This window comes from Thermobia domestica, chromosome 2, assembly GCF_964235325.1.
Source record: "Thermobia domestica chromosome 2, izTheDome1.hap1.1, whole genome shotgun sequence".
Lineage (NCBI taxonomy): Eukaryota > Metazoa > Arthropoda > Insecta > Zygentoma > Lepismatidae > Thermobia > Thermobia domestica.
This window is the reverse complement of record NC_137455.1, coordinates 5753921-5821476: the sequence shown is the minus strand read 5'-3', so window position 1 is coordinate 5821476 and position 67556 is coordinate 5753921. Positions and strand designations below refer to the sequence as shown.

The window sequence follows — 67556 nt, the reverse complement described above, 5'->3', positions numbered from 1 at the left end:
TACTGTCGCCGATACTACAGGATGGGAGGTCTCTCTCAACTCACCACGGAAAGAAATACCCAGAATAGAAACTAAATAAGTATTGTATACCCAGGAAGTAGCCTATAGACTTCCTTTGGTGAATTTACACTGGGTTTGATACAGTGTGTTGAAACACGGAGTTCGTATTGTTTAAAATGCCATAAAAGTTTTCGCTTCTACATGCGAAAATTTTGGTTTCTAAAGGTGTGATTTCCAAGGTACCTAGCGTCAGCGTCACTTCCTCCCCCCCTGTTCTCCAAAAACCAGTAACCTGGCTAGCGAGCCTCTTGCTTGGTTCCCAACATGCAACACCAATTTGAAATGTGTACTCTAATTTGACTTATTTTCTGTGTTTAATATTAATATTTACGTACTAAGCTATACTCGTTCTTGGAAAGACCGCATAAAATTCTGTTTATTTTTAACAACGTGTTTCCCTTATCGAACAAGACACTTAGATCTTGTATTTGTGAAAAAAACAAATAATTAACAAATATGTTTCCTTCTATCTCTCTCCAAGCAAGCATGGATGCATTGAAGCAGACACTTTGAACGACAGCCACAGAAATTGGGTGTACCGCTGCTTCTGGGGAGAGATGACAGTTAATGAAATGTATAAATATATATTCTTTGTAGGTTTAACTTTATTTTAATGTATAATATCATATGTTTCTATATTTTATTTGTATGTAACTAGCAAAAGAAAACAAAAGTAGGCGGAAATCTTTCATAGTTTCTGCTGTAAGCAAAAACTTCCGGTGCTGGCCACTGCCTGGAGGAGGGGCAGCACGTATCAGACAAGAAAGGTGAAGTTGGCTACGGATGGTGGCTGAAGAAGGGCATTGACACAGGAGACCACCCGCAATATTCGCCTCAAGGCAAGAACCTTTGTCAAAGGGTGCTGGGAGAAGCGAGTTTCTTCGTTTCCTGTGTTTTGCCAGAAACATATACTCGTTTTCCTTGGAGAACGGGGTAGTTGAAGCTAGACTCGTGAAGTAACAAGAGATAGTTTTGCGGTGTAATAGGAAGTCACCTAACTTCCCGTACAGAGTTCGATACCCAGGACACGGTGAGAACAATTGTTTCGGTTCCCCGGGATTTGTCCTGTGAACAACTGTATCGCGAGTGAGTTGTACAAAATTCTTCAAGATCACGATATAGTCCAGTGACAAACAGTGTATGACTTACACATATTTTGTAGTTATACGTCAGTGGTACTCATTCTATTCAGTGACGATGGAATTTTAAATTTTGAAATCATTTTTTTTTTATAATCATCCATTCTCTGAGTGGTTAGAGCACTCAGTAGAGATCAGCTAATTTTGAAGCTTATTCATAACTCCCAGTGTTAATATGGGACACTCGCATTTTGTCAACTATGGGAGAAATATATATCCTAACATATCTCAAATAGAGATATAACGCCAAGGCCAGTAACGCTATTAAACTGGGCCTGTCCTTGGACATTTTAGCACAAGGCTTACCGCAATTAATTTGCTTGGTTTTTTTAAATTGGAGCTACTAAACATTCTTTCATAGAATGCTTGAAATTCAGCGTACCATATCTTCTACCAGAACATTTTCGTGTGGTGGAATGAGCATCTAGGAGGACACTGTGTTAAATCAAGTTCAGAACTTGTGTACGTCAAGTGAAGTTTGAACAGTGCATCACCAGATAAAAATCTTGTTTATGTTTTATCTTCTATCTGTGTTGTTAGCCCACAATATAGTGAAATATGTTTCTTCGACAGTAAAATACATCTCTCCTCTAAACTGTTAGAGACGAGAAACTAAAAATTATGAGGAGATAAATAATTCTGTAAATATTTCTATAAAAGTTTTTTTTTATTATTTTAAAGGTCAGACAGACCTTTTCTATTTTTCAGTTTATTCTAAATTATTTCTCATTTCATTTTATTTTTCTTAGTGTGATACAATATCAAGTGTATCAAATCTATAAGTAACGTGTTTATGTGATAGTGCACTACAAAGGTGATAAGTATTTAGTGTATAAAGTGTGATATCATCTCATCTACCATGTGTGAGATGCCTGTTTCCTATGTGGGAATAAAATCTGTCAGCTCATACCAGAACAACTGTTTATTCAATTGCTGTAGGGTGAGTACCTGCACTAATGATATCTTTGTTTCAGGAGTGTGATTCAAGGAGACATTTTCCCCTTGATTGTGTATGTTGACCATCTCTCTGTATGGGGCTCAGAGAGAATTCCGCCCAAAAAGAACAAAATAACAGCCATGAAATAGTGGGATCATTGACAGGCTGCTACCTGTAAAAATTTAAAGTATAGATTTTTTCTTTTTCTTTTAACCTATTTGAAACTTGAACTGACTCACTATTATAGCATCCTTGAGCATGGTTGTTATGCAGATGGCCCTGAGATCTGCTGTTCTACAGAAATACATAATTTTTGCTCTACCGACTTTATAAGAGAGTGGCGGCCCTTACAGGAGAGAACCTGATCTCCAAGAGGGAATACATAACTTCTTATATTATTGTTGTGATATTTGCATTTTATGTAAATACTTCAGTTAATTAAATATTCCCAGCCACTCTCCTTTATTTTTTTTTTATATTGTGTTGGTGTCGTTAGGTAAACAGTAGCTTCAGCTCTGGCCACCTAGCACCTCACAATAAGAAGTGGCGCCATCAGCGTTAAGGGCATAAGAGTATAATTCTATATGCTAAATGGTCAACATACAGTTGGTTTAGAATTTCGGTATATGTTTTGTTTTCTCTTCCCGAAAATTTCCAAGAACGTAGGTGTCTTGTGTTTTGAAATTTATCTATGTTTGAATAATTTTGTCTTAACATTACTAGAGAATTCAGTTTATTTAGAACTTTGGGGGGAAGAAACCTTGTAATTCCGTTTTACTCGTAAATGGTGGTAACGCGAGCACAGGCTCGAAGAGGTAGAAATATGGATAACGAGTTCGTATTTGAAGAGTTCGCACAGAGAGATGGGGAGCTCTCTGAAGAAAATAGTCTTAATGACGCTCAGAGCGCTAACGAGCGTCCGGTCAGCGTTGTGGGAGACGCTGCTGCGGTGGATACGGTTCCGCCAGTCCCCAGTAGGGAACCGGAAGTACCATTGCGGGAGGAAAGGGAAGAAACCATCGGAAATCAAAATGAGGTTAGCCCAGCCAGTAACACTAGTAGGGTATTTGAGAACATAAATAACATGAATATTGCTGCCATGTTTGGGGAGATTTTACTAAAATTAGAAGAAAATAGTAGAAGTATTCGGGAAGATTTTAACACCAAATTAGAGGAAAGTACGAGAAGACAAGAAGAGAATAATCGTAGTTTAAAGGAGGATTTAAATTTGAAGTTAGTAGAAAGTTCAAAGGGTCTGGAAAAGCTAGAAAAGAAAATCGAGGAAAGTAATAGCACGTTAGAGACAAGTTATCTGAGACTAGAACAGGCGGTTGAGTCCAGCAATGCTCGTCTTGAACTCCAGATGGAGGCTGTGAGTTCAAGACTGGAGCAAAGTGAGCGTCAGCTGACGGAACGTCTGGAGCTCACGACGGCAGAGCTTAGGGGGGAAATACATCAGGCCAGAGAAGAACTGTCTACGCGTGTAACCGAAACTTCTAGCAGGATTGACGAAGTTCAAGAGAATGCCTCTAGCTTAGCTAGACAGTTAGATGAGAACTACACAGAACTTGCTGACACTGTTAGACAGGTCTCGTCTCGTGTCGAACAGACCACTATTACTCTGAATAATCAGGTCAGGCGAGTGGAAGTGAATTTCACTTCCCAACTAGCAAGGATCCGGGGGGAACTAGAGCAGGAAACGCCACTCGATGAGATCAGGTCGGAATGCAACGGTAGCATCCAACAGATGCAAGAGACCGTTCAAGACGTGTGTGCACAGCTCGAGAAGAAAATGGAGGAGTGGAAGAGCTCCATTCAGAAGGAGACAAGTGATGTGATAGAGGGGAGACTCGCTAACATCTCTGTCTCCAGCACACAAGAACGACCACCATCTCCGAACAATGTCTCGAGTCGCGATCTGCCTGGTTCTCAACCTGGGAACCTCGCTACTTCCCGCGAGACAGAACCTGTCCCGGCGACGTCTCGCTCATGTAATCATGAGACGAGACAACATCTCGCAACAGCCTTTGGACTAATACACAGGGATGTTACCTTACCTGTGTATTCTGGGAACGAATCTGAGACCGAAACATATAACTTTCTCCAAGATCTCGACCGGTACTTTGAGGTCACTGGAGTACCGGACGAGATGAGGCTCAGCTTCATACCGCGAGCGATCCGAAATACTTGCTACCAATGGTTTCAGGTTAACAGAAACAAAATTAACACCTATGAAGATTTTGTGCATAACTTCAGACAGTGTTACCTTAGTGAAGAGCGGCTGGCGAACCTAAGGGCAACGATTCTCACCTCCCACTTCGACAACCGTATACACAAATCCCCCGCAGAATATCTGCTAGATCTGTTACATAAGAACAGTATACTAGAGCCAAGAATGTCTGACGCTACGTTACTGAAGGTACTTCCGCGTCATTTCCCGAACTGGCTATTTAGGGCGATAGTCTCTTCTCGCCCGAAAACAATAGCAGAACTGTTAAATCTTGTACAGGAACTGCAGTCGTCGATGACGAATCGCGACCAGTTCTTCCAGGGTAACCAGAGGAAAGGGGTCAACATGCTCCAAGTGAGCGTTGAAAACGAGGACAATAACCCCTCTGGCCACAGTGGGAAGCACGCTGCTCGTAAGAAAAATAGAACGAGAGAAAATCAGCGTCCTTACCAGAGACAGAGACATCAAAACACGAATAATAACAACCACCAGCGATCCCCGCCTCGCCATCCGAGCAGTGGAAGTGGGTCGTCTGGCTGGTCACGTGGGGGGAACTCCCACTCCTCTCACAACAACAACAACATTCGTGGAGCCCGCGGTAGGAGGGGAGGAACGCGCCAGACGGATAGACCACAGGGAAATTCCTTCCGTCATGCGGACGAGGAAATCCAACTGTTGGAACACTATGACCGGGCGCCTCCTCCTACCAGTCAGAACCAAAACATGACCAGGAGTAATCAATCCTCTTCTTCTGCTCCCAGAGAATGAGGATTGTCCGCATGTGCTTGGGACAACGTTAGGATGGCTATGGAGAACACGAGTACATCTGAGTTGACAAATGAAAATTCCAAGTATGTGCGTAATTTAGAAGAAAATGTAGAAAATATTCATTTACATGAAAGTACGTGTGAAACCGCAGTTAAAGAGATTTTTGAAAATATAGTAGAAAAAGAAGAAGAAAACTGTAATATTTGTTCAGAAATAATGGCTAAGAAGCATTTCAGTGAAGGCATGTTCAAAAATAAGTTAACCTTGTTAAGTAGGACAGGAGAACACATCGATTTAGATAGGGCTGTATATGAAGAGGCCAATGGCATTTTTAAGAATTTATTTGATTCAAGTAATGAAGAACTACCCAGTAATAACGTCATCTCACTACCAGAGATTAAAGTACTTTTGTTTGGAAAGGAAGTTAATTCTTTATTAGATACAGGAGCTACTTGCTCAGCTATTTCTAAAGAAATTTGGGACTCCGTCTCAAATAGCCACCCCACACCCGCATTTTTGAGTGCTAAGAATATACGGGTTACGTCTGCTTTCGGAAGTAAATCAGCGACGATCATAGGCCAGACGCTGTTAGTCATTCAGATACATGGGAAGGAATTTCATACATTAGGCATCATTATTTCAGGTCTGAACAGATCTTTGATTTTAGGTTCCAACTTCTTTACAGAATCTCGTGCCGTGTTAGATTATGATACTGGCCTTCTACATCTCAAACATCCTCATGATGTAGAAGTCAAATTTAGATCTGTAGATTGCGAGACTGAGGATCTAGTAGTTCGATGTTTAGAATTGAATGGTGAGTGCGAGAAACCATATAGTTTCATTGAGGAGTTAGATAATTTTGAGTGTAATTTTTCCCCGTTAGATGAAGGACGGAAGGCCATACGGGTTAGCGCACAGAATGAGCATAAGACCTGCAGAGAAAAGGCTGCTCGTGCCCCGAACTTGGATGATGGTAGATTCCCAAGTGCCCAAGAAATGGCAGTTCATGTATTCCCACCAGAAGAGTGGCTTAAAGTGAACACACGTGCCTCCCATTCAGATATAGAAGATTTTGTAGCGAACTACACAGATCTCTCAGCCTCACAAAGAGAGAGTTTGAAAGCTGTTCTTTTAAAGCACCAGGCGCTTTTTGATATCAAGCCAGGTTGCATAACTAACTACGAGCACGAGGTTGGAGTAACGGACGAACGTCCTATAAAAACTAAATTGTATCCTTACCCAAAGAAATTCAGGAATTTGGTATCGAATGAAATTTCGCGTTGGGAGGCCTGGGGTGTGATCAAGAAGATGCCTACCGCTTTTATAAACCCTCTGGTAGTGACGCCGAAGAGCGACGGACGTATTCGAGTTTGTATAGATGGAAGAGCTCTAGCCAAAATTTCAGGGGATCTCTCCGACAGACCTATGCCACCCCTATCTGTTCTCCAAGATATTTGCGACAACTCTTGGTTCAGTTGCGTAGATGCAACCGAGATGTTTTTACAAATTAAGGTGAAAGAAAGTGACCAGAAATATCTTGGGTTCCTACATGAAGGCATTTCATATGTTTTTCAAAAACTTCCGTTTGGGACAAAACAGAGCCATGCTTCTTGCGTAAGAGCATTAGATATGCTAATTGGATCAGAGGCTAGAGAGTACTGCGGCGCTTATGTTGATGATTTAATTCTAGCCGACAGGAGCTTCGAAGATCACTTGGTACACCTCGACAGAGTGTTGGGTTTACTCACTGCGGGCGGCCTAACTCTCAGGCTGAAAAAGTGCAATTTTGCGAGAAAATCACTGAACATACTTGGTTTCCATCTTTCGCAATCCGGTATCGGCAAAGATCCGGCGAAAGTGAAGGCGGTGTTAGATTTTAGGACACCACGGAACGTCAAGGAACTGCGTTCCTTCATTGGCTACTGCCAGTACTATCGTTGCTTTAGTAGGAAGTACTCGGAAGTTCTCCATCCGTTGTTCCAACTACCACTGAAGAAGAAGAAGACACAGATCACACATATAAGCATCAAATACCGGAAGTGACAACTAGTGTATATAGTGTTAGTGTTAGTGTATATTTCAGTGTATTAGTGTAAGTGTATTTCATGGGAACTTATGTCTTTTATGTTCATGTAAATCAGGGAACACTGAATTCTCTTATTTAGCTTTTGATTATTGATTTGCATTTATTATGTTTATTGTGTGTTTAACATTGATTTTTTTTTTAACCTTGGGTGTATTGGGTAACTCTAATATTTCAGGAATCAAAAATGTGCCCTCCGTATGATCTACGTCCTGTACTAGAAAGTACAGCACCTAGAATCATAGGGGGGAAATTTATGTAGAGGGCCGATGCCCTTCTACATCATCTGCATATCGAAATGCAGATGAGGGGCACATTTGCATATGTATATGTAAATATGATATTTTGTGGAATAATTATTTGCATAGTATTTGCCTATGCAGTGCATATTTATTTGATATTATTAGTAATGAAGTGTGAAACACCTAGCATAGTACGTAAATATTAATACAATATTGTATTATATTGTATTTATTTCATTGTGTTTATTCCATTTATAGGCCTTATGGTGCGTATTAATGGGTTGCATATAATTACTGCATTGTTGCATAATACATAACTAACAGGGGATGATGGAAGATAATGAATATAAAGCAGAGATGGAAGATTAATTAAAAAGGAAATGAGAAGATTCTATAAGAATCATACTTGATTTTTCTGAACGCTTGGAAGAGAGCTAGAGCTGAGAAAAGTTTTTTTTACTTTCCCGACTTACTGTCGCCGATACTACAGGATGGGAGGTCTCTCTCAACTCACCACGGAAAGAAATACCCAGAATAGAAACTAAATAAGTATTGTATACCCAGGAAGTAGCCTATAGACTTCCTTTGGTGAATTTACACTGGGTTTGATACAGTGTGTTGAAACACGGAGTTCGTATTGTTTAAAATGCCATAAAAGTTTTCGCTTCTACATGCGAAAATTTTGGTTTCTAAAGGTGTGATTTCCAAGGTACCTAGCGTCAGCGTCACTTCCTCCCCCCCTGTTCTCCAAAAACCAGTAACCTGGCTAGCGAGCCTCTTGCTTGGTTCCCAACATGCAACACCAATTTGAAATGTGTACTCTAATTTGACTTATTTTCTGTGTTTAATATTAATATTTACGTACTAAGCTATACTCGTTCTTGGAAAGACCGCATAAAATTCTGTTTATTTTTAACAACGTGTTTCCCTTATCGAACAAGACACTTAGATCTTGTATTTGTGAAAAAAACAAATAATTAACAAATATGTTTCCTTCTATCTCTCTCCAAGCAAGCATGGATGCATTGAAGCAGACACTTTGAACGACAGCCACAGAAATTGGGTGTACCGCTGCTTCTGGGGAGAGATGACAGTTAATGAAATGTATAAATATATATTCTTTGTAGGTTTAACTTTATTTTAATGTATAATATCATATGTTTCTATATTTTATTTGTATGTAACTAGCAAAAGAAAACAAAAGTAGGCGGAAATCTTTCATAGTTTCTGCTGTAAGCAAAAACTTCCGGTGCTGGCCACTGCCTGGAGGAGGGGCAGCACGTATCAGACAAGAAAGGTGAAGTTGGCTACGGATGGTGGCTGAAGAAGGGCATTGACACAGGAGACCACCCGCAATATTCGCCTCAAGGCAAGAACCTTTGTCAAAGGGTGCTGGGAGAAGCGAGTTTCTTCGTTTCCTGTGTTTTGCCAGAAACATATACTCGTTTTCCTTGGAGAACGGGGTAGTTGAAGCTAGACTCGTGAAGTAACAAGAGATAGTTTTGCGGTGTAATAGGAAGTCACCTAACTTCCCGTACAGAGTTCGATACCCAGGACACGGTGAGAACAATTGTTTCGGTTCCCCGGGATTTGTCCTGTGAACAACTGTATCGCGAGTGAGTTGTACAAAATTCTTCAAGATCACGATATAGTCCAGTGACAAACAGTGTATGACTTACACATATTTTGTAGTTATACGTCAGTGGTACTCATTCTATTCAGTGACGATGGAATTTTAAATTTTGAAATCATTTTTTTTTTATAATCATCCATTCTCTGAGTGGTTAGAGCACTCAGTAGAGATCAGCTAATTTTGAAGCTTATTCATAACTCCCAGTGTTAATATGGGACACTCGCATTTTGTCAACTATGGGAGAAATATATATCCTAACATATCTCAAATAGAGATATAACGCCAAGGCCAGTAACGCTATTAAACTGGGCCTGTCCTTGGACATTTTAGCACAAGGCTTACCGCAATTAATTTGCTTGGTTTTTTTAAATTGGAGCTACTAAACATTCTTTCATAGAATGCTTGAAATTCAGCGTACCATATCTTCTACCAGAACATTTTCGTGTGGTGGAATGAGCATCTAGGAGGACACTGTGTTAAATCAAGTTCAGAACTTGTGTACGTCAAGTGAAGTTTGAACAGTGCATCACCAGATAAAAATCTTGTTTATGTTTTATCTTCTATCTGTGTTGTTAGCCCACAATATAGTGAAATATGTTTCTTCGACAGTAAAATACATCTCTCCTCTAAACTGTTAGAGACGAGAAACTAAAAATTATGAGGAGATAAATAATTCTGTAAATATTTCTATAAAAGTTTTTTTTTTATTATTTTAAAGGTCAGACAGACCTTTTCTATTTTTCAGTTTATTCTAAATTATTTCTCATTTCATTTTATTTTTCTTAGTGTGATACAATATCAAGTGTATCAAATCTATAAGTAACGTGTTTATGTGATAGTGCACTACAAAGGTGATAAGTATTTAGTGTATAAAGTGTGATATCATCTCATCTACCATGTGTGAGATGCCTGTTTCCTATGTGGGAATAAAATCTGTCAGCTCATACCAGAACAACTGTTTATTCAATTGCTGTAGGGTGAGTACCTGCACTAATGATATCTTTGTTTCAGGAGTGTGATTCAAGGAGACATTTTCCCCTTGATTGTGTATGTTGACCATCTCTCTGTATGGGGCTCAGAGAGAATTCCGCCCAAAAAGAACAAAATAACAGCCATGAAATAGTGGGATCATTGACAGGCTGCTACCTGTAAAAATTTAAAGTATAGATTTTTTCTTTTTCTTTTAACCTATTTGAAACTTGAACTGACTCACTATTATAGCATCCTTGAGCATGGTTGTTATGCAGATGGCCCTGAGATCTGCTGTTCTACAGAAATACATAATTTTTGCTCTACCGACTTTATAAGAGAGTGGCGGCCCTTACAGGAGAGAACCTGATCTCCAAGAGGGAATACATAACTTCTTATATTATTGTTGTGATATTTGCATTTTATGTAAATACTTCAGTTAATTAAATATTCCCAGCCACTCTCCTTTAACATTTTTTTTTTATATTGTGTTGGTGTCGTTAGGTAAACAGTAGCTTCAGCTCTGGCCACCTAGCACCTCACACTGGGTGATCCTCCCTCTCTATGCCACTGCCTCAAAGCATAATCATGGAACATTAAACTAAAAAAAAAGCCCGTGTCAGAAGAAAATCGGCGATGCTTGTAATAATAATAATAATAATAATAATAATAATAATAATAATAATAATAATAATCATCATCATCATCATCATCATCATCTCCTGAGTCGTTTTTGATAAAACTGATTCATGTTTGAGAAGATAGTCCAGAAAGATGTCACTCGCAAGAGTTAACTACTACTCCTGAATCTTATAAAAGCCTTAAGTTTCAAGCCTTGTCCCCTATAATTATTAGGAAGTTAATAATATTATGTGCGATGTACTTCGTATTACTTAGTGCACTCTCGAAATTAAATTTATTAGTGATATCTCCTTATTCTGTAAAATATTTAGATTTAAAATTTTTATCTTCAGACAGAAGATTGCAATGCTGATTTCAGGAAAAAGAGAAAGTTCATTCAATCATGAAACGCCAGTTGTTGAGAGATGTGAAGTGTGATAATGGCTTGCTGAGGCTAGAAACCTGACTAATTATTGAGAGTGTATTTGAAGATCATGGAGATGATAACACGTCCCCTTCAGGAGCCGTTTACCCCATAAAGCTTATTCCAACTTACGGATTATTCTGTTAATTTTACATATCCAGTGGAGTTCAAGTAAATCCATTGTATTGCGAAATTGTGAAACTTCAGTAGAGGCGAAGTTTATATTTAATAGTCATATAATCGCTATTCTCTGAAGATTTGAAAATAATTTCTTGTGTATGGATATAGAATTCCTGTCATGTAATATTTGCATAAGAAAATTAATTGTTGGCCGACACAATTAAAACTGACAATTAGGAATTAGTGATGAGATTAGGAAATCCAGCATTAGAAATAGTAATAATAACAATTTCTTTGCACAGCAAACCGCATAAAGAAATATTTATGTAAATGAATTTAAATGGAAGACGATACAATTTGAGTAATTAATTAGGATACCCACTCAATATTCAATGAATAGTGTCCAATTAATTATTGTACGTATAATAATAGTGTGGAATGTCTCTCTGTCTCTCTTAATAAATACAGAATGTAGGCCTATACGTATATATTGTAATGTGCCACGTGTTTGACTAATGTATATTCTTAAAAAAAAAAAAAAAAAAAAAAACCAATTTATCGTTATACTAATCAGACTAGTATTATATTTTTGTCTTGGGCTGCCGAATGATAGAAGCTAGTTTTAATAAAATCAATAGAAGAATTGTCCAGGAAAGATAGTAATTAAATAACATTGTATTATTTGAAAATTCAGGTTATTTCTAGTAAAATCCTGTTAAAGTTCGCTCTCGCCTTACTTACAATTTCCTATAATGGACGTGAAGATTATTTGCCCTTGTATCATACATGAAATGACGTCAATACAAATTACCTGTATTTTTTTAAAAAGTGAACAATAAAGTTAACCCAAGCGATAAAATTTAATAATTAAATTTGTTAAGAAGAAAAGAAGAAAAAGAGCTCGTATTGTCTAACAAATTACAAGTGTACATAAAGTCTCATTTGGGAAAAAAATAAATGACGAGCACCGTGTGTGTTGATCTTAAATCTTGTATCGCATCTCAGCGTGGCAGTGAGAAATTTTCTTAAGCAGAGAAGAAACGATACGCGTGTCAGGAAGTTGTATGATCCCACAAAGTTATATATACGCGGAGGAGAAACTAACAATGTTAATTGGATTTTATTATACCAAATTAGCGTTTCTTTTAAAATTTCTCGCAATTAAGACAACTAAACAACACGAACTAGGAGTATGCCTAGTATGTTTTCTGTCGTATCTGATTTTCCGAAAATCCAATTAACGTCTGCGAAACGAAACGAAACCATCATTTGCAGGTTTTGGATACATATTTCTTCCTCTTTTGATGGGATTATGATGTTATTACGATTATAAATTTCAGTAAGAGAAAGATAAAATAATATTATAACCCTCTGAACTGAAAGAAAACAGCGAGTGTAGATTGGCATGTTGTATCTAATCTTTTAATCTTTCTACTATTTCTCATAAAAACATTATAAAACTATTTGGAGACACAATTTGTCATATTTTGATTGGCAGTTGGACAAGTGTGCTTATGTCTTATTTCTTATTTATTTAAGTAAATTACACGCCATTTTTCTAATAAAATTGGAGAAAGAAGAAATTAACCAATGTTGAGGAGGCAATAATCTGAAGTACATAAAATAACAGGTAGCCCCAGTTTGCGTTTAGCGTTCTAATTGGCTCCCTGTCCGTGACGTCATTTGGAGCCCATCATGAAACGACTTTTGCCCATCTTGAAACAGTATATCAACTATCGTAATTGCGTATGCAATATTTCACTTGTTCTCTTGAACGATACCTCGCGATACCCAAGGATGTTATAAAATTGAGGATCTGCCCATATGTATCTTCATCCTATTAACTGAATGAAGCCAAAAAACAACCAAGCATCGGCACGTCTGATTGCCTATTCTCGTTTCCGCCATATACAATATATTGGCTCAAAACATTCCGAACTTCATATGTAGACATGTAGTGTGTCCGTCTTTTACTTTTATTTAAGTCGTTTATTCAGGTTTATATTATAAATGGTTACATGTTGCACGTATGGATGCACAAATAGGAGTGCGAAGAAATTACTCGGAACAATCTTTCACAGGTAAGAAAATCACGAATCATAGGATACGTATGACTGTGATGTATGACTTCACGATTTTGTGGTATGGGCAGATCCTCTATTTTATAACATCCTTGGTGATACCTCTACGTGACGTCACCGACCGCAAAGTATTCTGGGAAAAATTAGAGTTGAAAGGCTGAATCGAGAATCCCCTGGCAATAATCCATATTCATCTTCAGCACCGTTTAAATATACTATATATTATTTATTTATTTTAAATATTACTGTTGCGTCTTTATATAGAACAATAGAAAACAACTGCAGAGATTTTATTAAACGCTAGCAAGGACATGAGTAAAAATAAATGAAGAGAAAACTAAATACATGGAAATTTGCCGGGATCTTAATACCGGTACTGCACATTATGGATACGTCAAATTATCAAATAATACTTTCGACGAAGTGGATACTTTCAAATATCTAGGATCAATATTAACAAACGAAAACCATTTTCACGAAGAAATTAAATGTCGATTGAAAGCAGGGAATTCGTCTTGTTATGCAGTTTAAAATCTTTTGTCTTCCCTAATTCTGTCGAGGAATTTGAAGATGAAAATTTATTTTTAAAAAAATAATTATGCCTATTGTTCTGTATAGTTGGGAGACATGATCGTTTACTCCAGTGGTGCCCCCCCTCATGTCCATGACGCACCCCCTCAATCCGTAGGTGTTCTTCCATAAAAAATAACTTTTCGATTAATTTTTACACCCCCTCAAACATATTCATATAGATTTTTACCCCCCTCAATATTTCAATGACGCAGTTTGCGTCATAGCCCCCCCTTGTGAGCACCCCTGTTTACTCTGAAGGAAGAACGTAGACTGAAGTGTTTGAGAATAAAATACTGAGGTGAATACTAGGGTCCAAGAGGGATTGGAATAAAAAATGGTGGAAACTTCATAACCTGGAACTGGATAATTTACACCGTTTACCAAACATTGTTAATCATTAAGTCTAGGAGGCTGAGGTGGGCAAGTTATGTAGACAAAATGAAGAAAAGTAGGAACGCTTTCAAAATTTTAACTGGAGATCCAATCGGAAAAGACTATTAGGGAAACCCAGTGATGGATCTAGCCTAGTCCCCCAGTTTTTTGAGCTACAAAAAATGATTGAAGCTATTATTTATATAGTTTTCAAAGTTTATAGTAAACGTTGCATTCTTTATTGATCTTTTTTAAACGTTAGGTATAGTTTCAGCAGGGCCGGATTAATGGGGGGCTTATGGGAGCTATAGCCCCGGGCGCCCAGCTGGAGAAGGGCCTCTACTCTGATCAAAATCTCAACTGGCTATCTAAAAAGAATTATGAAGATAATCAGGGCCGGATTTAGGGGGGATCAAAGGTGCACGTGCACCCCCCTTCGTTGTAAATATACACTATCTAAAATGAGAAGCTAGCACTGAAAATAGCAACACTTTCTGAAACTTTCTGCTATCATGTTTCCATTTGGGGCTTAAAAGAAAGCAGAGCTTTGCAAAATCAATTGTTTAAGTCGATTTTCAAAAAGTTGAAGGAAAAAGATGCAAAAAGCAAAAAAAAAAAAAAAAAAAAAAAAAAAAAGACAGGAGGAGATAAAAACATTTTTTTTTCTTTCATAACCCTTGCGAGTCTCTTTGAAATACTTTCTTCCGTTCTATGCATCAGTGTTGTCAGGGATAAGGAATATTGCCACATGCCACTTCGAAGAGTTTCAGTGTGATTGGTTATTTTGGAAGTTATTGGTGCACCCCCCTCAGACAATCCTAGATCCGGCCCTGATCATCATCACAAAATAAAATATGACCAAAAATATGAAACATATTCCCTTTAACTCTCCTACTGTACTTTCACAGAAGTGTATTAGGTAAAGTCAACAGGGGCCACATATATTTTTTCAATCTTCGGTCCTCCAGATGGGTTAATCCAACCCTGAGTTTCAGCAGCAGTTTTTCTGTTATGCAATATGTAAAACAATGCTTGAGGTTCACAATGTCAACATCCAATCTAACCACAACATCAATCAGGAGAGAGTTAAGCTGGAAACTTCTGCAGAACCCATGAAACATTGTAAACTCGCATCATAGTCTGTGTTCTGGCTGGCTATAAAAGGATAATAATAACAATATATACATTTTCTAGGTGCCAAAATCGCGCATTCTGTTCGTTTATATGTCCACCTAAATGAAAATATATTTAATCAGTAAATAATATATTATGTGCATATGAATCATGTTTCGTTCTAGTATATTGAATATCTTATCAAGTTGCAACTCTTCGTCTGTAATGTTTAGGTAAGTGGTTGGATGAGCGATGAATCTGCTATGGATAAGACAATAAATCACTCCGTTAGAATTTTCTTACGTTATTGTGCGACGTCCCAATAAAAGTAAATTTTCTTGTGATTATGAAGGAACACAAGTCTAGTCTCCGCAATTGTTTTCGGCTTCGCGCTCATAATCGAGGTCATATGTGAGGGATGTAAATATAAAAGTGGCAATCTCCACTCGGCCGAATTTTTCATGACAAGCGATTAATTGATATCTCGTAAACCCTATAAGATTTTAACGTACAGATTTTTTTTTGGCATAAGTAGATCATAGCAATATTAGAAGGTTGAACATAAATTTTCTTCAGAAAAAGTCCCTCATTTTTTTTTTTTTTTTTTTTTTTTTTTTTTGTAATTACTGTTTCAAAATTGGAGATTGCAAGTTTTGAAAATGAACGTGGAGATTTTTTCACAAATATTTCCCTTTTGGGGGAATTTTCTCCCCTCAGGTGCACGATAGGGATATGCACGTTATACCGTTCGAAAGGCCGATTTGTGCCGAAGAGAACGAGGTACGACGCATGATTTTAGGATACATAGTGATAATACTGTAGGTACTTTACTAAACTAATTGACTAAAAATGTGTAAATAAAGCAAGAATTCAAACATTGAAAAATTTTCTGGCACATTTCTATTTACTCTAGAATCATGATTTGTATCTCGCTTTGTTCCAAATAAGAGTAGGTTTCCAACGGTATCACTTCTAATATGTCTATATGTCCCTGAGGAGAGAAATTTAGAAAAAAGGGAAATTTTCTCCTGAAAAAATCTTTTTTCGATTTGGGCGGGATTTTCCCGCTTCTGGTACATAACAGGGAAATTTGAGTGCTACGTTTGGAAACTGTTTTATAACGAAACCAACGAGGTACAAACTATGTTTCTACGATTAATAGGGATGCGTCACGTGATATTCGCCTTCAGTTTTTACTGGGAGGATGTAGGTTTTGATACAGACTTCACCGCTCGGTCGGGGACACTTAAAACAATACAGTCCCACCTCTAACTCAATTTCTCAAAAAAATTGGAGATTGCCACTTTTGCATTTACACCCCTCATGTCCTCTTCTTGTGGTCAAAATGCTACAAGTCATTTCAAAGTTATCCATTAGTCTAGATCCATAACCACATGGAAACCTTCACGATATACTTTTTGTGTAGCCAGGATAGAATTGTCACTACTGTAATACTGTTTTACAACGAATACTTTCTGTTCCGTACTGCATCTGTCAGTACTGGAACTTCTTCCGAGATGTTGCCAATGTTGTGTGGCTGGTAAACAAATTATTTTTTACATCTTGCTCTATCACAGAATTGGCTCCTATCTCCCTAATGCTGCTATTTACGTTTTCTGCTAAGAGATCAAATGGTATAATGGATAAAGAATTAGCTTATATGAGGACCTGAAATTTCATCACTGGAAGAAATAAATCAGTGTATGAACATGTTCTAGACATTTTTTTTAAACTACTTTTGATAATTGTTTTACATGTCAAAAAGTGTCGTGAAGCGTATTAAAAAGTATATGTGGCAAGATTAAATGAACCAGGACACTTTACACATTACTACCACTTTCTGAACAACTCTCAAAGATACTTATCCACTCCTTTTAAATACTTTTGACCACCAGGCCAAACACGCACCGAAGAGGCATAATTTTTTCAAAAAATGTTCACGTTCTACAATTTTACATAAAAATGTCTGACGAGGCTTGAGATCAAGTGCGAGAATTTCCACTTTTTTAAATTTACGTAATTTACATGATTTTACACGTTTAACCATTTTCCACTTAATTCGACAAGGACACAAAAAACAGAAATCAGTTTGAAAGTTCCAGTGCGCTTTCTCACCGGAAATCGAACCTGAATTAGCCACATTTAAAAATAGTTAATTGGTGCACCGAACGTGACTCATTTACTCGCTTATTTACTTACTTCTTCGTTTTTACTTCATTTTTACTCGCTTTTACTCGGTTAGCTTGCTTGTCCAGTAACTTATAACGACAAGAACACCAACACACAAATATCGAGGACAGTTAAAATTTCAAAGGCTCTCCCACCGGCCCCACAACTTTAAAATTATTAAGTCCTCGAACAAACGTAATATGCTTCAAGTACCTGCGTAATTTACTATGTAAAGTGTGTCAGGATGGCCGAGTACAACGTGTTTGGTTGCTGGAGTGTGTGCACGTGTGCTGCGCGCTCTCTGCGATTGATTCACTTCCTAGTGTTTGGTTGTCAAATACCTCGCTTTCTACGTGTGAGTGTTTGTTTTCCCATTGTTTCATATAGTGAAGTTTCATTTTATTGTTTTTCAAGTGTTTTTTTTTTTTTTTTTTTTTTAAGTTTACGTTTTCTTACTGTTGAATACTGTGCTCCATTTGAAGATGTCAACTCTCAAACGAGTAAACACTCTCAAGTTTGATTTTGGCCCTGTCTCTGAGCGACCTACGTCTCTTGTAATTCATGAGTGGTTGCATAACACCTTCGCCTTTACTGTTGATCAAGTGTTGAGTATCGAAATGGACATGTATCGTAAATGTATTTTTGTCAAATTGGTCTCTTTACATTTATGTGAAAAAATCCTTCGTGATACAAATTTTGTTGTAAAGTTTCGCGATTCACAAAGTTCATATGACATAAAAGTAACTTGGGCAAATGTTAGCATTCTAACAGTGAAACTGCATGTTACTCCCTTGGAGTTGTCACATAATGAAGTCAGGGATGTCTTTGAGAAATACGGCAAGATATATAGTATACAAGATGAACTTTATTCAGCCGACCATGTCTACCCTATACGAACAGGTACTAAGTTGATCAAAATGGAACTGAAACATGCCATCCCTTCGTTCATAAGTATTCAGAACAGTAGATATTGTGTTACCTATCCCGGTCAACAAAAGACATGCTTGCGCTGCAATTCTCTCCAGCATCTACACTCGGCATGTCCACTCCGTCCTCCCCCACTGGCTGTTTCTGGTACCTTGAGTTATGCTGGACGAGTATCTGTTCCAAAGCCCTCCAATTTGACATCACCGCCGGATTTTGTTCCGAAATTTTCCAACCTTGCCCCACCTATTCTGCCACGAGGAAGTGAAGCAAGTTTACCTGCAGTGTCTCCAAAGGTTTCAGTGTCCGAAAGTTGTGTTTCCCATGTTAGTGTGCATAATATCGTAACGTCTGTGTCCTCTGATATCAACAATACCAGTGATTTTCCACCCCTCATGTCTCAATGTGCTGCTGATCGAGACAAAACATTTTCATATGATAATGAGGCTGATGAGCGCCCCTCTCTGAACAAACAACCAGGTGATCTTCCGGAGGAAAAACCGCAACCTCAACGTTCAACTCCCTTTCCACTTGGCATCCCTTCTAATATGGTTACTTCCTTACCCCCTTGTCCAGAAGATGATTCCAGTACCATGATTACCGACGAAAGTGCAACCCCCATTCAACCAATCTTAGGAACTCTCAGTGCTTCGTCCCTGTCTTCCCCCGTTCTCAGTCTTCCAGCAGATGATCAAGTGCAGGACTACTCGTCTCCACGAGAAACAGTAAGAAGTGCACCTAGTTCCCCCGACCATACTAAACGTAAACGCACAAAACGACAAGAACTGAGTAAAGCCCTCTCTCAGAGAACTGATCAACAGTCTGAACATAGCGTTTCTACATGTTCCTCCGATAAAAAGTAAGTACTCTAACCTTAGGTTAGTTGTGTACAGTATACGCTTCGTGTCTGTTCCCTGTTTGTCAATTTCTTGACAACATTGGACGTTGTATGACATTTCCGTTTCCAGTAATAGTGCAGTTCGTAGGATATTTCTATTCAGCATATCGATTCTTCCTGATTTCAATAGCTTGTGTAAAATATGATGTACTTACAAACCGATTTACATTTTTCTACAATGTTTTTCTTTTTCATCATCATGTCTATTAAAATAGCAACTATCAATATTAACAACCTGCAGTCATCTACCAAAGGATTTTCGTTACGTGATTTTCTAATTCAGTCGCATATAGATGTCGCGCTATTACAGGAAGTTGGCTTAGAAAGGCTAAATCTCGGTGCAGCTTATACAGTTTATAACAATTACACCACAAATGGCACAGGTACTGCCATAGTAGTCAAGAGTGACGTAAACTTCACACCTGGAACATTTCACCCAACCGGTAGAATAATGACTGGCACGATAGGAAACATACAGCTCGTAAATCTGTATTCACCATCCGGATCACAACATCGTGTAAAAAGGAATGAATTTTATGTACATGATGTTCCATCTGGCTTCTCCTCACACACTGACCATTTTTTACTGGCTGGAGATTTCAACGCCGTACTCCGTCCTGAAGACCAATCTCCTGGTTTTAACTACTGTCCTACCTTAAATGAACTGGTTAAAGGGTTTCACTTACAAGACAGCTGGCCATTGCAACGTCCACATGAACGCGGATATACTTACGTTCGGAATAATTCCACTTCAAGAATTGACCGTATCTATTTGTCTCCCAGCCTAGCTAAAAAGATTATAGACGTAGAAGTAACTCCTACCATCTTTTCTGATCATCACGCATACGCCATATCTTTGAAAATTCCTGATGTCAAAATTGAACGTGGTAGAGGATACTGGCACCTAAACACTTCCCTTCTCGCTGACACTAATTACTGTGAAGCTTTTACAGCTAAATGGCACTATTGGGAGACACAACGACGATATTTTCGAACGCTCAGCGAATGGTGGCATCAATATCTGAAACCTCGTGTTTCTAGTTTTTCCAGATGGTATTCGTCAGAGAAAAGTCGAGATGATCGTAGCCTGTACAATTTTTATTACAGATGTTTATGTGATGCTCAACATTCAGCACTTTCTGATCGTACGCTCCTATGTACTGTTAATAAATTTAAAGCAAAACTTTTAACCATGACCAGAAAAAGAATGAAAGGTGTACTTATCAGAAGTAAATCTCCCATATTCGACCTCGAAGAAGAGCCATCACTACATCATGTTGTACAGGAGTATAAGCGTGATGCGAGTAAATTAGTAGCACGCATTCAAGATGACGAAGGAAACACATTTTCCTCTTTCCCTGAAATCAAAACAGCGTTTTACACCTACTATAGTTCCCTATTTGGTGCCTGCGGCGAAGCAAACACCCAACAACAGATTTTTCACAACCTTTCTCCAGTGCTCGATTATGATTCAGCTAGAGCGATGGGCACCCCGATTTCGAAAGAAGAAGTAAAATCTGCTGTGATGAATGCACCTTCTAACAAATTTCCTGGTCTAGATGGACTTCCAGCAGAATGGTACCAACGCTTCTTTCCTTTGATAGGAGACACATTAACAGACATAGTCAATGAATATTTCAGTGATGCGCCAGTGCAAAATTATAAATCTCCAGGAGTGACAGTCCTTATTCCCAAAGTAAATACTGCGACTTTCGTTACTGATTACCGACCCATCACACTAATGAACTCTGATTATAAAATTCTGGCCCGCTGCTTGAATAACAGACTACAACCATATTTGGAATCCTTGGCAGGGCCATCAATTTGCAAGTGTAGGAGATAGGAAAATCTACCATCTTCTGCAAACGATTCGGGATGTAATTGCTAGTTGCCAAGCTTCCTCTAGCACTCCTGTGGTTTTATCTATTGATTTCCATCAGGCATTTGATAGAGTAAATCATGCCTATTTATGGGCGCTTCTACAAAAGTTTGGCATAGGGGAGAAATTCATCAGATGGATCCGTGTACTCTATGATGAAGCACAAACAAAACTTAAAATAAACGGATTTTTGAGTGAGCCCATAAAAATCAAACGCAGTGTCCGACAAGGCTGTCCTCTGAGCATTACCCTTTTCATTATTTCTCTTAGTCCTCTACTCAGGCACATTGCAGCACATATACAAGGGATTTCTTTTCATAATAATGGATTAAAAGTTTGCAGTTATGCGGATGATGTGACGGTGTTCTTACGTGACCAAGAGGATCTTCATTCTGTAGAAGCATGCATTGAAGATTATGTGAATATGTCTGGCACTCTGGTAAATCGTGCAAAGACTAAAATACTGCCACTTGTACAGAACTCTTTTATCACACAAATACGAACGGTCGACCAATTGAAAATCCTTGGGATAACCTTCACGCCTCTCCTTGCTGAAACCATACAGTTAAATTATAACCAGTTAGTTAATACTGTGCGACATGTTCTCCCACTTCACAGATCTCGTCAACTCAGCTTACGGTCCAGAGTGTATTTTCTAAATGTTTTCGCATTTTCCAAACTATGGTATCTAGCCCAGATCCTACCTATGCCCTCCCACATTGCGAAACGTCTTACCAGTGTTGGGAATTGGTTTCTTTGGCACGGTCACGTCTTCAGAGTCAAATACCCATATACCTGTCTACCCACCGGACATGGAGGTTTGAGTCTTGTTCATATTGAATGTAAAGCTACTGCTTTATTCAAGTTTCGATCATTTGAAAATATTCAAAACAATGTAAATTGGGTCAGCCATGGTATCTTAACTGATTGTATCGAACGTATAGGTAAAAACTTGCCTCTACATATTAATTCAATCCCTTGTAGCTACTGGTATTTCAGAGACGTGGTTGCTGATTATATTTATATGAGTGCTGAACAACAAGCATCAATAACTTCAGTGAAGTGCCTTTATATCTTGCTCCTCAACCAGCTGAACCTTGAGCCTCCTCGTATGGAACTGAAACATCCAAAACAACAATTGGTCCCAGATTTGGAGCAATGTGTTTGCTCGTCACATTCCACGATCTGTTCAGTCGACTTGGTACACTGTTGTCAATGAGCTTCTCCCCACGAATGCCAAAAAGCACCGTCTCAAATTTAGTGACACTACTAGTTGTGTCACATGTGGTAGTGAAGATGATATTGTGCATCGCTTAATTCAATGTGGATCTGCAGCGACAATATGGATCAAATTCCAAACAGCTGTCAGCAAAATCTGCCGTACAGTTCCTACCCTTACCACAGTTCGCATATTCGTTCTACCGGACTTTCACTTTTATCCAACCACTAAACTCAATTCAATTACCTGGTTAGCAGCTCATACGATTGAATACATACTACAATCCTCAAAACTACGCTTTGTAACAGACTATCAAGATTTCTTGTGCACTCAATACAGACACTTTCGCCCGCTAGAAAGAAAAAGCTATTTGCGAACTACCTGGACATTATACTTTCTGAATATATTTGAAGTTCAAAAATAACATGGTAAAATTCTACTTCTTTCCATCAATTCACGATTTTAGCACTCTTGTATACTATTTGTCGATATCTATGTGACACTTCTCTACTGTATAAATCAGGGGAGGATCCAAGACCGACTTATGGGGGGGGGGGGGCGGTGGGTTGTCATACTATTACTTTTAAGGGCTCCAAACTTTGGGATGGGTTTTATTTATATATATAAAATAAGAGAGTTTCCACTTCTGGGAGGGGGGGGGGGGCGATCGCCCCGATCGCCCCCCTCTGGATCCGCCCCTGGTATAAATGCTGTAAAACCTTTTGATATATTACTACTGTAATCATGTAATACTCCTACTGTTATAGTAATATTGTATTTTAATGTAATTATTCTGTAATCCTTCAAAAGCAATAAAAAAAATGTGAAAAAAAAGAGCGGTCTAAGGCGCCAGACTCAAGAGAGAGCTTGTCACTTCTACTGTGGCGTGAGTAATTCTGGTCCTCGTATGAGGGCGTGGGTTCGAATCCCACTCCTGACAAAGGTTTTTTATTACTTTTAATAGAAAAACTAAAACTATTAGTCTTCGAACAAATGTAATATGCTTCAAGTACCTGCGTAATTTACTCTGTAAAGCGTGTCAGGATGGCCGAGCGGTCTAAGGCGCCAGACTCAAGCGAGAGCTTGTCACTTCTACTGTGGCGGGAGTAATTCTGCTCCTCGTATGAGGGCGTGGGTTCGAATCCCACTCCTGACAACGTTTTTTTATTACTTTTAATAGAAAAACTAAAACTATTAGTCTTCGACAAAGCGTAATATACTTCAAGTAGCTGCGTAATTTACTCTGTAAAGTGTGTCAGGATGGCCGAGCGGTCTAAGGCGCCATACTCAAGCGAGAGCTTGTCACTTCTACTGTGGCGGGAGTAATTCTGGTCCTCGTATGAGGGCGTGGGTTCGAATCCCACTCCTGACAAAGGTTTTTTATTACTTTTAATAGAAAAACTAAAACTATTAGTCTTCGAACAAACGTAATATACTTCAAGTAGCTGCGTAATTTACTGTGTAAAGTGTGTCAGGATGGCCGAGCGGTCTAAGGCGCCAGACTCAAGCGAGAGCTTGTCACTTCTACTGTGGCGGTAGTAATTCTGGTCCTCGTATGAGGGCGTGGGTTCGAATCCCACTCCTGACAAAGGTTTCTTTATTACTTTTAATAGAAAAACTAAAACTATTAGTCTTCGAACAAACGTAATATACTTCAAGTAGCTGCGTAATTTACTCTGTAAAGTGTGTCAGGATGGCCGAGCGGTCTAAGGCGCCAGACTCAAGCGAGAGCTTGTCACTTCTACCGTGGCGGGAGTAATTCTGGTCCTCGTATGAGGGCGTGGGTTCAAGTCCCACTCCTGACAAAGGTTTTTTATTACTTTTAATAGAAAAACTAAAACTATTAGTCTTCGAACAAACGTAATATACTTCAAGTAGCTGCGTAATTTACTCTGTAAAGTGTGTCAGGATGGCCGAGCGGTCTAAGGCGCCAGACTCAAGCGAGAGCTTGTCACTTCTACTGTGGCGGGAGTAATTCTGGTCCTCGTATGAGGGCGTGGGTTCGAATCCCACTCCTGACAAAGGTTTCTATATTACTTTTAATAGAAAAACTAAAACTATTAGTCTTCGAACAAACGTAATATACTTCAAGTACCTGCGTAATTTACTCTGTAAAGTGTGTCAGGATGGCCGAGCGGTCTAAGGCGCCAGACTCAAGCGAGAGCTCACTTCTACTGTGGCGGGAGTAATTCTGGTCCTCGTATGAGGGCGTGGGTTCAAATCCCACTCCTGACAAAGGTTTTTTATTACTTTTAATAGAAAAACTAAAACTATTAGTCTTCGAACAAACGTAATATACTTCAAGTAGCTGCGTAATTTACTCTGTAAAGTGTGTCAGGATGGCCGAGCGGTCTAAGGCGCCAGACTCAAGCGAGAGCTTGTCACTTCTACTGTGGCGGGAGTAATTCTGGTCCTCGTATGAGGGCGTGGGTTCGAATCCCACTCCTGACAAAGGTTTCTATATTACTTTTAATAGAAAAACTAAAACTATTAGTCTTCGAACAAACGTAATATACTTCAAGTAGCTGCGTAATTTACTGTGTAAAGTGTGTCAGGATGGCCGAGCGGTCTAAGGCGCCAGACTCAAGCGAGAGCTTGTCACTTCTACTGTGGCGGTAGTAATTCTGGTCCTCGTATGAGGGCGTGGGTTCGAATCCCACTCCTGACAAAGGTTTCTTTATTACTTTTAATAGAAAAACTAAAACTATTAGTCTTCGAACAAACGTAATATACTTCAAGTAGCTGCGTAATTTACTCTGTAAAGTGTGTCAGGATGGCCGAGCGGTCTAAGGCGCCAGACTCAAGCGAGAGCTTGTCACTTCTACTGTGGCGGGAGTAATTCTGGTCCTCGTATGAGGGCGTGGGTTCGAATCCCACTCCTTACAAAGGTTTCTTTATTACTTTTAATAGAAAAACTAAAACTATTAGTCTTCGAACAAACGTAATATACTTCAAGTAGCTGCGTAATTTACTCTGTAAAGTGTGTCAGGATGGCCGAGCGGTCTAAGGCGCCAGACTCAAGCGAGAGCTTGTCACTTCTACTGTGGCGGTAGTAATTCTGGTCCTCGTATGAGGGCGTGGGTTCGAATCCCACTCCTGACAAAGGTTTCTTTATTACTTTTAATAGAAAAACTAAAACTATTAGTCTTCGAACAAACGTAATATACTTCAAGTAGCTGCGTAATTTACTCTGTAAAGTGTGTCAGGATGGCCGAGCGGTCTAAGGCGCCAGACTCAAGCGAGAGCTTGTCACTTCTACTGTGGCGGGAGTAATTCTGGTCCTCGTATGAGGGCGTTGGTTCGAATCCCACTCCTGACAAAGGTTTTTTATTACTTTTAATAGAAAAAACTAAAACTATTAGTCTTCGAACAAACGTAATATACTTCAAGTAGCTGCGTAATTTACTCTGTAAAGTGTGTCAGGATGGCCGAGCGGTCTAAGGCGCCAGACTCAAGCGAGAGCTTGTCACTTCTACTGTGGCGGTAGTAATTCTGGTCCTCGTATGAGGGCGTGGGTTCGAATCCCACTCCTGACAAAGGTTTCTTTATTACTTTTAATAGAAAAACTAAAACTATTAGTCTTCGAACAAACGTAATATACTTCAAGTAGCTGCGTAATTTACTCTGTAAAGTGTGTCAGGATGGCCGAGCGGTCTAAGGCGCCAGACTCAAGCGAGAGCTTGTCACTTCTACTGTGGCGGGAGTAATTCTGGTCCTCGTATGAGGGCGTTGGTTCGAATCCCACTCCTGACAAAGGTTTTTTATTACTTTTAATAGAAAAAACTAAAACTATTAGTCTTCGAACAAACGTAATATACTTCAAGTAGCTGCGTAATTTACTCTGTAAAGTGTGTCAGGATGGCCGAGCGGTCTAAAGCGCCAGACTCAAGCGAGAGCTTGTCACTTCTACTGTGGCGGGAGTAATTCTGGTCCTCGTATGAGGGCGTGGGTTCGAATCCCACTCCTGACAAAAGTTTCTTTATTACTTTTAATAGAAAAACTAAAACTATTAGTCTTCGAACAAACGTAATATACTTCAAGTAGCTGCGTAATTTACTCTGTAAAGTGTGTCAGGATGGCCGAGCGGTCTAAGGCGCCAGACTCAAGCGAGAGCTTGTCACTTCTACTGTGGCGGGAGTAATTCTGGTCCTCGTATGAGGGCGTGGGTTCAAATCCCACTCCTGACAAAGGTTTTTTATTACTTTTAATAGAAAAACTAAAACTATTAGTCTTCGAACAAACGTAATATACTTCAAGTAGCTGCGTAATTTACTCTGTAAAGTGTGTCAGGATGGCCGAGCGGTCTAAGGCGCCAGACTCAAGCGAGAGCTTGTCACTTCTACTGTGGCGGGAGTAATTCTGGTCCTCGTATGAGGGCGTGGGTTCGAATCCCACTCCTGACAAAGGTTTCTATATTACTTTTAATAGAAAAACTAAAACTATTAGTCTTCGAACAAACGTAATATACTTCAAGTAGCTGCGTAATTTACTCTGTAAAGTGTGTCAGGATGGCCGAGCGGTCTAAGGCGCCAGACTCAAGCGGGAGCTTGTCACTTCTACTGTGGCGGGAGTAATTCTGGTCCTCGTATGGGGGCGTGGGTTCGAATCCCACTCCTGACAAAGGTTTTTTATTACTTTTAATAGAAAAACTAAAACTATTAGTCTTCGAACAAACGTAATATACTTCAAGTAGCTGCGTAATTTACTCTGTAAAGTGTGTCAGGATGGCCGAGCGGTCTAAGGCGCCAGACTCAAGCGAAAGCTTGTCACTTCTACTGTGGCGGGAGTAATTCTGGTCCTCGTATGAGGGCGTTGGTTCGAATCCCACTCCTGACAAAGGTTTTTTATTACTTTTAATAGAAAAAACTAAAACTATTAGTCTTCGAACAAACGTAATATACTTCAAGTAGCTGCGTAATTTACTCTGTAAAGTGTGTCAGTATGGCCGAGCGGTCGTAGGCGCCAGACTCAAGCGAGAGCTTGTCACTTCTACTGTGGCGGGAGTAATTCTGGTCCTCGTATGAGGGCGTGGGTTCGAATCCCACTCCTGACAAAGGTTTCTTTATTACTTTTAATAGAAAAACTAAAACTATTAGTCTTCGAACAAACGTAATATACTTCAAGTAGCTGCGTAATTTACTCTGTAAAGTGTGTCAGGATGGCCGAGCGGTCTAAGGCGCCAGACTCAAGCGAGAGCTTGTCACTTCTACTGTGGCGGGAGTAATTCTGGTCCTCGTATGAGGGCGTGGGTTCAAATCCCACTCCTGACAAAGGTTTCTTTATTACTTTTAATAGAAAAACTAAAACTATTAGTCTTCGAACAAACGTAATATACTTCAAGTAGCTGCGTAATTTACTCTCTAAAGTGTGTCAGGATGGCCGAGCGGTCTAAGGCGCCAGACTCAAGCGAGGGCTTGTCACTTCTACTGTGGCGGGAGTAATTCTGGTCCTCGTATGAGGGCGTGGGTTCGAATCCCACTCCTGACAAAGGTTTTTTATTACTTTTAATAGAAAAAACTAAAACTATTAGTCTTCGAACAAACGTAATATACTTCAAGTAGCTGCGTAATTTACTCTGTAAAGTGTGTCAGGATGGCCGAGCGGTCTAAGGCGCCAGACTCAAGCGAGAGCTTGTCACTTCTACTGTGGCGGGAGTAATTCTGGTCCTCGTATGAGGGCGTGGGTTCGAATCCCACTCCTGACAAAGGTTTCTTTATTACTTTTAATGGAAAAACTAAAACTATTAGTCTTCGAACAAACGTAATATACTTCAAGTAGCTGCGTAATTTACTCTGTAAAGTGTGTCAGGATGGCCGAGCGGTCTAAGGCGCCAGACTCAAGCGAGAGCTTGTCACTTCTACTGTGGCGGTAGTAATTCTGGTCCTCGTATGAGGGCGTGGGTTCGAATCCCACTCCTGACAAAGGTTTTTTATTACTTTTATTAGAAAAACTAAAACTATTAGTCTTCGAACAAACGTAATATACTTCAAGTAGCTGCGTAATTTACTCTGTAAAGTGTGTCAGGATGGCCGAGCGGTCTAAGGCGCCAGACTCAAGCGAGAGCTTGTCACTTCTACTGTGGCGGTAGTAATTCTGGTCCTCGTATGAGGGCGTGGGTTCGAATCCCACTCCTGACAAAGGTTTTTTATTACTTTTAATAGAAAAACTAAAACTATTAGTCTTCGAACAAACGTAATATACTTCAAGTAGCTGCGTAATTTACTCTGTAAAGTTTGTCAGGATGGCCGAGCGGTCTAAGGCGCCAGACTCAAGCGAGAGCTTGTCACTTCTACTGCGGCGGGAGTAATTCGGGTCCTCTTATGAGGGCGTGGGTTCGAATCCCACTCCTGACAAAGGTTTTTTATTACTTTTAGTAGAAAAACTAAAACTATTAGTCTTCGAACAAACGTAATATACTTCAAGTAGCTTCGTAATTTACTCTGTAAAGTGTGTCAGGATGGCCGAGCGGTCTAAGGCGCCAGACTCAAGCGAGAGCTTGTCACTTCTACTGTGGCGGGAGTAATTCTGGTCCTCGTATGAGGGCGTGGGTTCGAATCCCACTCCTGACAAAGGTTTCTTTATTACTTTTAATAGAAAAACTAAAACTATTAGTCTTCGAACAAACGTAATATACTTCAAGTAGCTGCGTAATTTACTCTGTAAAGTGTGTCAGGATGGCCGAGCGGTCTAAGGCGCCAGACTCAAGCGAGAGCTTGTCACTTCTACTGTGGCGGGAGTAATTCTGGTCCTCGTATGAGGGCGTGGGTTCGAATCCCACTCCTGACAAAGGTTTCTTTATTACTTTTAATAGAAAAACTAAAACTATTAGTCTTCGAACAAACGTAATATACTTCAAGTAGCTGCGTAATTTACTCTGTAAAGTGTGTCAGGATGGCCGAGCGGTCTAAGGCGCCAGACTCAAGCGAGAGCTTGTCACTTCTACTGTGGCGGGAGTAATTCTGGTACTCGTATGAGGGCGTGGGTTCGAATCCCACTCCTGACAAAGGTTTCTTTATTACTTTTAATAGAAAAACTAAAACTATTAGTCTTCGAACAAACGTAATATACTTCAAGTAGCTGCGTAATTTACTCTGTAAAGTGTGTCAGGATGGCCGAGCGGTCTAAGGCGCCAGACTCAAGCGAGAGCTTGTCACTTCTACTGTGGCGGGAGTAATTCTGGTCCTCGTATGAGGGCGTGGGTTCGAATCCCACTCCTGACAAAGGTTTCTTTATTACTTTTAATAGAAAAACTAAAACTATTAGTCTTCGAACAAACGTAATATACTTCAAGTAGCTGCGTAATTTACTCTGTAAAGTGTGTCAGGATGGCCGAGCGGTCTAAGGCGCCAGACTCAAGCGAGAGCTTGTCACTTCTACTGTGGCGGGAGTAATTCTGGTCCTCGTATGAGGGCGTGGGTTCGAATCCCACTCCTGACAAAGGTTTCTTTATTACTTTTAATAGAAAAACTAAAACTATTAGTCTTCGAACAAACGTAATATACTTCAAGTAGCTGCGTAATTTACTCTGTAAAGTGTGTCAGGATGGCCGAGCGGTCTAAGGCGCCAGACTCAAGCGAGAGCTTGTCACTTCTACTGTGGCGGTAGTAATTCTGGTCCTCGTATGAGGGCGTGGGTTCGAATCCCACTCCTGACAAAGGTTTCTTTATTACTTTTAATAGAAAAACTAAAACTATTAGTCTTCGAACAAACGTAATATACTTCAAGTAGCTGCGTAATTTACTCTGTAAAGTGTGTCAGGATGACCGAGCGGTCTAAGACGCCAGACTCAAGCGAGAGCTTGTCACTTCTACTGTGGCGGGAGTAATTCTGGTCCTCGTATGAGGGCGTGGGTTCGAATCCCACTCCTGACAAAGGTTTTTTATTAGTTTTAATAGAAAAACTAAAACTATTAGTCTTCGAACAAACGTAATATACTTCAAGTAGCTGCGTAATTTACTCTGTAAAGTGTGTCAGGATGGCCGAGCGGTCTAAGGCGCCAGACTCAAGCGAGAGCTTGTCACTTCTACTGTGGCGGGAGTAATTCTGGTCCTCGTATGAGGGCGTGGGTTCGAATCCCACTCCTGACAAAGGTTTCTTTATTACTTTTAATAGAAAAACTAAAACTATTAGTCTTCGAACAAACGTAATATACTTCAAGTAGCTGCGTAATTTACTCTGTAAAGTGTGTCAGGATGACCGAGCGGTCTAAGGCGCCAGACTCAAGCGAGAGCTTGTCACTTCTACTGTGGCGGGAGTAATTCTGGTCCTCGTATGAGGGCGTGGGTTCGAATCCCACTCCTGACAAAGGTTTCTTTATTACTTTTAATAGAAAAACTAAAACTATTAGTCTTCGAACAAACGTAATATACTTCAAGTAGCTGCGTAATTTACTCTGTAAAGTGGGTCAGGATGGCCGAGCGGTCTAAGGCGCCAGACTCAAGCGAGAGCTTGTCACTTCTACTGTGGCGGTAGTAATTCTGGTCCTCGTATGAGGGCGTGGGTTCGAATCCCACTCCTGACAAAGGTTTTTTATTACTTTTAATAGAAAAACTAAAACTATTAGTCTTCGAACAAACGTAACTACTTCAAGTAGCTGAGTAATTTATCCTGTAAAGCGTGTCAGGATGGCCGAGCAGTCTAAGGCGCCAGACTCAAGCGAGAGCTTGTCACTTCTACTGTGGCGGGAGTAATTCTGGTCCTCGTATGAGGGCGTGGGTTCGAATCTCACTCCTGACAAAGGTTTCTTTATTACTTTTAATAGAAAAACTAAAACTATTAGTCTTCGAACAAACGTAATATACTTCAAGTAGCTGCGTAATTTACTCTGTAAAGTGTGTCAGGATGGCCGAGCGGTCTAAGGCGCCAGACTCAAGCGAGAGCTTGTCACTTCTACTGTGGCGGGAGTAATTCTGGTCCTCGTATGAGGGCGTGGGTTCGAATCCCACTCCTGACAAAGATTTCTTTATTACTTTTAATAGAAAAACTAAAACTATTAGTCTTCGAACAAACGTAATATGCTTCAAGTACCTGCGTAATTTACTCTGTAAAGTGTGTCAGGATGGCCGAGCGGTCAGTCTGTGTGTGGTTGCTGAAGTGTGTGGATGCCTCTGCGCGCTGTGCAATAGGGCAGGCTTTTTTTGTGACTTTCGTGCTGAAAACATATCACATTATCTTCTTTAATAGATATATAGACAGAAAATCTGTTTATTTGCATAAACTCTTGTTTTGCAACAGTAGAAGAGAAACACAGTTATGAATAAAAAGGTAAGGCAAAATACAGGTAAATTTTCATTTGATAGACAGACAATGAGTGTTCGACCAAAACCTTTTGAAGTTCATGTTTGGTTAGCAGATGTTGTCAAGTTACATATTGATGAAATCGAGGGCTTGCAGTTAAATAGTGATGAGTATTGTATATATGTCAAATTTATATCGCAAAGTGCTATGGAGAATATTTTACGGACTTTGCCGGATAAGTTACCTTTCAAGCATGAAGACGGCACTGTAAGTGACGTGTTCATAACGAGTGAAAATGAGGATATTACAAAAGTTAAAATTGTCAATTTGCCTATGGAGGTTGAAAATCCATCAATCAGTGCTGAATTACGTAAGTACGGAAACATTAAAAAAATTGTGGAAGAACAGTGGTCAGAAAAATTTCTATTTCCTGTAACTAATGGGAATAGACTAGTGTACATGGAAATCAAACAGCATATCCCCTCCCGACTCTTAATCAATGGTCATCGTGCAACAGTATCTTACTATGGCCAACCACCAACATGTTTTTTGTGTGGCTCAGAACAACATCTTGTGCATAGTTGTTTATTGCACAAAAACCGTCAAAAAAGGGAACCGTCCCACAATACGACATTGCATGATTTATTACCAGAGCAAAGGATACCAAGTAGTAAAAGCGATATTACACCCTTCAAAAAAGAGCCGACTGGTGCATCCAGCTCTGTAAGCGCATGCATTAGTGCTGACGAAAAAGGTAGACTTCCTCTAGCACAGGCACATCCAACAAATCAAGATCCTGTCCTTGCTGACTCAGTTTTTGAAACTGAATTTCCGACTTTGCTCAGTACCTTATCGAACCAACAAGCATTAACCCTTCAAGAACAAATACATGAACAGAGTACAAGCACAAGCACCAAACACGTACATACTGCCGTTCGTTCTAACACTGAGGTCTCCAATCAAAGTGATACTTTTGCCGAGAAAGTTTCACAGGAACAACCCGGTTCAGCTGACGCAAGGTCAGCAAATGTGCACGAGGCGACTATTAGTGCGGGAAATATGAACGAAACTGGTGTTGTCTCTACGCTACGGGATGGGGAAGAAACCGGTACACCATCATCATGTTCAACGAAGAAAAAGAAAAGGAAGCTCAGCCAAAGACAAGGTCAGACCGGCAATCAACACCTCTTACAGAGCAAAGAATCAGAAAAAGTACAGGATGATTCTAATATGAATGAGCCTTCAACATAGTTTTTTTCTTACTTTTGTATATTTTACTGTGGTTCCATGACCTGTATCTATAATGTTCGTTTCTAGTTCAGTCCATTTACATGCGCAAAAAAAAACATGAAAACAGTTGACATTTCTGGATCTACTAGGTCAAATTAAATATGTACGTACGTATGCACCCATATATATGCAGCTATATTTACTAAGAAGTAATGAATTTTGTAGTTCCCAATGCCAGGCGTATAGGTACATTAAATATCAATGCTTTTACAAGTCCTATAAGAAAACGAGCACTGATGGATTTTATTAAAATCCATGATTTCGACATTCTGAGTTTACAGGAAGTTGTGTTTTCGGAATTCGAATTTTTACAAAATTACAATGCATATGTGAATATCGGGTTAGATGGGAGAGGTACTGCTTTTGTAATAAAAAAAGGAATATCGGTAGACCAAGTGCATCGAATTATATCAGGAAGAGGTATCAGTGTGGTGTGTGATAATGTCCTGTATATTAATGTATATAGTCCTTCTGGAACGACGAAACGGATTGAACGTGAAATCTTTTTTAATGAAGACCTTATACCCCTAATACCACCAACAACGACCAATATTGTGTTATGTGGCGATTTTAACAGTGTTTTGAGAAAAGAAGATACAACAGGACAGTTTAATAAATGTCATGCATTGGACAATATAGTGCGACAACTAAAGCTACACGATGTTTGGATTACTCAATATACACATATTGAATATACGTACATAACTTCGACAGTTAAATCACGGCTTGACCGAATGTATGTCTCCCAACAAATATTACATAATGTATGCTCACTTTCAATTGTTCCGACCTCCTTTCTGATCATGCAGCGGTCTCCCTAATATTAAAAGTTCAAGGTATTATACGTAAGACATATGGACGCTCGTATTGGAAACTGAATGAACAGCTTTTGTTTTCCGAGGATACAAAGCTGCTATTTAATGAAAAATTGAAGTATTGGTGTGCACAACAAAAATATTTTCCTACATTAAACGCTTGGTGGGTGCACTATACAAAAGAAAAAATTAGGAAGTTTTTTCAATGGATGAGTGCCGAAAGACAACGGGACAGTAGAAATACTTTAGAATTTTTATATAGTGTATTAAATGATTTGTGGAAAGCTAATACGACTCCCCAGAACTATTGGCGTGTAAAAGAAATAAAAGCAAAAATTCTAATAAAACAAAGGCAATACTTCGATACCTATAAACATAATATTCAAACTGCCGATTTATTGACGAATGAACGCATGACACTCTATCATGTAGTTCGAACACTCAAACGGAAAAACAATAATTTTATAGACTATATAACCACAGTTGATGGGAGAAAAATAACAGCGTTTTCAGAACTTATGACTCAATTTCAGGAATATTATAGAGATCTTTTTACAGCCAACCAGGCGAAAGATGATGAATGGCCTTTCCTTTTTGATAACTTAACAGGTTCATTGTCAAATATTGATAATAACAGTTTGATTGCACCCATTTCAAAAGAAGAATTGTTCACTGAAATTAAATCTACAAGTAAGTATACCAGCCCTGGTAAAGATGGAATTATTTATGTGTTTTACGAAAAATATTGGGATATGATTGGAGACGTCTTCACAAAAATTAGTAACGAAATATTCGAACACGGCAATATACTTCAAAACAACGGGGTAATAATTATGATTCCCAAAAAGGGAACGTCTGGACACATTCAAAATTTTAGACCTATCACGCTTTTAAACACAGACATGAAGATAATCACTAAAGTTTATAAACGTCGCATCAGCCTTTTTGTCGACAAAATACGCGACAATCAAACAGCCTTCTCTAGAGAAAAGAATATTTATTATGCACTAAGTACAATCCGCGACATTTGTCACCGTCGCATTTACGCTAGAGTAAATGTGAGGGTGCATATTCCTTAGTTGCGCAGATGGCGCGTGGAGTGGTGAGGTGGTATCCAATATTATTTTTAAATGAGAATCAAGGTTTAAATATTTGATATATATTTTATAAGAACATTTATGAATAACGGATACAGACTGTGCAGGTATAGTGAGGTAGATAGGATACTTATCATGACTTCCAGCTGTCCATTGCACTTCACAAAAAAATAACAGTCTATAATTCTCGTCGCACTTGGTTTCACTCCATGCACTTGATATTCCCAGATCCTGGTCTCCGGTGCCCCCTTGTACTGGTTCCGACCCTTCTGCTGCTACCACTTGTGATGTTCTCTGCTCGGGTCCCACGTGAAGAAGAAGGCTCTCTTCACTCTGGTGTATGCAGCCCCCTTGGCCGGATCCTGCGCTGCCACCTGGCGAGAAAACTGGGAACCATCCAGAGACGTTCCAGAAGCCTGAGACGATGTGGTGGCGCTGACTACCACATGTGGTGCTCCGGTGAGACTTTTGGTGACGAACTCACGAAGGCAGGGAATTCCAGCTGAAATGCGCATGAAAGTAAACAAGGATTAGAAATCTGATGCCTAATGGTGCTGTAACACATAGCGAGATCATGTTATGCTCTTGATTAATTTTGATGCGTGCTTTTATTTATTTATTTATTTTTTAAACCCAAGGTCTGAGAAGCACTTGCACATTCGCAAATAGGTCCAGTTCATCAGCAACTGAAGAACAATGAAATACAGAACCACACAATAGTTACACTTGATGGTAATTTCAGTTCAATGTTAATTTTAGTTTGAAGAGGCAGTCCAATGAAGCATGTTGGGACTGGTTAATAAACAGCATTTCTATTCACATAATATATACACTTAATAATAATTCCAGTTCAAAATAATAGTGAAGGCTTCAAAACTTATTAATATACAGTACTTTCATCCACCCACAGTATACACTGTAAAAGATAATTCCAGTCCAACTAGGCAATTCAGGGAAGCGTTCCTGAACTGGTTATTACACAGTACTTCTATTTACACAGTATATGCACTTAGGAAGGGCACTTCTAGTTCCATGAGGCACTTGTGTGTTTTAATAAAAACAACTACGTTTTTTTTTTTAATCACATCTCTGCTCGGGGGTTATTACACAGTACTTCTATTTACACAGTATATGCACTTAGGAAGGGCACTTCTAGTTCCATGAGGCACTTGTGTGTTTTAATAAAAACAACTACGTTTTTTTTTTTAAATCACATCTCTGCTCGGGAAGCTGGATGTTTGGGGAAATCTAGGGTGTAGGAGAACAGGAAGGCGCGTCTGTTCCGGTGTCATTCTGTATCGTAAATTTCTCTTTTAATTTACAGGCATCATCGTCGTTGAGATGACGGAGAGCAATTTTGTACCAAGTTTCCTTTGTTTGCGGAGTTGGCAGCCACAATTTTAAATTTTCAATGGAATGAACCCCAATCGATTTACCGGATAGAGGATCGCGAAGTTCAAATACCTTCTGCCCTACCGGTCTAGTACAAATGTATGGTCCCCGGTACAAATCAACAAACTTTGAGATCCGTTTATCAACCGAGTTACTAATGGGGTGTTGTTTCAAGAACACTAAATCGTGAGTCTGTATCGAACGCCTTTTGCTTTCGCCTTCGTTGATTTTGTCATTTCTGCGTTTCAATAAGTTCTTTCTACGCAGGTCTGCCATTACAAGTTTCTTCTTCCAATCCTGCAACTCGTCTTCCCCCGTTTTCTCGGTCAAATGTACCGCAAATTGCTTTTCTATACTGCTGGCGGGATCAATGTTAAGATGTAGTTCAATCGGTGAAAGACCTAATGAAGCAGAAATAGAGTGATTGAGTAATCTAACAATTTGAGACACGAACATCGGCCAGTCTGTGTGCTTTTCCGAGCATAAAAGGCGGAACAATCGCGAAATGTTGGAATGCTCACGTTCAACGAGGCTAGATTTCGGATGGAAGGGGGTGCAGTGCTTTATTTTAACGCCATACTTGGCCATAGCTTCCTTGAATCGTTTAGATGTAAATTGTGCACCATTGTCGGTGACTACTGAAGAAGGCACTCCTAAATGATCGAAATAATTTTCAAGACATTTAATAATTGAAGCGCTCGTGGCGACCGTGAGGCAGTATGCTTGAAGATACCGTGTGTAAACATCGAGAACAGTTAATAGAAACTTTTCTCTCTTAGGTCCCCTAGGGAGAGGTCCATATAAATCACATGATAATAGTTCACCTTTTCGTGTCGCAGTGACAGATTGCATAGGTGAATAAATAGGTGTTTTATGTGATTTGGTCCTCATGCAGACTTGGCAGTCCCTTATATAGTTGCGTATGTCTTTATTCATGTAAGGCCAGTGAAACGCTCTAGAAATTAACGACAGGCACTTGTCCCTACCAAAGTGACCCATTTCATTGTGATACTTGTCAAGTATCTTCGGAATGTACTTCGAAGGCACACATATACGCCAACGATTCGGGAAATGAAAATCACGAATCTGCAATATTCCGTTCTCTACACGATATAAATCTTTCCACTTTCTACTACTGGGAGGATAACTAATGTCAGCATTGTTACTTTGAATATCATCATTACGGTCCTTTTCTAGATAAGAAAGAACTAAAGAAAATTCTTCATCTAACCGTTGTTGTTCCACCAAATCCTCTACTGAAATATCTTTCACGTCGGTTCGCAAAGTCTGCAATGCATGAGTACGCACAATTTTGTGCTCAGGCGTCGTTAAAACACGAGTTAATGCATCAGGGTTCTTATTCTCGGGCCCAGGTATGTATTCAATCTTGTAATCAAAGCGCTGTAGTTGCAGAGACCAACGTAGCAATCTATTATTCCAATGACGTATCTTTTGCAGATAGACGAGACTCTTATGATCACACCTAATAATAAATGGTTGACCCTCGAGATAAGATTCCCATTTCTTCACAGCGTATACTATACTAAGGCATTCGAGTTCCGTTATAGTGTAACGAGTTTCACAATCAGATAGAGTACGGCTCAAATATTCAATCACGCGCTTTTCTCCCCCCTCATATTGGTAAAGTACGGCTCCAATTGCCCGTGGATTTGCATCACTCTGCAAATAGAAGACTTTCGAAAAGTCAGGGAAAGATAGCATCACGTCTTTGATGACTTCTTTCTTTAGAGTCGAAAGCGCACTATCGTGTTCCTGTGTCCACTGCCACTTACGTCCGGCTTTCAATAAATCGAATAGCGGTGCGGCAATAGTGGAAAAGTTGTTAATAAACTTCCGATGCCATGAAAAGATGCCTAAAATATGTCTGAGATCCTTTATGCTTACGGGAGAGGGCAAATTGACAATGGCCTGCACACTCTCGGGATCTTTACGGAAACCCTTTGTTGAAATTATAAATCCTAAAAATTTTGTTTCTGTCACAAAAAAGCTACATTTTGACAAGTTAAGTGTCATGCCTGACAACTTTATTCTTTCTAGCAACACGTCCAATTTACGTAAATGCTCTTCGGCGTTTTTACTCACAAGGCACAAATCGTCGATGTATCTCACTATATGGGGCAGTAGATAAGATTTTAATACTTTTTGCAAGCAACTGTTGAGGGCACTGGACCCGTTACGCTGACCGAAAGATAAAGATGTATATTGGAGTAGTTCCCCCTCGAACAAAAATGCGGTGAATGGGCGTGAAGATTCTACTAATGGAATTTGTAGATACGAATTCGAAAAATCGACGGAACTAAAGCAATCGTTACCATGGAAACGCGCTAGTAATTCTTCGGTCTTCTCAGAACGCACATGTTGTAGTGGTGTAAGAGCATTAATAGATCTGAGATCAACTACGATTCTCACAGAAACTTCATTTGATTCTTTATTAACTTTCTTAGGGACTACATGAAGCGGATTAAGGTGGCAAGAAGTACTTGACTCGACAATACCCAAAGACTTAAGTTTACTTATTTCCTTTCTCACGGCTTCTCGGTATTTGATAGCAATGGGATACGGTGACCTAACCACAGGGGAATTTGCATTCACTTGCAAATCATACTCAAAATCTCTGCATAAACCAGGAAAGTTAGCAAATACTTGACGATGTGACATCAAAATTGACAAAAGATGCTTTCTCTGTTCGTCACTGAGAGTTGTAGCTTTCGCTGCAGCGTTAAAAATTTCTTCATCTGTCGCGAAGTACTGAGGAAACTTGCTAAAATCGATTCCCCTACCATTATAAACATGTTCGTTACTAGTACTAAAAGTCATGCCATAATTGTTTCCGTTATCTATATTTATGTCCCTACACAAGAGTTCATTCTCATCATTCAAGACTTCCTCGAAACATTCAAAATCGTCAATAATTGTTTCTCTAGGCTCGAAGGAACTATTTTCGTCAGGAGATGATGCAGCATCACCATTGCTGAGTGAAGCGGGAGGGATACTCTTATCTTGTCTCGTGTCGATCACCGGTAAGAAACGACAGATTTCCTTGAAGTCATCTACAGAAAATTGCACTGTTTCATCCGCAAAATTAAGAACAGACTTTAACTGCGTCATAATATCCAAACCCATAATTACCTTCTCAGACAAGTTAGCTACGACTAGAAAATACGCGTACAATTCAACTTGGCCTAATTTTAGTGGCAACAAAGCTTTCCCTTTTACTAATGTTCGCCGCCTACCGGTAAAATCTATCAAAGTGACGTTATTAGTAGGTTCTAAATGTGGTGACGACACTAATCTACTTACTTTCTTCCACACTGTTTCATCAATAATGCTTACATCAGAACCACTATCTAATAGAGCCACGTATTCATTGTCAAGCAACTGAATTCTAATGCGTGCCGAACAGTTACGTTTCATAAATTCTAGAACGTGCCCGTCACTGTCACTGATAATTGAATCATGAGCACTGACTTGCCCCACGGAATCATTAGCTAATGAACAATTGTTAGATGGCAGATGGACAGATCTAACTTGATATGCTGTGTCTTGTACAGAGAAAGATTCAGTTTCTGAGGGATTGACACTATTATTGCAAGCTTCAACTCTAGTACCCCTCTTACTAGAGTGTGAAATCAGTTTAAAGAATCGTTAGATTCGTTAGAGTCAGCTTCGATTCGATTCACTTGTGTAGTTTGCGCATTCGAAGAACTATAACCAGACCTATCGTCCCGACGTACATTAAATTGCCGTGAACCTCGAGGCCTTCCTCGAGCATTACCTGAACGGTTGTAGTCATGATCGCGGGAATGACTGTTACGATCGAACCGGTTCCTGGAACGGTCGTACAAGCTATCAGACTCTGGGTACCTAACATTGTCGCGTGGTTGGGCACGGTCAGAATACCTAATATTAGCGGATCTACGTTCCTGGGGGCCAGACCTGTATGACTGATTGGTGTTTCCACGTGAATAATTGATCCTTTGATTTGCCTGATTCCCGTCACTAAACAAATTCGGAATCGATTCCAGTCGCTGAACACACGCAAGAAAGTCAGAAAATTTTGAGTGATGGGTGGCCGCAAGCTAATTCTGGAAACGCGAAGGTAACAGTGGAATTAAGGACGTGATTATTTCGACTTCAGATATATTAGGTGAAAGGGCCTTCATTTGCTGGAAACGATTAACAATGAATGACTCCACTGAACCGTGCTTAGATGGTGAGAATTTCTCCGTGCGTAACATCGTAAGTTTATTAGCTACTACATACGAGTTCTGATAGTGATTAACGAGTGTGTCACTAAAGTCACAAAAATCACGGAACTTGTTCCTATTAAGAGTGAACCATTTTAAGGCGTCTTCTTCGAGTACAAATTCTACAACATCAAGATAATCCGAATGATGAACACCTAACAATTTCATTTCCCGCTCAAAACGCTGTAAAAACAAGGAAGGAAGCACGTCTGAAGGTGATCCGTTAAATTTAGACAACAACTTAATATCAGCTAATTTCAAACGTGGTGTGCGTGCCGGCCTATTGTTATCACCTTCATTGTCTGATGAATTATTATAAACTTCATGAGCGTGTTCCCTAACTTCACAACTCGGCGCATTGCCAAAATTTACTGTAGAATGAGATTGTGGTTGTGAAGCGCTGTTCGAACTTAACGTAACAACAGCATCACCAATCGAAGAATGTAAAGTACGTTCAAATACTCGGTCCTGTGGTAACTGTTGGCGCGAAAGAACATGCGGGTAATCATTGTGAGCGGCTGCGTTCTCTCTAACAACTTGATCTGTTTTAGCTAATAATTGTGAAAGTTGGTTCTCTAAAGCTGAAACACGTTCGCTCGTTCTAGATTCAATCTCTACCACGGATTCATCAACTTTAGTCATAAAATCTCTTCGTACGTCTCTAACCTCTAACAAAAGGCTATCCAACTGAGACTCAACGTCCTGAACGCTAGCACTAACGTATTGTATAACTTCACTTTTCTGACTCTCTAGTTTCTTGGAGACTTCACCTACTTCCTTTCTCATCGCGGTACGATGTTGGTCATGCTCAGTACAAAGGTTATCTATTCTATTAACTACATCTATCATTTCACTGCTAGAACGTTTGCTTAAATCTTCTATCTTACTTTGCAGTTCTGCATTAATACGCGCCTGTTTGCTTCCCGTAACTTGAATACTAGATACTTCACGAGTAATTCGTTCCTGTTCTGAACTTAAATCTACTACTTTAGTACTTAATTGTGCTACCTCTTGCTTTAATTCGCCTTGCACTTTCGACACGGATTCATTGATTTCACCCACACGCTCAGATAATTCCGTTCTGATGTTACTTAATTCTTTACTAAGAGTGTCCTTGAAATCTTTACGACAACTATTAATTTCTTCCCTAATACTCCTTAAAATAGCTTCAATGTCTACCGGTTCCATTTTGCCTTTTATATGTCCACTGCGCAAGTACATGAAATTAAACACTCAATGACACTAGTGATAAGACAATGCAACCACATCTAAGCATTGCATGCATGAACCTCAACTATAACATACGTACAAAATAACACAAAAGAGAATATTTGAAATTACAAAACATACCTGTACAGTACTGATTTACAATAAATAAATATATCACTCGGGCACGGAAATGATCAATCTACCCAACAGCTATGTTTTTTTTTTTAACAAAGTGGGACAGAGCCTATGTAAACTACGGATCTCAAACCACGTGGACCATACATGTACCACTAGGAAATTGATGTGGGCTTACAGGTATTAAAATGAACAATTTATCTTTCACCATAACAAAAAAATAAAGAACGTGGCCCGCAAACAAGGTACTGCAAACTCCGCGCGAAACCAGGCATAAGTATACACTTCTCTAAAAAAAAATAACCACCATTCCTAATGAAACTGGAAACACTCCATGAGTCTCATAATCTGTATGTCACCGTCGCATTTACGCTAGAGTAAATGTGAGGGTGCATATTCCTTAGTTGCGCAGATGGCGCGTGGAGTGGTGAGGTGGTATCCAATATTATTTTTAAATGAGAATCAAGGTTTAAATATTTGATATATATTTTATAAGAACATTTATGAATAACGGATACAGACTGTGCAGGTATAGTGAGGTAGATAGGATACTTATCATGACTTCCAGCTGTCCATTGCACTTCACAAAAAAATAACAGTCTATAATTCTCGTCGCACTTGGTTTCACTCCATGCACTTGATATTCCCAGATCCTGGTCTCCGGTGCCCCCTTGTACTGGTTCCGACCCTTCTGCTGCTACCACTTGTGATGTTCTCTGCTCGGGTCCCACGTGAAGAAGAAGGCTCTCTTCACTCTGGTGTATGCAGCCCCCTTGGCCGGATCCTGCGCTGCCACCTGGCGAGAAAACTGGGAACCATCCAGAGACGTTCCAGAAGCCTGAGACGATGTGGTGGCGCTGACTACCACACATTATTGCCTATTTTCGTTTTCGGAAAGTGCCAGCATGTTTACTGTCTGTAGATTTTCAAAATGCGTTTGACTTATTGGAACATAATTATTTGTATGCCGTTTTAGCTGCTTATAACATCGCACCACGATTCATTAAAAACATACAAGATCTATATACAAACGCTACTTCTCAGTTACAAATTAATGTCCACTTAAGCACACCAATTAAAATTCAGAGAGGGATCCGTCAAGGATGTCCTTTGTCTATGCTACTTTTTGGACTAGCAATAGAACCATTATTACGAACGCTAATTTGCTACAAGGAAGCCAATCTTCATGATTTCCGCACTATAACTGTGGTGGCCTTTGCAGATGATGTCACGGTAACATGTACTACTAATGAACAAATGATACATGTACAACGTACTTTAACAAGATATTGTTCTGCGAGTGGCGCTAAAATAAATTTTAACAAAAGTAAATGCATGATGTTTAATAATTGGTCATGGAGAGCTATGACATCAAATCTTGTGCAATATGATTCGGAACAAAAACTGAAAATTCTAGGAATTACGTTTACTTGTGGAGAAGCCGATCAAGAGAATGCAATTTGGACTCCAATTGTGAATGCAATTAGACATGATAGTGCAATAGTTCGGTATCGAAATTTAAATCTTGTTCAGCGTATTTGGTACGTGAACACGTATCTCTGTTCAAAGCTATGGTATGCTGCACAAATTTATCAAATTTCAGATACACATGTTAAGAAACTCCAGTTAGTGATTGGCTGGTTTATTTGGACAGGATGCTATTTTAGAAATGCAAAAGAAGTTATGATGAATGATTACAATCTAGGAGGGTTAAAATTAATTAATATAGATCTTAAATGTAAAGCTTTACTTCTCATGCGCGCCTACACCTTGTTTCATCTTGATGATACACATACAAGTCAATGGCTACGTTGTTGGACACCACAATTACCTGCCCCAAATCCACCAAATTATTATTGCATAAAACATAGCCCAAAATATATGCAAACAATTATACTTGAATGGAGTTATTTACCCACGGAAGTGCCTGGAATATGTCAGACTTCAAAAATTTTATATAAGTTTCTCTTGGACAGATCTACTACCAAACATGTACCAAGGGTAGTCACAAAAAATCCATGCAGACATTGGTCCCAAATATGGCCAAATTTGCATTGTACCTTTTTGACATCCCAGGTGAAAAGTTTTTGGTATATGGTTATACATGATTTATTCCCGACAAACAAACGCCTATCCGAGATACAACGTTCTGATTCAAGTGCCTGTGCAAAATGTGGAGATGATGATACATTGATACATAGACTTACAAAGTGTACTACCGTTAAGAACATTTGGATACAACTTGTAACGATGCTAGCGTTAATATGTCGTACATCCCCCAATGCTATCTTGCCTGAAATAATAATTTACCCTGACTACAAGTACTATCCGAAATCTAAAAATAACGCTGTATCATGGCTAATAGCCAATACTCTTTGGTATATTGACAGCTACAGATCTTTCCTCACAGTGGAAGATTACATGGATTTTTTGAGAAGAACAAAATGGAAGACGTGTCAGTTTTTGGAGGAAAACAAAACGTTTGAAAACTTTCTTAAAGTAGTATTGGACAAGTAGGATAAAACCATCACTTTATTTCTTACTTTAGTGATCAAACATGTTTATTCTCCATTGTAAATCTACTCTATAATACCATGTATATAGGAAAATAAAGTGACTATTAAAAAAAAAGCGGTCTAAGGCGCCAGACTCAAGCGAGAGCTTGTCACTTCTACCGTGACGTGAGCAATTCTGGTCCTCGTATGAGGGCGTGGGCTCGAATCCCACTCCTGACAAGTGTATTTTTATTATTTTCAGCAGAAAACTTAATACTTTTAGTTCTCGAACATACGTAAGTACTTCAAGTAGCTTAGTAATTTATACTGTAAAGCGTGTCAGGATGGCCGAGCGGTCTAAGGCGCCAGACTCAAGCGAGAGCTTGTTACTTCTACTGTGACGTGAGCAATTCTGGTCCTCGTATGAGGGCGTGGGTTCGAATCCCACTCCTGACAAGTGTATTTTTATTATTTTCAGCAGAAAACTTAATATTTTTAGTTCTCGAACATACGTAAGTACTTCAAGTAGCTGAGTAATTTATCCTGTAAAGCGTGTCAGGATGGCCGAGCGGTCTAAGGTGCCAGACTCAAGCGAGAGCTTGTTACTTCTACTGTGACGTGAGCAATTCTGGTCCTCGTATGAGGGCGTGGGTTCGAATCCCACTCCTGACAAGTGTATTTTTATTATTTTCAGCAGAAAACTTAATATTTTTAGTTCTCGAACATACGTAAGTACTTCAAGTAGCTGAGTAATTTATCCTGTAAAGCGTGTCAGGATGGCCGAGCGGTCTAAGGCGCCAGACTCAAGCGAGAGCTTGTTACTTCTACTGTGACGTGAGCAATTCTGGTCCTCGTATGAGGGCGTGGGTTCGAATCCCACTCCTGACAAGTGTATTTTTATTATTTTCAGCAGAAAACTTAATATTTTTAGTTCTCGAACATACGTAAGTACTTCAAGTAGCTGAGTAATTTATCCTGTAAAGCGTGTCAGGATGGCCGAGCGGTCTAAGGCGCCAGACTCAAGCGAGAGCTTGTTACTTCTACTGTGACGTGAGCAATTCTGGTCCTCGTATGAGGGCGTGGGTTCGAATCCCACTCCTGACAAGTGTATTTTTATTATTTTCAGCAGAAAACTTAATATTTTTAGTTCTCGAACATACGTAAGTACTTCAAGTAGCTGAGTAATTTATCCTGTAAAGCGTGTCAGGATGGCCGAGCGGTCTAAGGCGCCAGACTCAAGCGAGAGCTTGTTACTTCTACTGTGACGTGAGCAATTCTGGTCCTCGTATGAGGGCGTGGGTTCGAATCCCACTCCTGACAAGTGTATTTTTATTATTTTCAGCAGAAAACTTAATATTTTTAGTTCTCGAACATACGTAAGTACTTCAAGTAGCTGAGTAATTTATCCTGTAAAGCGTGTCAGGATGGCCGAGCGGTCTAAGGCGCCAGACTCAAGCGAGAGCTTGTCACTTCTACTGTGGCATGAGTAATTCTGGTCCTCGTATGAGGGCGTGGGTTCGAATCCCACTCCTGACAAGCGTTTTTATTACTTTTAATAAAAAAGCTCTACAACCATTGAACAAACATTCTTCAAGTAGTTGCGTAATGAACAGGTTAAGCATGACGCATTTCCGCTACTATTTGCAATTCATTTGTTTCCATTGAGTTCCATAGACGTGAGCTACATATGAAACTTGCATTGATTTATAAATATTATAATGAATTCCAAATTTTATTTAAGTTTCTGAAAGTGAAAGCTTTACAGACCACACAGATGAAAGCTAATTAAGGGAGGGGAAACTTATTTACATGAAGATAAAATGAAACATACACCAATCTATACTCTTTTTACCTAACACATGTATTGCTTGGAACCGAAAATGTGTTTTATATTCTTGCACTTAGGTTGAGAGCAGAAGTGATGAAATCGCTATGTTCATTCACAACAATAAAAATATATATCTTTTTAATATAATTTTGTATATTTTAATATGATGTGTTCAGAACAGTGATATAACAAAGGCGTGATGGAGACATTACAACGAAATACGTACTTATTTATTACCTTTAACGTTTTGTGTTGCCTTTTCCAATAAAGGTACGAATTAGTATGTCTGTTAAACATAATGGTTCAATATTTACGGAAAAGAATTCATATGTTTGAAAGCAATTATTAGATACATATTTTAAAAATGTAATTAGTATAACGTGGGAAATTACATGGAAAATGGTATTTTTTGTCTTTCAAAATGGGATTTTATTGTGTTTCAGGTTGACGTCATTCACAGATTCAGGCTCCCTAATTTCAATGAGGGTCATAGTATTCGCCCAAGCTCGTGCTTGCTTTCTTCAATAAGATTTATGATAGCTAAGACGTTTCATCTATTTAACTCACTAGACCCGCGTTCGCCAAAGGCTCGGGCTTGCTTTCAATGAGAATCTCTCACTGTCCTCATTGGATCTTGCCTATACTCGCACTTCTGGCTCGATATCGACTTATTTGGCCGTTATGTTCAAACGTCCTCGCGTGCTCCGATCTAACAAGTTTGGGCACCTTCTCGAGATAAGGTTATTTAGGGAGATATTGACACTCAGGAGATCTCGACCCTTTTATGGTCTGGCAAAGGTAGTGATCATATACGCTCGCGAGAAGAAACATTCAGTACGTGGAAGGTTAGTGTCGGTTCTCAGTGACAAGTTGCATATGCAGAGAAGTTGTTTTGCATTTGCAAGTACTACTTTCAAGAGGAAGATTTTGTGATTTATACCCAGGGCAAGGATTACTATTAAACATTATCGCTTTTGCAGAATAAAATTATAATAACTTCCACAGTAGTGTCGAATTGTTTCTTAATGTGTGGAAATGTCCCTAAAGGACCATATATCACCGGTTGTATATGATCTTATCGTGAGACCAAAATAAAGTGTCAAAACAATGTTTTCCAACTGTGTCCTTCAGGGACGCAACTAAGCTAGTTGTCGCCCGGGGCAAAAACTCACCTTAGTGCCCCCTGACCAACCAAAAACCAAAACGCTCCTGCAAATATTTGCCCAATTTTGCGTCCTCCCAATCCAGCAACCAGGAGCACAAGCCCGTTTGACCTCCTAGTTACGTCACTTCTGTCCTTGATATATTCATCTATGCAGATTTAGATTTATTTATTTATTTTATACTGAAACGGGTATAATGGACATGGCTCACGAGCAAATTTGTTTCTGAACGACAGAATGTCAAAGACAAATATTTCCTTCCAACTAAACCATTCCATCTATATCTACGTAAACATAACTTTCTTTTCAAAGTGGTCAAGGAGAAGTGTTGTTCTACTGGAACTTATGGGACACTTTCAAGAATCAACTCTTTCCAGGTAGACATAGAACAATTTGTGAGTACTTGTTTTACCCATTTTCTCAAAATTTGTTTGGAAAGTTTTTAAATACTGTTTTATATTTTGCTGTCAGTTTGGTGCATAGGCGGAGCTATTGGGGGGCATTGCCTCCCCAACTTTTTGACAAAAAATAAAAATGCCACCAATAAAATAAAAATGTGAGATCTTTCAATTCTCATTTGAATTTACCGCATTGCCCCCCAAGCAGACAAAAGGTCTGCCACCCAGGAGATAATTCCTAACACCGCCCATGATTTGGTGGCCATTTTTTTCGATTTGGTCGCCGATGGAGAAGTGAGGATCGGAAATTTTACACGCTACCCTTTATGAAAAAATTAAATAAATGAAAACTCCTAAAATATTTCGCTTTTTTTAAAAAAAAAAAAAATAATTGCTGTTACTACTTTGAAATGAGGCACAACTTTCTTAGAAAAGCAATTCCGATCTTCCCTACTTTGTAGTTTATAATAAATCCGTAATACGTTGTTCACTTGCATCAAAATAGAACAAAGGATATTAAAGTTCTTTATGTATGCATACAATATATTAATAAAAATAATAGAACATTCCGAACGTGAGTTCAAAATATTTTACCCGTCTACAGAATATTGTTCTTCTTTTATCGGACTCAACGAGAAACCTATCCACCACCATCGATACTGTTCTATTCAACGCCTAGTATCAATCATTTCAAATTTCCTCCAAAGGAATTTAAATACAACCGGGTGAAAATATCGTTAACGCAAGTTGATTACCATCAGAATTATATATCAGGAAGATTTACCCCCGGGACCATCACCTGACATCATCACTGGCATCCAGGATTGTGAGCTATCGTCTGACATTGAATCTTGTCTTGTCGTTTGACTATTATCAGTCAAATAGGTAGGTGCACCAGCTTACTAGTCAAATGTGCTACAAATGCTAAATTGTCAAATGTGTACCTCAAACAGGGGATTTATGATTCAAAACGAAATAGAATAAAATACAGGACACAATCGGGAAAAAAAGGACACAAATCAGGAAAATAGTCAAAGTCAGGAAAAGGTCAAAATCGGGAAAGAAGTTCAGGCAGGGAAAGAGGGCGAAAAGTCAAGATGAACAGGGCAAAAAATTAAGGGTAAGTGGGAAGTGTAAAATGAAAAAGGAAAGCGTATAAAAAGGAAGGGAATGTATGTACGTGTAAATGTAACAGAAAGTGTAAGTGTAGTGTAGATGTAGAGCAAGTCCCACTTAGCCTTCTTCCTCACGGAGCACCACTAGACACGAGGCACCCACTACAACAGCCACTGCCGAACTCCGACATTGAATCTTCCAGTGGAACAAACTCTAGCAGTGCTGCCACAGTCCTGGCTCTGGAATGGGCTGAAAAATAGTACCAAATTGAAACAAAAAGGGCTGAATTCATAATTTTATACCAGTGTAATATATGGCTCTGTAACGTGTAGGCTAAGTGGTAAAGTTTCAGAACACTTCCATCTTCCATCTTCCAAATCACGATATTGCTCTTTTTAAAAATTAGTTTCTGAAAAGGAAGGCTCCGAACAAGCGTGGAAGTAGATAAAACTTTTCTCGCACGTAGTAAATATAGCAGAGGCCTCAAATTAAAAGGGAAATCAGTTATCATCTTCGGTATGTATTGTAAGAAAACCAAACACGTCTCTATTTCAGTGACCAATAAACCAAAACTGTATTATTGCCATATGTGAAAAATATATAAAACGAGGAACAAGTCAATCATCTTCGAGTTTGTGTATAAACAGTACGTTGTAATAAAATATTAAAATATAAATTATTGCGCCTTTCTAGTGTCATTTGTTTCGCGGTATAGTTCGAATTACGAATTTTCCACACGAAGTTCTAGCTTTATGCGGTGCAACGTCACAGCATGAATGTTCAACAGCAGTATGAGTAACGTGAAATGTAGGAAGAGTCTTACTGCCACTTTTGAAAATGTGACAAATATTTGTTAAATGGTACTGAATTGTACCAACTTTTTCACAAAAGGGGCTGAGAATGCCATCGTTGTACCAACGGGCCGATGAATGACAAAAAGGGCTGAATTTGGTACAATTGTACCAAGTGTGGCAACACTGAACTCTAGCGAAGCATGAGCAAGGGAAGCAATCGTCCTCACTCCACTCTGCAAACGTTCTACAGGCCATTGAGTGTACACCGTCGCCGATGTTGGAGACATCTTTTCAACAGGCTACAGAAATCCGTCAGACTTGGATCAGGCTCTTTACAAGAACGTCTTGAAACGTAAAGACACGAATTCCTAATTCGCGTTCTATTCCCTGATTAATTAAAAAAAAAAAAAAAAAAACGCAGAGATGTTCTGGTGGTATGACTTGATCCCTTGTCCATATGGATCTTCAGCTAGTTTGACACCACACCGACCAAATTGTGGATCTCGGTGCAATAGTCTAACCAACAATAATTGAAAAATGAGAAGCACAGTCTTAGTTATCCATTGTCTTCTGAAAATTATTTTACACAGCTTATATTTGGCAACTAGTGCAATGGTACTCTCAACTTGTATGTTGTAGATTTGTACTAAAAGTTGAGATTTATTTTGAAATTTGTTTTTATTTATGGTATGCATGTAGAAATGTGAATATTGGTTAGACCACTATAGTACCCAGCTCCACAATTGTGGGGTGTCGATCTCAAAAATATGTCATAATGGATTCTCGGGAAGTATCTTGCATTTTCTTTCGCTTTTTCATCAACCTTGTATATAGACTGAAGTAGTCTGATGTCACATCCGTCTCGTTGCTATGGTGATCGTGGTTTTATTTTCTAAACAACCTGGCCTAAGAACATAAGTACAAAGCGAAACAGTGACGTGTTAACTTCCGGATTGCAAACATTAGAGTAAAATAAACACTTGCACATGTTTTTTTTTTAATCCAATGAATGAAACTATGAAAATATAGAAAAAACAAGCAATTAGGTAAATAAAAAATGTTAAAATATGTCAAGCGTTGAAAGTGAAATGTTTCCCCTGCTATTGCAGATTTTGTGATTTATACATTTGGATGTTATGTTAAGTGTCAAAATATACTTAGCTTATTTATTATCGGATGTTTACTTTAAATAATGCTGGAAAATTTTTATTTACTACCATCAATATCACACAGTGCATTGCAAATGTGTAGACCTACAGAAATAGTGTTTAAAACTTATGCTGAATCACTCATAATTGGATGTTTTCTTGTACTGTCAGTATATATTTTTAAGTTAAATAAGAAATATAAGGAAAGATTTGCCGCATGTTAACCGATTAGAAATTGGTCCATATTGAAAATTCTCAACACGCATATGGTTACAAGCTTTGTCTTTTTTAAAATTTTATTGTTTGTTTATTTCTATATTTTGTAGCCACTGTAACTATACACTCATATTTTAAAGGGTAGGCGTAAAATTTCTAAATGCACCAATATAATTAACATTATTTTCAAAGTAGACAATTATTTTTCCTTGTAGACAAATCGTATATTTGTTCCATTTTCATTGTGCTGACAGCTCATCAGTCTGTACCTTAGAGTTTTTACATTGTGTATAGTTGCTTTTGTTCATTGCGTATTACGTGGGTAATAGCGCTGGCATTACTTATGCAATTTCTATCTTATCAGATTACCTAGAGGTGCGGCCCCTGTAGAAAAAAGTTCCTTATGTGTTACTTCGTTAATTACTAGATTTCATTCGTAAACTTTCTAAATGGTGGACCCATATTCTTTATCTGTATCTTTTCGTGCCAACTTTACTTTTTCCTCAAAATATTCTAAAATTATTATTAACTATGTGTTCTTATTAACAGGATACTTCATACTATTTCTATTGCTTCATGCATTTGTTTAGAAAAAAAAAACATGGCGATCACCATGGTAACGAAGAGGAAATCACGACATCACTATTTGAGTCTATTAGGAACTTCCCCGACGACCCGCTCGGGAGAGTAATACTCCCGGAAGTACGTTTTTCCGCGCGCTACTCTAGACAGCTGTTTTACGCGCTATCCTAGCCAGTTGTTTTAAGTTGGTCACAAAATGTATATCATGAAGTACAAGGGGAACAAAACGACCCTATATCATGGAGTACAAGGGCATAAGTACTACAACTACTTATCTGCATAAAAATAAATAAATCACTTTTTTAAGTATTATTTTCATATTATTTTAATTTAATAAGTGTTATAAAAATGTAAAAAAAAATTTCCGCGGGCGGGGTTTGAACTCGCGCCAAAAGAGGGTTTTATTACTAGCATATAGCGCTATCCCACTCGGCCACTGAGGCCGACAACAGCAAGCGTTTGTTGTCTGCTATTTGAATGCAACGTAGCAAGAAGTGGATAACGCCAACCAATCAGAAATGTGTTTCTCGTTTCTACTTCCGGGAGCATTACTCTCCCGAGCTAGTCCTCTTCCCCGCGTAAGTGAATCCTGTAGCAACATTAAACCCAGGCGGGAAACTTTGTCGACAGTGATGAATATAGTTGCAGCGGCCCTTGACGTCTTTGTTACAGTATGTCAGCGCCCGAATATGACCACCAGTTGTGAAATGGATGTAAGCTTAATTTGTGACGACTGGCTGCCATTTTGTTACAGCGAGATATTTTTTCAGACAGTTTTGCAATGTGGCGCGCCGGAAGGGTGTGCATGGGCCTTACGGATGCATCTCAGTCGAAGTCGCCTATGACTGGGTGTGTTCATAGCTGAAAATACCAAATTGAATAACTAGTCCATCACAAGTTAAGTAGCTGGTTTTCCATGGGACGTCAATTAGTAGATCCCCCTGTAGCACTTCTTAGTTTTCGTAGAGCCTTCTTACTTGTGCTTTTCGTGGGTGACTGTTTCGCCATGGGTCCTGGTTTTTATAACAGGTCACAATAGATTTTGCAGTAATCACCCTGACTACGAATCTTCCGAAACTATTTCATTAAGCGCATATAGGGAAAACGATAATGAAAATAGTCCATGATACGATTTAATTTAGTCGTCATTTGACGACACTCACCTACCTACCACTTCAGACACACTATTGTTCACTACAGTAGGAGGGTCATTCTAGCATAATTTCACAGGTAGCATGGCATTCCAAATTCGGCAGGATACAAACCGAACAACCTTCTGCAGATCAAGACAGGATTTTAGGTTATGTCATTAGATTATTATGGTTTAACGGGGGCGTCGGTACCAAGGTTATTTGTCATCATGTCATTAGAACATAATTATTTAAAGTCTGTAAATCACGTGGAGATAACATACTTTGGAAACAATGACAGATTGAGAATAAGTTGTCAAATTAAAAAAAAAAATTCCTTTCACTTTTATGGCTTCTCTAGTAGCAGAGACAACTTGCAAACTGCTTGCCGTAAGCTTGAATTGTAAGTCGGGCAAGCTTGCATCCAGCTTGATTGGAAAACATGCAAGTATGCCGCAAGCTGGATTCCAGTAACGAACTTACATGGAGGCACCCTTGCATTCAGTGTTACATTCAAGCTTGACACAAGCGTTTTACAAGTCAAGTCAAGTCAATAGCCAATGAACGGCCAGCGATGGTACGACGTTCTTCGAAGGGTCTGAAGCATCACTTGCAAGTACAACAAAAGCCAAGTTGTATGAAAGTATGCGTTTCAAGTGCAATCGTAGAAAGTCAAAAGCCAACCACACGCCAACTGGCAGAAAGCTTTCTTGCTACTAGGGTTTAAATGATTGTCTAACACATTCTACACCGTTATTTCTTTGGTACGTATACAAATAGTAGAGTACAGATTAATAATTTGCGTGCAAACTGATCTGCCATGAAAACTATTATAGATAAAAAAAAAAAACAACTCGCATCTGCATGTGGTACTGTACAGTAGAGTAAAGTATTTGCGTAGGTTAGGTTAAATTAGTAGGGTACATTAGGTTGACTTAGTAGGATAGATAGGTTTAGATTAGAAGGTAGATCAGGTTAAATTAGTAGAATTGGTTAGGTTAGGTAAATAGGATATATTAAATAAGGTTAGTAGGGTAGTTTAGTTTAGTGGGGTAGATAAGGTTAGATTAATAGAAATGAAATGAAATCTTTCAGCTTTACGTCCCACGATTATGCCAGTTAGGCTAAAGGAGATGGTGATTATGAGAAATAAATGAAATGGTGGAATGAAGAAAGTGGGAGGAAACGGGGGAACCCCCGAGAAAACCCACAATCACGGTACTTGTCCACCACAAAGTCCACACGGCGCGAGTTTACGTTAGACTAGGAAGTTATATTCGGTATGATGCAGATTTATTGTACAGATTCATACATAAATTCATTGCATATTTACTTCATATTAAGTAAATCGACTCTTTGTATCTTAAACAATTTTTGGGCTTGCATTCCTCAGTACAGATTCACTTTAGGAGGACTTTAGTGTATGTACACGACAAGAACTATTGTGCAAAATACATCAACCATCTTGTGGTAGGTATCCATTAAAAAGCACCAATGCTACCTAATCGAGTCAGGACAGGAGCACAGCAGGGAGGCCCGAGAGGAAGCAAGTGAGTGCGTCCGTTGGGAGCAGGCGCGTCGGCGGATGTGGGTATTCATATTAAGGAGGATAGTGCAAAACACTGTATATGACATAAAATTACTTACTTCACGTGTTGAATTACGTATTTGTATGTCACTAAATATGTTATAGGTAATATTCCGATATCTTTTTATTGCTTGTATATTTATGTTCCAAAGTAATATAAGGCATTACTAACATAAATTTCACAATTATGTGGATCCTTTAACTCTCGGACATTTCTATAGTTGCGCGTCATGGTTTAGCATACTGACTTCAGATGCTTTACTTCATTTCACTTGTATACTGTGGTTACTAGCTAACTTATGGCAAATGCGTGCACAACAGGTTCGACTTTCATTTGCAGAGATGGATTTAGGTCTGGTGGGGCCAGTGGCGTATTTAGGGGGACTTCCGGGCTTAAGCCCCCCCCGAAATCTTACTTACTATAGTCAAGTATATGAAATATCTTGCAGAATTTTCACATTATCAGGCAATGCCCCTCCCGAAACAAAATCGTAAATACGCCACTGGATGGGGCCCTAAGTTAATGAAGGTAATGGGGCTCTTTAAGTATCAAGATGAACATAGGCACCCTATATACAGAAATAAAGAAACTAGTGATATTTTAGGAAGCAGGATAGCAGAAGGGGGGCCATTTACTTACATCATAGGAGTCTACGCCACACGAAGCACTGTTGCTATATGTAGATTTTATTTTATTTACTATTTTTCTTATATTTGGAAATTTACATCCAGTTGTTTCATTTAATTTTTGGGGCCCCAAGAGAGTGGGGCCCTAAGCTATAGCTTATACTTAAATCCGGTACTGTAGGTATGCATATCATTAGTAAGAACACAATATATTAAGATTATTTACACACTAGTTTATTGAAATATTATTACAAATTTGTTCTGTAAATTTTACAAATCTGTGGAGCCATACAGTAAATCTGCACCTAAGTTAATGCTTATATGTTGTATTTAAAAATATCCTAATGTGTTTTTCGCTGTGATATGAGTTCCTATAGCAATTATAATGGCGTCGTACTGGTACTGCTACACTTATAATCATAAAACACAGCTTCCACACACTCTTCAGATATAAGCCTGTCATACACTATAGGATAGATCCTAGGAAATCTCTTACGATTTTTCCTAGTCAAAATCTCAATGCGTATGGCCTCAGATCCCATGTCATTTCCTATGTTCTGAACGATCATATAAGATTTCTCTTGTTTAGAGCACTCACTATTTCGGAAAGAAAATTCGTAAGATTTCGATTTAAGCGAGATCAGGTGAGAGAAAGTGAAAACAAATTTGTTTTTTCCCCACCAGCCGCCATATTTGTCCACGATACGGAGTGTTCTGTGCTAACGCCACCCGTGTCAAGATGGCGTTGTCTGTGCACGATATATAAGAGGGAAGCATGAGTATGTTAACACTATTCCCACACTATTTGTTCAATTGCATGTGCTTTTTTTTTTTTTTTTTTTTTTTTTTTTTTTTTTTTTTACTGCAATGCACTATTGATCAACATCTCGCAATGTCATTCTGTCAGACAAGAAAAACCTTCACAAAAGGGTAGAATTTCCTACGAGATATGTGGTAACATTTTTCCTAAGATATTTCCTAGGATTTATCTCATAATGTATAACTGGCCTAAGCCTAACTAGACTTGGCAATGAATATATAATAGAGTACTCTTTCATATACAGTTATTCATTTCAACTGTAGAATTACCATTTTTACGACGAAGTACGCTCAGTCTTCATTATCATATGCACATTTTGTTTTACAAAAATTGTAAAATAATATTATCCTGGAGAGTTTATTAGACAAGTTTTTTTTTTTTTCCTGGAGAATGTTAAGTTCAAGGATTATAATATCCTTGGTTGAAGTATACTCTACAATTATTTATAATGTCTTTGCAGAATATCACGAGTCATTTGTCTTTGTTTTGATTTTTCCATTTTCGTACCAGCTTGCCCCCAGCCAGATGAAGTGGGGAAAAATGCACGGGATTTCGAGCAATGACATTTATAAGTCCATGTACCATCATGAAAAAAGTGATTTATGAATTATTAGTCAATTCTTTTCCAATTTTAATGCATTGCTTGAACGTGCACGAATATTAGTACTAGGATTTTGGAAGTCATAGTGACGTGTTTAGTATTAAGCCTGATGGAAGTTGCAGAAGATAAAGTGCTTCGGAGTTTAAAGCTGTTGATTTCACTTGTTCTATGTCAGGGGTGAGCAAGCACAGAAGGTTTAACCAAATTATCTTGAGTTGTAGAAAACTAAAACTGTAGATTGTGTGCGTATAGAATTCAGGGTGAGTACTGTGTGGCTTGAAATTACAAAAATGCCATTTCAGATTGTTGTTGAAAGGTTAATATGCCATACTGGTGGGTAGATGATCATTTTCATTACGTTCCAAGACACAAAATGATCTCATATCAAAATCGAGTAGTAAAACATAATAGTTTTACACTAGAAAAGCACAGAAATAATGTGGTAGCCATTGCTGAGTACATAAAAAATCGCCTATACTTTGCTACATTATGGGTTCCAACAAAGACGTTCAATGCAGTTGATGCATATGAATTTAGTATAGACGATGAATTGATTTATGAAGGATTTTATGGAGATTTTGGTCCACTTAACTTAGGATGTTTGTACACGTACTGTAAGAAACTGAATCGTTTGTTAGAATCGCCTAATATAGCGGAAAAGAAAATTGTACACGTCACAACAATGGATCCTTACAAAAGGGTTAATGCTGCGTTTTTAATCGCAGCTTATTCTGTTATTTATTTGAAGAAGACTCCGGAAGAAGCATTTAATGTACTAATGATTGCGAAAGGACCGCCCTTTTTGGCGTTTAGGGATGCGTCTCTTGGGATTTCTGTCTACCAATTGTCGCTGCTAGATTGTCTTGACGCTGTGTACAAAGCATTCAATATGGGGTTGGTTAATTTTGACGATTTTGATGTTGATGAGTATAATCATTTTTTGAAAATTGAGCATGGTGACTTGAGTTGGATTTTACCACAAAAGTTCATAGCTTTTTGCGGCCCTTGTGCGAAAAAGAATGAGAAGAACAGCTATTCTGTGCAGCATGAGCCCGAGTTTTATTTAGATTATTTTAAAAGAAGTAACGTAACAACAGTGATACGGCTTAATAAAAAGTCATACGACGCCCGTCGCTTCACTTCCCATGGGATTGACCATAAAGAGCTGTATTTTATGGATGGAAGTAATCCTACAGAGTGGATATTGGAACAATTTTTGGAGATCAGCGAGCGAGCGAAAGGAGTTGTGGCTGTCCACTGCAAAGCTGGTCTTGGAAGAACCGGTTGTTTAATCGGTAGTTATATCATGAAGCATTATCGATTTACAGCCAATGAAGTGATCGCTTGGGTGCGTTTGTGTCGTCCTGGATCCGTTATAGGTAATCAACAAACATGGCTGGAGGACAAAAAGAAAATATTATGGCGACAGGGGGATAGTTATAGAATTCGAATGTGGCATGATCCCCACAAGTTTCCTGAACATAAGTACGGATTGTATAGTGTTATGGAGAAAGGTGTGCCTTGGAGGGCAAGACGTTTGATTACCAACATTAAACAACATTTGACAGAAGTAAGTAAGAGTAATGCTAAGCAGATACTGAATGAAAGGAAGTTTTTAGAAGAAAAAATCAAACAACATACGGCCAGAAAGTTGGTTCCTTTTGTCAGCAAACTGTCATCGCGTCCTCTTACTGATATGCCACTAGCAAAGGACTTACTTTCACGTAAGACTCAAGGAGATTACTTGAACGAGTTAAAGGCAAGAGCAAACCTTGGGAAGATGAAAGGATCGAGTAGTTTCATTGAGAAACCGTTGACACCGAATAAAGAAAATTTGAAAAAACCTACCGAATCCAGTATTAAAGCCAAGACGTCTTCTAACATGAAAGAAAATTCTGCAATAACATTGGAGAAAAATATTGGGGATAAAATTAAACGATTGCCTAAGAAGAAGATGGAAAACAGTTGGTATTACAATGATGAAGAAATGGCTCATCAGCACCATCATCATCATCGTCACGCGACTCAGCAGAAGAAAACTTTAAGGAAACCGAACAGCCGACTTAGTTTTGGAATCCGACATCGAAGTCAATCACGGAATCAGCTCGAGAAACCGCAGACGGTTCCAACAAATAGGTCAAATATGAGATCAATAAGCAAAGAAAAATTGAAATCACTCTCCGCCAAAAAAAGTCAAACCGCCAAAAATGCATCCAAACGTCACTCGAACAGAAGCTGAAGTTGTATGAACATTGTAGTCAAGACAAATCACTGAAATATTTTTTTTTTTTTGTATTTTCTAATGTTTGTTTGTTGTGCCAACTCTTGTATGAACGATGGGCTTTTCATATTTGTTTTCTAATACTTAGAAATGTATTTTTTATATTCACCTTTATCCTTGTTCTGTGTACATGATCAGAGGTTCTTTTCTTGTTGATTAAACAGGAACATTTTAATTACAGTGTTTCGAAAATGAAGTCATTTCTAGAGAACCATGGTTTAAAAAAAAAAACTAATTTTTTATCTCACATAGCAATTTTCATCAATGTCAATTTGGTTTACCAAAAGCCCTTTATTTTACAGTACTAAGAAAATACCCGTTCTTCACACGGGGAGAATACGTTTCGTTTTGGACACAAAGGGTTCAATTTGAATTTAAACAATATCGTAAGTGTCACTGTTCGTCTCAGCAACCCCGAAAACTATGGATTCAGCACTAATATCGGCCATTTTTGATCATTTTTATATCTTGCACCCCCTCTCCCAAGTTGCGGGGCTGACTTTGGATTTAAATGGCATCGAAAGTGTCACTTTTCATCTCAGCGACCCCGAGAACTATGGATTCGACACTAATATCAGTCACTTTTTGTTCATTTTTAAATGTCTTCGCTCTCTCCCTCCTCTAATTTCCACCGTCAAAGTGAAATGATAAAATACATCCCAGGCTCGAACGTCATCTATGTTGAAAGTTTTATCGAGATCGGTCGAGTGGTTCAAGACAGGGGTGGATCCAGGGGGGACAATCGCCACCCCCCAGAAGAAGAAATTTTATTGTTTTTTTTTTATATATAAATCATCCCAGAGTTTGGAGCCCTTAAAAGTAGCATTATGACAACCCACCGCTCCCCCCCAGAAGTCGGTCCTGGATCCGCCCCTGGTTCAAGAGGTATGGAGTCAGAAACATAGTGACTTTCATTTTTACATAGAAAATCCATTTCTGATTCTTACATTGGTTACTTTAGAACGAAAACGATATTAGCGAGAAGCGGCTTGCTGCATTCGATTAAGCGTTCCAAGAATGTATTTAATCTCCATCCTGAACTTTCTACTAAAACCGGAAGTGGTATGAATTTACTACAACTTCCGGTTTCAATATTCACCTACGTGGAGCAAAAACAATAACAAATGGCGTTTTTTTTCTTTCTGGGATCGATTTAACGTTCTAAGGATTGGCACCACCGTCTCTCTTAACCCACTATTCAAATCGGAAGTGGCATAATTACAACTACTTCCGGTTTCAACATATATCCTTATAGAGTAAAAACGGTAACAGATAGCGAGAAACTGTTTTCTGCAATAACTTAAGCGTCCCAAGAATATATTCTATTTCTACTTTAATCTTTGTACTGTACTAAATCAAGAAGTCGTAGAATTGGAATTGCTACAATTTTCGGTTTCAGTATAAATTAAGAAAATGTCACATCATACAAATCAAATTCCTTCACGAGGTGTACATACATGACGCTGATGGTTATTAAATAATGAACAACAATATGAACGTTGGGTCGTCTTGTTTCCGATATTCAATGTTTCTAATTAAATAATATTACTGTACTTAAATGAATAAGAGGGGCCGCGGTGGCTCAGTGCTAGAGCGTTTACCTCTGGTGCATGGGGTACTTGGTTCGATCCCAACTCGCGCTAAGTGAACTTTGTGGTGGACAAAAACCGTGTGCGTGGGTTTTCTCGGGGGTCTCCCGTTTCCTCCCACTTTCTTCATTCCGCCATTTCATTCATTTCTCTTAGCCTAGCTGGCATAATCGTGGGACGTAAAACAACAATTTCATTTGAATGAATAAGTAAAGTTTCCGCTCTTTCTATTCAGATCGACCTAAAAAAAAAACTTGACTATGAATTTCTCACCTCAACGTAGTTCCACAGCACACCGCTAGAGGTGGCAGTGGTTGATGGGTACACTAACGCCATCTCTACGACAACGTTCACCATTATCTACCAGTCCGGAAATAAATATCTTTGCACCACCCGCAAGTTTGGAGCACTCTAGTCGAGAAATTTAGCCCTATAATTGAAATTAATTAAACTAGAAATGAAATTTCAACTTTTACGTTCTGTGGTTATGCCCTGTAGGCTAAAGGAGAAAGATGATTATGTAAAGTGAACAATAATGAGATAAACTGGGGGGAATGATAATGAAATGAAATCTTTGAGTTTTACGTTCCACTTTTATTCCGGCTAGGCTAAAGGAGACGGTGATGATGAGAAGTGAATGAAATAGTGGAATGAAGAAAGTGGGAGGAAACGGGAGAACCCCGAGAAAACCTATGCACACGGCACAAAGCTCACTTGGCGCGAGCTGGGATTGAACCAGAGACCCTATGCAGCAGAGTTGAAACTGACCTGGCCTGGGATGAAACCAGAGGAGCGCTCTACCACTGAGATATTCTATTTTCTACTATACTAGAAAAGCACGGGGTTGAAATATATTTAAAAAAAAATAATAAATTCTTCCACGGCATCATCATCTGAGAATTTAATAATAATAATAATAATAATAATAATAATAATAATAATAATAATAATAATAATAATAATAATAATAATGGATTAATTCGTCTCTCTTTTCATTATGACAAGAAAAACATTTAATTACTGCATTCTGAAGATAAGAATTTTAAGAATGATCCCAAAAAATAGATCAAAAGATTGCGATCTTGGAAAATAATTAGTTTTTGGAACAGGGACCACAAAATTTTTGAACGGCCCCTAAATAGAGTTTTGTTATTTTCTACGGTATAAACACTTCATACTGAGTTAAATGATAGTTTGGGTTTGGCTACAGTATATGAAGTTCTCCGGATATAAGGCCTACAAGAAAATTTTTGATTGGAATATGTTGGATCTTTCGATCCAAAAATATGAAAAAAAAAATCAAGAATCAAAGAAAAAAGATCATTTCATATGAAAGAAAATGGGCAAATCACGGAAAATGTGGGAACGGTCTTCAATCAAAGTGGAGAAACAATAGTACTAAAATTGCATTGGTAATTTTGTTTAGCGAAGATGGGATTGTTATTCACGGGGGGCGAGGGGGACGCGTCCCATCCAATATTTTGAAGTACAAAATATTCAATATTTTATTCTAATTTAATTTGTTTACTAACGACAGAATATCATATAAATAATAATAATTATATTTATTTGGAATATGATATTCAGGCTGTGAAGCGATTGTAACAGAGTTCTTGATATATCTTAAGGGGTTCGTGAAGGTTAGCAGAAAGGTAACAAATAGAATCGAAGTTAATAAACAGGTTGGGCTAGGTAGTACCATTAAAATCACTTTCTTTGAAACCCCACCCCCCAAATTTTACATGCTAAAGACGCCAGTGTTGTTATTTACATGTTAACAAATAGTGTAACATTTCAGTTAATGACGTTTCCGGAGCTAAAGTTACGTTTTATAGTAGCAAAGGGCGAGTCCCATTTATAGATACTTTAAAATGTTAAAAGAAAAGGGAAAATTTTCCCCTCTGTTCGCCCTTCAAAAATGTCCGGTGTAATGGCTGAGGCCGGCACGCGTGCCTGGTTCATGAGATACTATATTCGATTCCTGATGGGAGAGGATCGAATGCATTATAGCTGTTGATATCCTACTTTCAATTATAAGTTTTGTCTTATATGGCCTCGCCGCTGAGAAAGGACGTAAATACGAATTTATCAATCGAACCATTACTAAAATTTCCATTCGAAATGAAATCTTTGAGTTTTACGTCCCACGCTTATGCCGGTTAGGCTAAAGGAGACGGTAATGATGAGTGATGAATGAAATGGTGGAATGAAGAAAGTGGGAGGAAACGGGAGAACCCCGAGAAAACCCACGCACACGGTGTTTGTCCACCACAAAGTTCACTTGGCGGGGGCTGGGATCGAACCCGGGACCCCAAGCACCAGAGGTGAACGCTCTACCACTGAGCCACCGCGGCCCCAATTTCCATTCGAAAGACGTTGACATGATGTACGAATAAAACTAGAAGTTCTTTAAATAAAGTACTTTGACCACCATGCTAGGCTTACAGCATATCCAAAAGAATGATGAAAAAAAAAACAACTAGAAACTTTCAAAATGTGGATGTGGAGAAAAATGGAGAGAATTCACTGGGGTCGATCGGCAAACGAATGAGAGGATGCTAGAAATAGTGGGGTGAAATGAACAGTTTTAAATGTTATTAAGAAGAGGAAGAGAAACTGGTTGAGACATTGCCCAAGAAGAAACTGTACCATAAGGGAGGTCCTAAAGGGTATGGTAGAAGGAAAAATAGGGAGGGGGCAAAGGAGACTACAATTAATGGCAGATATAAAAACGAAAAGATCATACGTGAAGACGAGAGATTAGCGGAAGACCGTGGAGCATGGAAGCTTCTCTGCTACGGCAAGTAACCTGCCAATAAGGGCAGAACACCTATGATGAGCATAATATAATAAATCTGTCACCACCTGTGTATTCATAGTGTCTGACGAAGCCAAAGTGGATAGTTGGCGAAATTGTTATGCGTTAATATATATATATATATTACAATAAACTTTTTGTTTTGTTCAGTGAGTAGTTTAAATCAAATTTAAGTCTATTAAAAGCAAAACTTCTACAATGGAAAAAATATTAAAATTAAAAATTGATGATCGTATTTAACGTTCTGGATGTCTGCATCGTTGTTTGCTTTTTTTTTTTCCTAACGTGTAAGCTTCACGTTTTGGTAAAAATGAAAAATGAGGACTATTGGATAACCTGGGAAGTGGAAAATATTTTCGAATATCTAAAATAGTCAGGAAATATATTCACCAGAAGTGTTCCAAAAGTAATAATCGAACATTTTTAATACACATAAAAATCTAAATCGCCTCTCTATACCCTCAACTGTTCTCTCTTGTTCTCTCTTTCTCGTATATATAGGTCAATAATTTGAAGTATCTGGAAAATATTTTGACGAGAGACGCTTACTGCACTAAAGAGATCAGGTCAAGAATTGCCATAACTAAAGAAGCATTCAACAAGAAAAGATCACTTTTAACTAGCAGGCTCAATATTCGACTTAAGAAGAAGTTGGTCAAGTGCTATAACGGAGCATTGGACTGTATGGTTCAGAGACTTGGATATTACGGAAGTTAGAGAAGAATTATTTGAAGAGCTTCGAAATGTGGTGTAGGAGGAAGAGGGAGAAGAGAAAATGGAGAGAGAGCAAAAAACGAAGATATTTTAAAACGGATAGAAGAAAAGAGGACACTTCTAGCCAACACCCTTCGTAGAAAGGCCAATTGGATTGGACACATCTTGCGAAGATTTTGTCTTCTTCACATGGCCATAGAAGGAAAGATGGAAGGGAAGCAAGGAATAGGAAGAAGAAGAACAGCTGATCGATGATTTGAAAGATACGAGAAAATATTAGCAGTCAAAAGAGGAAGCTGAAGATCGACAAAAGTTGGTCGAGAAAAATACATTTCCAAGCCCAAATCTAAAATTGAAAAAAAGAAAGGAAAAAAAGAAAAAGTCAAGGTGATAACACAAAAATGAAGAGAAACGAAGTAACTGAGACCTGTTATCAGGTATTTTTGCTTTAAAAAAAAAAAAAAAAAAAAAAAAAAAAAAAAAAAAAAAAAAAAAAAACCTACGAAACACACGTTGACTTGGCGGAAACACTGAAGGACTCTGCTTTCTCCATATTCCATAGCTGCCCGATAGTACAAGAAATTTGAGATGAGTAGAACATCCACGAAAGACAATCATAGTTAATATCACCCTTGAATCTCCCTCACCGAGGATAACGTGAAGAAAGATCCAAAATATTGTGTTGGCAGACCAAAGAGCGACCATCAGACATTTAGCTAAGATCACAGATATATCATACGGCAGCATTCTGCGGATTCTTATTAAGGAACTGCATATGAGAAAGGTTTCTGTCCGTTGGGTACCGAGAACGTCAACTGAGGAGCACAACGCATCCTCACGCAAAACTGAAATGGCAATGGTTGCCATCTGAGAAGCACTTTTCGAACTGCTCGAACACCTACCATATTCTGCAGATCTAGCCACCAGTGACTTTTACCTCTTTTTCTGGCTCAAGAGAAAGCTCAGGAGCAAGAAATTTGAAGATGATAACCAGATAATGGTTAAAGCATTTTGGGAGGATTAGACCAATAATTTTTTTCATAGGTTATTCAGGGTTTACACACACACACACACACACACACACACACCAAAAAAAAAGATGAACTAAATGTATCGATTTCTTTGGAGAGTAGGTAAAAAAATAAATGTACTTTTAAACCTAATCGTTGTACTACGTACCCATTCCCATTTTCTTTTGGATCACTCCTCGCATAACAATATTTTCATGCAAGTTTGTTACAGTATACCTATTCCATTGCTATACTATAGCTACTGGATCGAACGAAGCTATCATGCTAAAACAAAGCTTACACTAGTCAACAATTCATTTTTAATCATAATATTAAGTATATTATTCAGGTAGATTTAACAACATATTTTCACATTGTTAAAAAGCAACAAATTTTAAAATTTGAATTATGATATTAAAATACAGGGTGGATCTCCAAAGTCTCATTGGGATTTTACAACTGTTTGCTTCCCACATGTTGTTTTTCTTTTCTTGTGCAACTGAATCTTGGTGATTAATTTACAAGCATTTTCTTTTTCTATTCTTTTTCCAGCAATTACACTAATTTCTTACCTTTTGTGTTGCAGATGACGCATGGCAACTCACAGTGGCGTATGCAGGAGGTTTTGGTGTTTTACTCCCCGTGAGCAAGATGATATGCAAAAATAAGAATTTATTATATTAATCTCTCTCTCTCTCTCTCTCTCTCTCTCTATATATATATATATATATATATATATATATATATATATATATATATATATATATATAGATAGATATATATATATATATATATATATATATATAGATAGATAGATAGATAGATAGATAGATAGATAGATAGATAGATAGATAGATATAGATATATAGATATAGATATAGATAGATAGATAGATAGATAGATAGATAGACCTGAAATTGTATGAACTTGGGAATTTGAATCCCTTCCCCCTTAATGAATTTCTGCACACACCATTAGTAATTCATTTAAAAGTATTTTCCTTGTCTTTCTTGTTTGCAAGTGATTCATGTTAACTAATGTACAAAGAGTTTTCTTTGTTTCATTGTCGTAGGTGAATCACGTTAACTATTGAGGGAAGACTAGAAATAATTCTACTGTGTGAACATGAAGACTAGTCGCAGGAACATCGCAGCGGAAATCAGTCAACAACATCTGGCGCTACCCTAGTAGCAGAGACAACTTGCAAACTACTTGCTGTAAGCTTGCATTGGAAGTCAGCAAGCTTGGGTCCGGCTTGATTGGAAGGCGTGCAAGCATGCCGCAAGCTGGATTCCAGTAACGAAGTTACATGGGGCAACCTTGCATTTAGTGTTCCATTCAAGCTTGACGCAAGTGTTTTACACTGATTGCAAGTCAATATCCAATGCACGGCCAGTGACCATATGATGCTCCGGGAGGGATCTAAAGTATCGCTTGCAAGTACAACAAAAGGCAGATTGTATGAAGGCGCTCGCTGGAAGGGCAAGCGTAGAAAGCTAAAAGCCAACCACGCGCCAACTGGCCGAAAACTTTCTTGCTACTTGGGTAGCCAGCAGCTCATACCGCCGTTAGCAGATTGCTACGAAATTTCAAAACAACAGGTAATGTGGAAAATGCGTCTCGAAGTGAATATCAGAAGTAGTGGTTCTCGCAAAACTGTACTCGAGTCTACATAGATCAGCACGCCCTTAAGTCTTGGAATTGGATGTTTCTCATAGTATTTGTTACACCCTGAGAAAGTACAAGTATTATCTTTACAAATCGCAGTGACTACATCATTTGATAGAAGACGATGCTGGATTTCTGCAAGATGCAAGACGACGCGGATTGTCTTGAGCGAGATCATGCCCTCCGATCAAGCAGTTTTGTGTGTTAACGAAGAGTTAAATCAGCAAAGTATGTATGCAGGTATTATTGATCCAACCACAATCCGAATTGGTGTATTGATATAAAATAGGAAGATGTCGAACGCGTTGTAGTTTGATGTGGGTTGTTGATAGCTCGTTTCATTGGTTCTTAAGTTTTCGAAAATACTACCACTAGTGAAACACCTTTCAATTGAGAAATTCATTACTCTTATACCTGGGCAGGATTGGTTCACGTTCGTAGTGGTTTATTCAAGACGGAGCACTACCCCATTATATCTTACAGGTACGTTACTTTGGCTTGATTAGGACTTCCATTTCACTGGTCGCAGGAGAGCCTTGGAATGGGCTTCCCGATTCGTCAGTTCGAACCTAATGGATTTTGAGTGTGAACTAAGTGAAAGTCAAAGTATACAGTGTAAAACTTTGCTCATATAGTGAGCAAATTGCCTCGGAATGTCATACTTTTTTCACTAGAATTAGTGACCCATACACTACGTGATATTGGCCAACGCCTATAGATGTGTTTCCACAAATATGGCAATCATATAGAATGAATATTGTATTCCGTATATTGTGGGACTTCTGGTCCATACTGTAACATAATGCTTTAGATTACAATACAGTATTTTAGTATATTTAATGTAAATACTAGAATATATAAAATACTTTAAATGTACGAGTAAAATGGTCTAGATGTTGGGATACTTATTGTTGTGTACTAAACTGAAAATTAATTGCGACGTCATAAAAATGTCGGTGAACGAAAACAAAGAATACATCGAAAGATACTGTTTTAGGACTATTTTCTAATTACGATATTTTGGTAGTTTGGAACTATTTTCTAACTATGATGTTTTAAAAAAGGATGAAATA

The 67556-nt window shown here is 38.7% G+C and overlaps 43 non-coding genes and 1 pseudogene across 43 annotated transcripts; all 44 read left to right on the top strand.

The window, feature by feature from the left end:
- Positions 1-23492: 23492 nt before the first annotated feature.
- Positions 23493-23610, top strand: TRNAL-CAA (transfer RNA leucine (anticodon CAA)). Its single transcript has 2 exons — positions 23493-23530; positions 23565-23610. It is a non-coding gene; the product is annotated as a tRNA-Leu (tRNA).
- A 98-nt stretch (positions 23611-23708) lies between these two features.
- TRNAL-CAA (transfer RNA leucine (anticodon CAA)) lies at positions 23709-23826 on the top strand. Its single transcript has 2 exons — positions 23709-23746; positions 23781-23826. It is a non-coding gene; the product is annotated as a tRNA-Leu (tRNA).
- Positions 23827-23924: 98 nt separating this feature from the next.
- On the top strand, positions 23925-24042 carry TRNAL-CAA (transfer RNA leucine (anticodon CAA)). Its single transcript has 2 exons — positions 23925-23962; positions 23997-24042. It is a non-coding gene; the product is annotated as a tRNA-Leu (tRNA).
- A 99-nt stretch (positions 24043-24141) lies between these two features.
- TRNAL-CAA (transfer RNA leucine (anticodon CAA)) lies at positions 24142-24259 on the top strand. Its single transcript has 2 exons — positions 24142-24179; positions 24214-24259. It is a non-coding gene; the product is annotated as a tRNA-Leu (tRNA).
- Positions 24260-24357: 98 nt separating this feature from the next.
- On the top strand, positions 24358-24475 carry TRNAL-CAA (transfer RNA leucine (anticodon CAA)). The gene is made up of 2 exons: positions 24358-24395; positions 24430-24475. It is a non-coding gene; the product is annotated as a tRNA-Leu (tRNA).
- A 99-nt stretch (positions 24476-24574) lies between these two features.
- Positions 24575-24689, top strand: TRNAL-CAA (transfer RNA leucine (anticodon CAA)). The gene is made up of 2 exons: positions 24575-24612; positions 24644-24689. It is a non-coding gene; the product is annotated as a tRNA-Leu (tRNA).
- Positions 24690-24787: 98 nt separating this feature from the next.
- On the top strand, positions 24788-24905 carry TRNAL-CAA (transfer RNA leucine (anticodon CAA)). The gene is made up of 2 exons: positions 24788-24825; positions 24860-24905. It is a non-coding gene; the product is annotated as a tRNA-Leu (tRNA).
- Positions 24906-25004: 99 nt separating this feature from the next.
- TRNAL-CAA (transfer RNA leucine (anticodon CAA)) lies at positions 25005-25122 on the top strand. The gene is made up of 2 exons: positions 25005-25042; positions 25077-25122. It is a non-coding gene; the product is annotated as a tRNA-Leu (tRNA).
- A 99-nt stretch (positions 25123-25221) lies between these two features.
- On the top strand, positions 25222-25339 carry TRNAL-CAA (transfer RNA leucine (anticodon CAA)). The gene is made up of 2 exons: positions 25222-25259; positions 25294-25339. It is a non-coding gene; the product is annotated as a tRNA-Leu (tRNA).
- A 99-nt stretch (positions 25340-25438) lies between these two features.
- Positions 25439-25556, top strand: TRNAL-CAA (transfer RNA leucine (anticodon CAA)). Its single transcript has 2 exons — positions 25439-25476; positions 25511-25556. It is a non-coding gene; the product is annotated as a tRNA-Leu (tRNA).
- Positions 25557-25655: 99 nt separating this feature from the next.
- On the top strand, positions 25656-25773 carry TRNAL-CAA (transfer RNA leucine (anticodon CAA)). The gene is made up of 2 exons: positions 25656-25693; positions 25728-25773. It is a non-coding gene; the product is annotated as a tRNA-Leu (tRNA).
- Positions 25774-25872: 99 nt separating this feature from the next.
- TRNAL-CAA (transfer RNA leucine (anticodon CAA)) lies at positions 25873-25990 on the top strand. Its single transcript has 2 exons — positions 25873-25910; positions 25945-25990. It is a non-coding gene; the product is annotated as a tRNA-Leu (tRNA).
- A 99-nt stretch (positions 25991-26089) lies between these two features.
- Positions 26090-26207, top strand: TRNAL-CAA (transfer RNA leucine (anticodon CAA)). Its single transcript has 2 exons — positions 26090-26127; positions 26162-26207. It is a non-coding gene; the product is annotated as a tRNA-Leu (tRNA).
- A 99-nt stretch (positions 26208-26306) lies between these two features.
- On the top strand, positions 26307-26424 carry TRNAL-CAA (transfer RNA leucine (anticodon CAA)). Its single transcript has 2 exons — positions 26307-26344; positions 26379-26424. It is a non-coding gene; the product is annotated as a tRNA-Leu (tRNA).
- Positions 26425-26523: 99 nt separating this feature from the next.
- TRNAL-CAA (transfer RNA leucine (anticodon CAA)) lies at positions 26524-26641 on the top strand. The gene is made up of 2 exons: positions 26524-26561; positions 26596-26641. It is a non-coding gene; the product is annotated as a tRNA-Leu (tRNA).
- A 98-nt stretch (positions 26642-26739) lies between these two features.
- Positions 26740-26857, top strand: TRNAL-CAA (transfer RNA leucine (anticodon CAA)). Its single transcript has 2 exons — positions 26740-26777; positions 26812-26857. It is a non-coding gene; the product is annotated as a tRNA-Leu (tRNA).
- Positions 26858-26956: 99 nt separating this feature from the next.
- TRNAL-CAA (transfer RNA leucine (anticodon CAA)) lies at positions 26957-27074 on the top strand. The gene is made up of 2 exons: positions 26957-26994; positions 27029-27074. It is a non-coding gene; the product is annotated as a tRNA-Leu (tRNA).
- A 98-nt stretch (positions 27075-27172) lies between these two features.
- On the top strand, positions 27173-27290 carry TRNAL-CAA (transfer RNA leucine (anticodon CAA)). The gene is made up of 2 exons: positions 27173-27210; positions 27245-27290. It is a non-coding gene; the product is annotated as a tRNA-Leu (tRNA).
- Positions 27291-27389: 99 nt separating this feature from the next.
- TRNAL-CAA (transfer RNA leucine (anticodon CAA)) lies at positions 27390-27507 on the top strand. Its single transcript has 2 exons — positions 27390-27427; positions 27462-27507. It is a non-coding gene; the product is annotated as a tRNA-Leu (tRNA).
- A 99-nt stretch (positions 27508-27606) lies between these two features.
- TRNAL-CAA (transfer RNA leucine (anticodon CAA)) lies at positions 27607-27724 on the top strand. Its single transcript has 2 exons — positions 27607-27644; positions 27679-27724. It is a non-coding gene; the product is annotated as a tRNA-Leu (tRNA).
- Positions 27725-27823: 99 nt separating this feature from the next.
- TRNAL-CAA (transfer RNA leucine (anticodon CAA)) lies at positions 27824-27941 on the top strand. The gene is made up of 2 exons: positions 27824-27861; positions 27896-27941. It is a non-coding gene; the product is annotated as a tRNA-Leu (tRNA).
- A 99-nt stretch (positions 27942-28040) lies between these two features.
- Positions 28041-28158, top strand: TRNAL-CAA (transfer RNA leucine (anticodon CAA)). The gene is made up of 2 exons: positions 28041-28078; positions 28113-28158. It is a non-coding gene; the product is annotated as a tRNA-Leu (tRNA).
- A 99-nt stretch (positions 28159-28257) lies between these two features.
- TRNAL-CAA (transfer RNA leucine (anticodon CAA)) lies at positions 28258-28375 on the top strand. Its single transcript has 2 exons — positions 28258-28295; positions 28330-28375. It is a non-coding gene; the product is annotated as a tRNA-Leu (tRNA).
- A 98-nt stretch (positions 28376-28473) lies between these two features.
- TRNAL-CAA (transfer RNA leucine (anticodon CAA)) lies at positions 28474-28591 on the top strand. Its single transcript has 2 exons — positions 28474-28511; positions 28546-28591. It is a non-coding gene; the product is annotated as a tRNA-Leu (tRNA).
- Positions 28592-28689: 98 nt separating this feature from the next.
- TRNAL-CAA (transfer RNA leucine (anticodon CAA)) lies at positions 28690-28807 on the top strand. The gene is made up of 2 exons: positions 28690-28727; positions 28762-28807. It is a non-coding gene; the product is annotated as a tRNA-Leu (tRNA).
- A 98-nt stretch (positions 28808-28905) lies between these two features.
- On the top strand, positions 28906-29023 carry TRNAL-CAA (transfer RNA leucine (anticodon CAA)). Its single transcript has 2 exons — positions 28906-28943; positions 28978-29023. It is a non-coding gene; the product is annotated as a tRNA-Leu (tRNA).
- A 99-nt stretch (positions 29024-29122) lies between these two features.
- Positions 29123-29240, top strand: TRNAL-CAA (transfer RNA leucine (anticodon CAA)). The gene is made up of 2 exons: positions 29123-29160; positions 29195-29240. It is a non-coding gene; the product is annotated as a tRNA-Leu (tRNA).
- A 99-nt stretch (positions 29241-29339) lies between these two features.
- Positions 29340-29457, top strand: TRNAL-CAA (transfer RNA leucine (anticodon CAA)). Its single transcript has 2 exons — positions 29340-29377; positions 29412-29457. It is a non-coding gene; the product is annotated as a tRNA-Leu (tRNA).
- A 99-nt stretch (positions 29458-29556) lies between these two features.
- Positions 29557-29674, top strand: TRNAL-CAA (transfer RNA leucine (anticodon CAA)). The gene is made up of 2 exons: positions 29557-29594; positions 29629-29674. It is a non-coding gene; the product is annotated as a tRNA-Leu (tRNA).
- Positions 29675-29773: 99 nt separating this feature from the next.
- TRNAL-CAA (transfer RNA leucine (anticodon CAA)) lies at positions 29774-29891 on the top strand. Its single transcript has 2 exons — positions 29774-29811; positions 29846-29891. It is a non-coding gene; the product is annotated as a tRNA-Leu (tRNA).
- Positions 29892-29990: 99 nt separating this feature from the next.
- Positions 29991-30108, top strand: TRNAL-CAA (transfer RNA leucine (anticodon CAA)). The gene is made up of 2 exons: positions 29991-30028; positions 30063-30108. It is a non-coding gene; the product is annotated as a tRNA-Leu (tRNA).
- A 99-nt stretch (positions 30109-30207) lies between these two features.
- TRNAL-CAA (transfer RNA leucine (anticodon CAA)) lies at positions 30208-30325 on the top strand. The gene is made up of 2 exons: positions 30208-30245; positions 30280-30325. It is a non-coding gene; the product is annotated as a tRNA-Leu (tRNA).
- Positions 30326-30423: 98 nt separating this feature from the next.
- On the top strand, positions 30424-30541 carry TRNAL-CAA (transfer RNA leucine (anticodon CAA)). Its single transcript has 2 exons — positions 30424-30461; positions 30496-30541. It is a non-coding gene; the product is annotated as a tRNA-Leu (tRNA).
- Positions 30542-30640: 99 nt separating this feature from the next.
- On the top strand, positions 30641-30758 carry TRNAL-CAA (transfer RNA leucine (anticodon CAA)). The gene is made up of 2 exons: positions 30641-30678; positions 30713-30758. It is a non-coding gene; the product is annotated as a tRNA-Leu (tRNA).
- A 99-nt stretch (positions 30759-30857) lies between these two features.
- TRNAL-CAA (transfer RNA leucine (anticodon CAA)) lies at positions 30858-30975 on the top strand. Its single transcript has 2 exons — positions 30858-30895; positions 30930-30975. It is a non-coding gene; the product is annotated as a tRNA-Leu (tRNA).
- Positions 30976-31072: 97 nt separating this feature from the next.
- On the top strand, positions 31073-31190 carry TRNAL-CAA (transfer RNA leucine (anticodon CAA)). The gene is made up of 2 exons: positions 31073-31110; positions 31145-31190. It is a non-coding gene; the product is annotated as a tRNA-Leu (tRNA).
- Positions 31191-31289: 99 nt separating this feature from the next.
- TRNAL-CAA (transfer RNA leucine (anticodon CAA)) lies at positions 31290-31407 on the top strand. Its single transcript has 2 exons — positions 31290-31327; positions 31362-31407. It is a non-coding gene; the product is annotated as a tRNA-Leu (tRNA).
- Positions 31408-44730: 13323 nt separating this feature from the next.
- TRNAL-CAA (transfer RNA leucine (anticodon CAA)) lies at positions 44731-44848 on the top strand. Its single transcript has 2 exons — positions 44731-44768; positions 44803-44848. It is a non-coding gene; the product is annotated as a tRNA-Leu (tRNA).
- Positions 44849-44946: 98 nt separating this feature from the next.
- TRNAL-CAA (transfer RNA leucine (anticodon CAA)) lies at positions 44947-45064 on the top strand. The gene is made up of 2 exons: positions 44947-44984; positions 45019-45064. It is a non-coding gene; the product is annotated as a tRNA-Leu (tRNA).
- A 98-nt stretch (positions 45065-45162) lies between these two features.
- TRNAL-CAA (transfer RNA leucine (anticodon CAA)) lies at positions 45163-45280 on the top strand. Its single transcript has 2 exons — positions 45163-45200; positions 45235-45280. It is a non-coding gene; the product is annotated as a tRNA-Leu (tRNA).
- A 98-nt stretch (positions 45281-45378) lies between these two features.
- TRNAL-CAA (transfer RNA leucine (anticodon CAA)) lies at positions 45379-45496 on the top strand. The gene is made up of 2 exons: positions 45379-45416; positions 45451-45496. It is a non-coding gene; the product is annotated as a tRNA-Leu (tRNA).
- Positions 45497-45594: 98 nt separating this feature from the next.
- TRNAL-CAA (transfer RNA leucine (anticodon CAA)) lies at positions 45595-45712 on the top strand. Its single transcript has 2 exons — positions 45595-45632; positions 45667-45712. It is a non-coding gene; the product is annotated as a tRNA-Leu (tRNA).
- A 98-nt stretch (positions 45713-45810) lies between these two features.
- TRNAL-CAA (transfer RNA leucine (anticodon CAA)) lies at positions 45811-45928 on the top strand. The gene is made up of 2 exons: positions 45811-45848; positions 45883-45928. It is a non-coding gene; the product is annotated as a tRNA-Leu (tRNA).
- A 10354-nt stretch (positions 45929-56282) lies between these two features.
- LOC145669926 (dual specificity protein phosphatase CDC14C pseudogene) lies at positions 56283-58859 on the top strand (annotated as a pseudogene).
- The last annotated feature ends 8697 nt before the right edge of the window (positions 58860-67556 follow it).